This window comes from Arachis hypogaea, chromosome 13 (genome assembly GCF_003086295.3).
Source record: "Arachis hypogaea cultivar Tifrunner chromosome 13, arahy.Tifrunner.gnm2.J5K5, whole genome shotgun sequence".
Classification (NCBI taxonomy): Eukaryota; Viridiplantae; Streptophyta; class Magnoliopsida; order Fabales; family Fabaceae; genus Arachis; species Arachis hypogaea.
This window is the reverse complement of record NC_092048.1, coordinates 130,103,801-130,175,889: the sequence shown is the minus strand read 5'-3', so window position 1 is coordinate 130,175,889 and position 72,089 is coordinate 130,103,801. Positions and strand designations below refer to the sequence as shown.

General features: G+C 34.3%; 3 protein-coding genes across 5 annotated transcripts; 2 read left to right on the top strand and 1 right to left on the bottom strand.

The window, feature by feature from the left end:
• Positions 1-8,883: 8,883 nt before the first annotated feature.
• On the bottom strand, positions 8,884-17,656 carry LOC112733464 (RNA polymerase II C-terminal domain phosphatase-like 1). 3 transcript variants are annotated; one of them, XR_011869972.1, is made up of 18 exons: positions 16,781-17,656; positions 15,660-16,133; positions 15,099-15,309; positions 14,676-14,833; positions 14,507-14,577; positions 14,296-14,401; positions 14,071-14,154; positions 13,388-13,978; positions 13,226-13,289; positions 12,676-12,803; positions 12,538-12,591; positions 12,125-12,221; positions 11,652-11,734; positions 11,502-11,578; positions 11,326-11,415; positions 10,700-10,765; positions 10,517-10,590; positions 8,884-9,829 (listed from the first exon to the last, which is right to left on the bottom strand). XR_011869972.1 is itself a non-coding variant. In XM_025782418.3 (17 exons), exons 1-17 carry the CDS (start codon positions 17,057-17,059, stop codon positions 9,721-9,723), a joined length of 2,889 nt encoding a protein of 962 aa, XP_025638203.1. In that variant the 5' UTR covers positions 17,060-17,656; the 3' UTR covers positions 8,884-9,720. The 3 variants fall into 3 exon arrangements, 1 of the variants encoding a protein (XP_025638203.1); XR_011869973.1 differs by having other exon boundaries at positions 11,685-11,734; XM_025782418.3 differs by having other exon boundaries at positions 11,502-11,734.
• Positions 17,657-41,716: 24,060 nt separating this feature from the next.
• On the top strand, positions 41,717-50,994 carry LOC112733463 (wings apart-like protein 1). The gene is made up of 13 exons (XM_025782417.3): positions 41,717-42,641; positions 43,639-43,738; positions 44,598-44,937; positions 45,504-45,616; positions 45,807-45,938; positions 46,296-46,389; positions 46,523-46,633; positions 47,367-47,944; positions 48,273-48,532; positions 49,174-49,324; positions 49,797-49,894; positions 50,003-50,084; positions 50,506-50,994. Exons 1-13 carry the CDS (start codon positions 42,166-42,168, stop codon positions 50,587-50,589), a joined length of 2,619 nt encoding a protein of 872 aa, XP_025638202.1. The 5' UTR covers positions 41,717-42,165; the 3' UTR covers positions 50,590-50,994.
• Positions 50,995-58,882: 7,888 nt separating this feature from the next.
• LOC112735422 (cytochrome P450 736A117-like) lies at positions 58,883-67,369 on the top strand. The gene is made up of 3 exons (XM_025784960.3): positions 58,883-58,994; positions 65,471-66,015; positions 66,585-67,369. Exons 1-3 carry the CDS (start codon positions 58,883-58,885, stop codon positions 67,188-67,190), a joined length of 1,263 nt encoding a protein of 420 aa, XP_025640745.2. The 3' UTR covers positions 67,191-67,369.
• The last annotated feature ends 4,720 nt before the right edge of the window (positions 67,370-72,089 follow it).

Here is a 72,089-nt window from a genome sequence, read left to right as displayed (position 1 = left end):
AACAAAGAAGAAACTCAGAAATGGACTAACAAAATATGATTTTGTAATTTTTAGAATTGTCGGCTAGAATTATTTTGGAGGGTTGAGGGCTAGCCCTTGGACTAAATTGACACTTCTAATCAAAACCAAGTCCATGCATGGAAGATAAAGCCCGAGAGGCTTTGCAGAACCAGCCGCAGGCCACGTAGAGGCGAATGAGGGTGCAGAAGAAGGAAGCATAGAGATGGGTCTTCGTGGGTGGGATCAAAATCGAACCTTTATGGGAAAAGGAGGAGAATATTCTGATGGGAGTGGAAGTTCGGGAGAAAGTGGGAGCTGGAGAGTGTGAAGTTGCGGCGGTGGAAGAGACAAAACACACAAGTGTCTTTATTCGCAAGTTGTTGAGAAGCCTCATTTTTGGTGAAGAATTCATTCAAACACCAAAGGAAACGGTTTCTGAAGTGGTGTTGTGCACTGCTATGGTGGAAGAGGAACACAGCAGCCAGCACTAAACACTGGAAGTTGGATACTCTGTTCTGTTCAGCTCTTATGTCTTTCTCCTCTTTCTATTTCTTTTATTATTTGCCAATGGTTGCTACGTGCATCAAGTGGGATTCGAATTCTTAACACTTACTTAAGCGGACTAATAAACTAATTACTGGACCAACCCATTTAATTTTTTGGATTTGGTCCTTAATTTGTTCATTTGGATTTTTCAGATAGAAGTCATCACAGACCAATATATCAGGCCCATGTAATTTTTAAAATAAATAAACAAAAAAATACACAAAAGTACATAAGGGATTAAAAATTTAAAATAGTGCCATACATCCAAATATTATTTTTGCAAGTCAAAATTACTTGGATGGATTAAAAAATAGAAACAAAAGTTTAAATAAGATTTTTATTCATCAAACAACATACACATATAAGATCTTAAAAAAATTTTATATGGATAAGTCGCATCCCTTGAGTACCCCAATAATCGTAAGATCATTGGATGTAGAAAAGGATCAATTCCGTCCTAAGGAAGAGAATGAAAATATCCTTAGTCCTGAAGTATCATATCTTAGTGCTATTGGCGCACTAATGTATCTTGCTAATAATACACGACCTGATATATCATTTGCTGTGAATTTACTAGCAAGATATAGTTTTTCTCCAACCAGAAAACATTGGAGTGGAATCAAACAAATCTTTCGATATCTTCATGGAACGGTTGACATGGGATTGTTTTATCCCTATGGATCCAAGTCACAATTAGTTGGCTATGCAGATGCTGGATATCTGTCTGATCCACACAAAGGGAGATCTCAAACAGGATACCTGTTCACATATGGTAGTACAGTTATATCATGAAGGTCCACGAAACAGACGATTGCTGCAACATCCTCTAATCATGCCGAAATACTAGCAATACATGAAGCTAGTCACGAGTGTTTTTGGCTGAGGAGTTTAATCCAATATATTCTGTCATCATGTGGACTGATTGATCAGAAGATAGCTCCAACTGTCCTATTTGAAGATAATACAGTATGTATTGCTCAACTTAAAGGCAGATATATCAAAGGTGATAGAACAAAGCATATTTTCCCCAAATTCTTCTTCACTCATGATCTTCAAAATCAAGGGACAATTGATGTCCAACAGATCCGCTCAAGTGACAATCTGGCAGATTTATTTACAAAGTCACTCCTAAATTCCTTCTTTGAAAGATTTGTACACGAGATTGGGATGTACCGATTTCGAGACATTAAATGATGTCGACAAGAGGGGAAGACTGTACTCTTTTTTCTCGTTGGATTTTTCTTGATAAGGTTTTTAATGAGGCAGTCTCCATCACAATGGATTTTGTACTCTTTTTCCTTCACTAAGATTTTTTTTTCCCACTAAGTTTTTCTTTAGTAAGGTTTTAACGATATATAATCCTAAATGGACATTCAAAGGAGAGTGTTGTGACGAGGATGCTATGGATAAGAATGGATGTCCATTAATGAGTAATTCAATTTCCTATGTTGAGAGGAGCAAGTCTTTATATTGAAGGAAATTAATGAGGTTTGAAAAAGCAAATTTTATTTACCTATAAAAACATGTACGGGGCAAATGAAATATACACAAGCAAGCAATAAAACAATATTCTCTCTCTACTCTTCTCTCTCTCGTACTATTTTCTCTCTTATATACTTTATTATAATAATTAATTATATCTACTATATTAATATAGTAATTCTAGTAAATATTACTACTTGAGTTATCTAATTATATTTTCATATTTTATATTTGTTATTTCTTCCTTATTTATTTAGTTATTTTACAACAATTTTAACTTGATGATACAATCTGCTTTTTAATTTTAATGGCCTTCCAACGATATTATTTAGCAATGTTAAAATTTGGCTAGTTTTTTTTTTTATGTGATCACCACAAATATGAGTCTCAAATTTGTTACTTTTAATTTTTATTTTAATACATAAATCTGAGAATTTGATTTGTTATTTTTATTTTAAATTTTTTATATGTGTTATTTGAATCTTTTTGTTGTGATAAGTATGGGTGGATGCCCATTTAATGAATTGTGACTTCTTTCATAATTTTTGACAGCCAACCTTTTCGATATAGAATTTGATTTTATCAAGAGAAGACCATATTTAATTACATTTGAAAGCACATCTTTTATGTGCCTATAAATAGAAGTATGATATGAAACAAATGACACAGCAATAAAATCTTCTCTCCTTTTATAATACAATTCTCTCTCTTTATTTTACAAGTATTTTTGAATACTCTTCTCTCACTCTTTATATATAATATTAGTAAATATATTAATCATCTTTATTATATTGAGATAGTAATTGTGGTACTAGAGTCTTCTACTTATACTTTTATTTTATATTTATTTTATAACACGTTATCAGCACGAGACTCTGATCAAAATTTAGGAAGACTCAGGTAACAAATTTTCATTATGTCGAAGCTCTCTCATCTTGAATTCAATGCTCTTGATATATCTGAAAACAATTATTTATCATGGATATTAGATGCTGAAATTCATCTTGATTCAATGGATCTTGTAGATACCATTAAGGTTGAAAATAATGCATCTCAGAAGGATAAAGTCAAAGCCATAATTTTTCTTCGTCGTCATCTTGGCGAACGATTGAAAAATGAATATCTCACATTAAAAGATCCTGCAGATCTTTGGAAAGACCTTGAAGAAAGGTATAATTATAAAAAAACGGTGATACTTCCTTAAACCAGATATGAGTAGACGCACTTGCATCTGTAGGATTTTAAATCCATAAATGAATAAAATTCTGTAATGTTTCGAATCACCTCACGAATGAAATTATGTGGAAAAAAGATAACTGATCATGATATGTTGGAGAAAACTTTCTCAACCTTTCATGCCTCGAATGTGCTCCTACAGCAGCAGTATCGAGAAAAAGGATTTAAAAAATATTCTGAGTTAATTTCTTGCCTTCTTGTTGCTGAACGCAACAATGAGTTGCTTTTGAAAAATTACGATGCGCGCCCAGCCATTTTCTGAAGTAAATGTGGCAAATTACCCCAAAAGAGGTAAATGACAAGGTTTTAATAACAAGAAAAATTATGGAAGGAAAAGGAATTATATTCAAAAGAGAGGATCTCACTAGAAGTGGGATAAAGAAAGAAATATTGGGCAAAATAAATCAACAAAGGATAAGTGTTTCCATTGTGGTGGAAAAGGCCATTGGTCACGTACCTGTCGTACCCCAAGGCACCTTGCCGATCTTCACCAAGCATCTTTGAAAAAGGATGACAAAGGAAAGGAAACAAATTTTGTTTCAAATGATGCTGAAAATTCCACCACTCATTATGATGTATCTGATTTCTTTGAGAATCCTGAAAAAAATATTGGTCATTTGATCAATGATGGAATAGTTTAATGTGTGAGATTGTTAATTATTCATGTAAATAAATAATATAAAGAATTTATTGTTAAGCTTTATTTTTTGTGTATTTAAGTTTCAAATATGATGTATATAAATAATGAAATATTAATGTTTATGTTTTGAAATCATTAAATGTGTCAAGATTTAAAATAAAATTTTAGTATATGACATTATTTTTATATATAGCGTTTTTTAGAAAAATAATTCCAATCAAGTATTCAATTTAACTGTGCATACTACTTATTTTATTATTATTATTTGTCTTTGAAGAGAATGGCAATGATATATAATGAAGATGTATGCCTTGCGGATAGTGCAAGTTCGCACACTATTCTCAAAAGTGATATATATTTTACCCATCTTGTGCCAAAAGAAGAATATGTTAATACTATTATTGGCTCAGACAATATGATTGAAGGCTCCGGAAGAGCTATAATTTTGTTTTCCGGAAGAACAAAATTTATAATAAATAATGCATTATTATCTACCAAGTCTCTAAGAAACTTGTTGAGCTTTAAAGATATTCGCCGAAATGGATATCATGTTTAAACAATGAATGAGGAAAATCACGAGTATTTATGTATCACAACTCATGATTCAAATAAGAAAGTTATATTAGAAAAATTACCCTCATTTTCATCTGGATTATATTATACCAAGATTAGTGCAATTGAATTACATGCCACTGTAAACCAGAAGTTTACTAGTCCAAATGAATTCATAACTTGGCACGACCGATTGGGTCATCCGGAAACAATAATGATGCGGAGAATTATTTAAAACACCCATGGACATTCACTAAAGAACCAGAAGATTCTTAAATCTAGTGAATTTTGTTGTGCTACATGTTCTCAATGGAAGTTAATTTTAAGGCCATCACCAGTAAAGATTGGATTTGAGTCCCCTGAATTCCTAGAAAGGATTCAAGGCGATATATGTGGACCTATTCATCTACCATGTGGATCTTTTAGATATTTTATGGTCCTAATAGACGCATCTTCGAGATGGTCACACGTGTGCTTATTATCTTCTCGCAACCTGGCGTTTGCGAGATTACTAGCTCAAATTATTCAATTAAAAGCACAATTTCTAAAAAATCCAATCAAAGCAATTCGTCTTGATAATGCTGGTGAATTTACTTCCCAAGCTTTTGATGCTTAACTTATGGCTAATGGAATAAGTGTTGAACATCTAGTAACTTGTGTTCACACACAAAATGGGTTAGCATAATCACTTATTAAACGCCTCCAATTAATTGCTAGACCCTTACTTATGAGAACAAATCTCCCAACCTCGGTTTGGGGGCATGCTATTTTACATGCCGCAGCACTTATTCGTTTGAGGCCAACGAGTTACCATCAGTTCTCTCATATGCAATTAGCTTTTGGTCAGCAGCCAAATGTTTTCTATTTAAGAATATTCAGGTGTGCGATATATGTTCCCATTGCACCACCTAATCGCACCAAAATGGGACCCCAAAGAAAATTGGGGATATATGTTGGATATGATTCTCCTTCTATAGTGTGGTATCTTGAGATACAAACTGGAGATATATTTAAATCCCGATTTGCGGATTGTCATTTTGATGAATCAAAATTTTCAACATTAAGGAGAGAGAATAAGCTTACTGAAAAGGAACTTAATTGGAATGCATCATCCTTGATGCATTTAGATCCTCGATCAAGGCAATGTGAACTAGAAGTTCAAAATATTATACATTTGCAAAGAATAGCAAATGAATTGCCTGATACATTTTCCGATACAAAGAGGATAACCAAATCTTATATACCAGTGAAAAATACCCTAATTCGAATTGATGTCCCAGTAGGACAAGTAGCTACTGAAGCAAATTCACGCCAGAAGCATGACAGGCCTGTCGGTTCCAAAGACAAAAATTCTCGAAAGCGAAAAGAGGTAAATACTATTCCTGTTGAAAAAGACATAGTAGAGACACCTGCAGTTGTCCAAAATTTTGATATAATTTTAATGCCAGAAGACGTTCAGGTACCTGAAAATTGTGAAAATGACAAGATCTCGATAAATTATGTCTTTACAAGAGAGAAATGAGACCGAAATAAGACAATTATCAATGAAATATTTGCATATAATGTGGCATTAAATATCATGCATGAAAGTAAGGATCTTGAGCCAAGATCAGTCGAAGAATGTCGACAAAGAAATGATTGGCCAAAATGGAAAGAAGCCATGAAGGCTGAATTAGACTCACTTGCAAAACGTGAAGTCTTTGGACCTGTAGTCCGTACACCTGAAGATGTAAAACCTGTTGGATACAGATGGGTATTTGTGAGAAAACGAAATGAGAAAATGAAGTTGTGCGCTACAAAGTCTGACTCGTGGCACAATGGTTTTCACAAAGGCCTAGTATAGATTATGAAGAAAGTATTCCCCTGTAGTGGATGCGATAACATTGCGTTATTTGGTCAATTTATCTGCATATCATAAACTGCATATGCATTTAATGGATGTGGTAACAGCCTACTTATACGACTCATTAGATCGTGATATCTATATGAAAGTTCTTGAAGGACTAAAGATATCTAAACCATCCAATGAATATTCACAAGGGTTATGCTCAGTCAAATTGTAAAGATCTTTATATGGTCTAAAACAATCTGGACGAATGTGGTATAATCCTCTTAGTGAGTATCTGGCCAAAAACGGATTCAAGAATGATGATATCTGTCCCTGTGTTTTCATAAAGAAAACTGCATCTGGATTCATTATAATTGCTGTGTACGTTGATGATTTAAATATCATTGGAACTCCTGAAGAGATTCCAATAATTATAAAAACTCTAAAAGAAGAGTGTGAAATGAAAGATCTTGGAAGGACTAAATTTTGTCTCGGCCTGCAGATCGAACATATAAAAAATGGGATCTTTATTCATCAAACAACATACACAGAAAAGATCTTGAAAAGATTTTATATGGATAAGTCACATCCTTTGAGTACTCCAATGATCGTAAGATCTTTGGATGTGGAAAAGGATCAATTCCGTCCTAAAGAAAAGAATGAAGATATCCTTGGTCCTGAAGTACCATATCTTAGTGCTATTAGAGCGCTAATGTATCTTGCTAATAATACACGACCCGATATATCATTTGCTCTGAATTTACTAGCAAGGTATAGTTCCTCTCCAACCAGAAGACATTGGAGTGGAATCAAACAAATCTTTTGATATCTTCATGGGACAGTTGATATGGGATTATTTTATCCTATGGATCCAAGTCACAATTAGTTGGCTATGCAGATGCTGGATACTTGTCTGATCCACATAAAGGGAGATCTCAAACAGGATATTTGTTCACATATGGGGGTACAGCTATATCATGGAGATCCACAAAACAGACGATTGCTGCAACATCCTCTAATCATGCCGAAATATTAGCGATTCATGAAGCTAGTCGCGAGTGTTTTTGGCTCAGAAGTCTGATCCAATATATTCTGTCATCATGTGGACTGATTGATTATAAGATAGCTCCAACTATCCTGTTTGAAGATAATACAGCATGTATTGCTCAACTTAAAGACAGATACATCAAAGGTGATAGAACAAAGCATATTTCTCCCAAATTCTTCTTCACTCGTGATCTTCAAAATCAAGGAACAATTGATATCCAACAGATCCGTTCAAGTGATAATCTGGCAGATTTATTTACAAAGTCACTCCCAAAATCCTCCTTTGAAAGATTGGTACATGAGATTGGGATGCGCCGATTTCGAGAAATTAAATGATGTCGGCAAGAGGGGGAGATTGTACTCTTTTTTCCTTGGTCAGATTTTTTCCATTGGATTTTTCTTGACAAGGTTTTTAATGAGGCAGTCCTCATCACAAAGGATATTGTACTCTTTTTCCTTCACTGAAGTTTTTTCCCATTGGGTTTTTCTTTAGTAAGGTTTTAACGAGGCAATAATTCTAAATGGTCATCTAAGGGGAAGTGTTGTGATAAGCATGGGTGGATGCCCATTTAATGAATTCTGACTTCCTTCACAATGGGTGACCAACCTTTTCGATATAGAATTTGATTTTATCAAGAGAAGACCATATTTAATTACATTTGAAAGCACAACTTTTATGTGTCTATAAATAGAAGTATGATAGGAAACAAATGACACAGCAATAAAATCTTCTCTCCTTCTTTTATAATACAATTCTCTCTCTTTATTTTACAAGTATTTTTGAATACTCTTCTCTTACTCTTTATATATAATATTAGTATATTAATCATCTTTATTATATTGAGATAGTAATTGTAGTACTAGAGTCTTCTACTTATACTTTTATTTTATATTTATTTTACAACACCTCTTTTTTTTTTTTTGTGATTAAACAAATAAAAAAGAAAACAAAAAAACTAAATTAATTGGCTAGAATCATATCTAAGTTAATCCAATATTAAAAATTATTTTAAGGGACTCTCTTATTTGTACACCATAAAATATTTTTTTTACAAATTTTATTATCCCTCAAATTTGAGAGTCCAATTTGTTAATTAACATTTAAACAAAAAATTAAAATCCATATTAGAAAAAAACTCAGTAATAAACTATTACACTAGATTACACACAATCTTCCTCAAACTCAAAAAATATTAGCCGATTCAATCTTTGAGCCATATCAAGCTATTTTAAAATTTTCTTAGTTTACTTTTGTTTCATCTTATAGTCTTTTGTGTATATTTTTATTCATTTTTTAAATGGTGACGTATAAAAAACATAACCTTAAATTCTCCTCAAATAATCCGGGTGAATAGCACAATGTTTCATCAAATTAGAAACTAACATGGTGCACATTATCTAGTTTAGAATTTGATTAGATTGAAATCTAAAGAACTATTTTGACTCAGTTTGACTCAGCCATGAAATTTGGAGGACAGATTTGAGCATTTGCTGATAAATATCACTTCAAGTGAAATCACCAAAATCTTTACGTTGATTATACTGTATAGCATTTTTTTGGCATAAAACAATTTAAGTTCAATTTAATAACCTCTAAAGCAATTTTTGTGGTACATGAATTTCCGAGTTATTAATTTGTATTTTACAAAAATTTTAGATATAAACCAATCAATCGAGTCAATTCAAAATCAATCCCATTATTTGGATTGATTGATTTCTTTCCCCCACCCCCCACCCGGGACAAAAGAAAAAAAGAATAAAACGGACTACAAACACTCCCCTAAAGTCCTAATCCAAATTCACCAACCTCAAACTCTGTCAGTATCTTCAAGAGAGGTGGATGATGGTAAAATTAGTTGGATGAAAAACCTATTAACCGGTTAGATTCGTGAAAACCTACTCCCTTAATCAGAGACCTGTACTGTACCGAATGGCTTGTACCATTAAATGCTGAATCAATGCTCTCAATTCCAATAAAGCCTAAACTCTGATATGCTGCACCAACAAGTATACAAATCACAGAAATGCATGTGATGTAAGACAGGGGCTTGTCTCATGTATCTTGGTCTTGGTCTTGTAAACTGGCCCCAGCATTTCCAGATACACACACAAGCCAAATATGAATGTGTTTTGCCTTGGTAGACCGACGTGTGCATATCTTACAAACATCTTTGGAGTATCTTCCATCTCACCCATCAGTGAGAATCTTTACATTGATACAAAAAGTGGGTGTTTTACTTGTTGGCTTTGGCCTCAGTTACAAAAAAAGACCGAGGGCAAGAGCATCCACGTAGGCAGCAGCCGTCTGATAGAAATGTCGAATCATTAACATATACATGCCCCAACGACGGCCACACCAACAGGTTAGATGAGAAGCATGTCACTCGTATCAAGGAACTGGAGGCGCATTCCTGGGATATCTCGCAGAAGAAGGAATTCGTTGAAGAGTCCGGGGATAGTCATGCTTCAAACGTTTATTTGGCAAACCATGCACTGGCCTATTCACACAAGAATAATTATAAACCATGAGAGATTTTAAAGAAATATCACTAAAGGACATCGTTGTAGAATTGCCCAGGAATAATAATTACATTGACCCCTCTGGAAAATTTGGGGAAATGGATTCTGACCTCCCTTTAGAGGAGGTAAGTGTTCTGTTTACAAAAGAATCTAGTGTAATATTTTACAAGTACCGAGTACTGCAACCAAATTTCAGAGAAGACCAATGTATATTATCAGAAATAAAGGGGAGTCAGGCTGAGTTTTACTAAACCTCAGAAGGAGAGCCTGAGTTCAATACACATTATAATAGTGAGTTTTTTTTTTTAATTAAAAAAATAAACAGCCCACTACTAAAACCAATTTTATCTGTATATCAGTTTGTCCAGTAAATTTCTTTGATGATTATCTGCCAGCAGCAGCCTAAGTACCATTTACTCCACCATACAAACTTCAATTTCAAGTTAAGGGTTGCAAGAGTATATCATATAGATTGCAAGCAGGTCTATATTGCTACCAGCTTTATGAAGATGGACTACTAAATTACACTAGGTGCAAACAACATGCTAAGGACCTGGTAAACACAACACAGGAAACTAATATACATACAAGGAGTAAATACCTCAATATGCAGCAGAAAGTATGCAAGAACTAAATATACTTGATCTGTAGTCAAAGCGGCATACCTGGGAGAACCCTGCCGTTTCGGAATGCTTTGACCAAGCATTGTTCTTAGACTTCCAAGTGCCTTCTCCGCAGCCTGAAGAAAGAATGCAGCTTAGCGCTCCAACATGTAAAAAGTTACCCAAATGCAAAGAAAAAACTCACATAAAAAATAAAATATCTTGTAACTATATAAAACAAGATACCTGCATTTTAGCCTCATCCCATGTTAATCCAATCCCTTCACCAAACACTTGGCCATCTATTTCGACCTGAAATCATGTGTAAATAAATGCCACAAGGTTGTTAGCTTTTTTCTTTATCAACAGAAAGTTGAATTAAACAATATCATCAACTGCGGATAACATCGTAAAAGGCAGAGAAGGCTTCCTCATCAGTTTATAATCCCTACAGTCTACAAGTATGTTATATAAAAGACCATTACCCCTCCCTACACGAGACCAGAATCCAGAAAGTAAAAAGAAGCTCCATCCAATAGTCACTCTTCAAATAATGCAAGAATTATAAAAATACTAGTTCTGATATTTCATGGGATCAGCAAATGACAGTCTTCACATTCCCCACAAAGGAAAAATGAATAGAACACATATATAAACAACTACCAGCAAGGGAAGAGATATAACTATCCTGCAAAATTAGCAGGGTTGTAATTTTTTTGTCTATCCTAATCCTTTGTAAATCCAGGGTCTCTACTCCAACATGCCTTTTAATAACCTCTCCTTCTTAATACTTAATAATATTTCTTCTTTTATAAAAAATTAATTAAAAAAAACGATTTGCTCCAATCACTGAATCATATTCAATTACTAACCTGGGCATGTATTTCATCTTTCTGAATTGGATTCAATGAAACTGGAGCAGGTGGAGATTGAAAGCTGACACCAAGACCCTCCATCATGCACTGATGAAATTTATGCAGATGTTATGGTTAACACAAACGACAAATATTATGGGATCAAATCGGAGGTTGATTTACTAAAATCTTACCAATTCTTTGAGGGCAGAGACAGAACCCATTGACCTCTTAGAAACTTCCAACCTTGGATCTAGAACCCTTGATGGATCTGATGCAGTTGAAAATGAGAAGGATTCTTCTTTAGACAATGGCTGATTACCAATAGAATTAATATTACCCACATAACCGTTGTCATTTGCTTGAAACCCACTCACATCTCCATATGTAGAACCAGTTTCAGCCTTAGCACGAGACAAATATATATCTACAAACACATCCAAAATTATCAAGCCACATTAATTACCAACATATCTTTTCATCCTATGGAGGGGCAGGCAAAGGGTCATATAAGAACACAATCATCAAGAAACGTTAGCAAGCAACATGTGCCATTTAAATAACATTGTTTAATCATTATTGGCCTTTATCATCCACTGCTAGGTACTAGGGTCATACATGACATATTTAAGATGTTGTTTAGTGTCTTATTGGAATTTCAATTTGTAAATTATATTCTTATCATTTAACTCTAATAATATATTTACCCTACCTTGGAATCAAGTCATTTTCCCTAATCATATTACTTAACTGGAAAAAACATATTCCACAAAATTGACGTAGCAAGTTACATTTCAAGAACTAAAATATATCATACCAGCCAACTGTTTAATAGAATGCTCAGCAGCTCTATGCTGGGCTTCCTTTCTAGATCTTCCAAATCCTTCACCAACTTTTCTTCCAGAAAACCATGCCTGCAATTGAACAATATCATCAAGTGACAACACTCTGACCTAAATATATTCATTGTGACGCCCAACCTCAACTAAATAATACAGTGTCCAATATGTAAGACAAAATCAATTTCTACCGGTTAATTAGTCATAGATAGAAATAAATATCAGACAAATTCAGAGATTCAAAGAAAGAAGAAAATTAATCCTAATAATATATTTTAAAAAAATTTGTAAGTAACCATAATTTGTTACAACAAAAACTAAAAATAAAGAAAATTTGAGCAAAGTAGTCAACAAGTGATCAGAAAATTTTGCTTATCAGGATCGAAGATACCTCAATGGAGAACTGCAGTTCTGTGCTGGCAACCAAACATGACTTAAATTCCACCTGATCACATAAAAGAAATAAATGTTAAATAGTACAATAGTATCACGTTGTCTAATTTTTTGACAGATAAATACACTGGCTCACCTTAGTTCCACACTTCAGTGCTATTTCCTGCAATACACCAACTGGAGTATCCGCGGACAATGGAGAATGACTTTCAGATTCAAGATCCTTGTGGCTGGAAGATGACCTACTCAAGGAGTTATCATCACCTTCATAACAACCACAACAAAATGTCATATGAATAGGAAAGATTTTTGAGTTTATATAATTTTTCTTTAATGTTTTACAACCCATGAAGATGTGGATAAAGAAAAACAACAGGAATTATCTCAAGAAACAACTCAAAAAAAATGGATATAGTTGCGAATTATACATAAATAAATCTGTGACAGCACAAGTTAACTGAAAAACCAAACTTAATTAAAAATGCTAAAGCAACCTGAACTTTTTTTTTTAAAGCAAGCATCTTAATTGACAATACCAACAAAAACAAAATTCCACTCAAATTAGGTTATAAAAGCCAAAAAACTGCAGCCAAAAACCACCAATACATATATATATAAAAAAAACGGGAACAAATGTGAAAAAGCTGGAGAAACAACCAAACACAATACCAGGTGATATAGCTTACCAGAGAAAGAATGATAACTAGAGGGAGCTTGGCTTAATCTTGTGCGATCATCTCTATGATAAATCTGCAACAAAATGTTCACCATGTCAGAGTACCACTAATAAGTCTGACCCTACTTCATAACCTCAGACTATAAGCTATACACTTAAACATAATCATTACCTCCTTTGGCAATCTTTGGTGGCTCTCATGGAGAACCCTATCGGGGGAAACAGAATTATCAACCTTAGGGAAAAAGGGCGGATGAGGCGGCCGATGCTTCTCAATACGCAATGGTTCGGTATCTACAGGGAATTCTCTAGGTACTACCCTGTTTAGCTGCTGGGGACCAATCTCCTCTTCTACAGGAAACCATCCCCCACGTGGTGGCACACGTGCTGGGGCAGAAACTTGCACGGGCTGTCTAACGGGAAAAGAAGGCTCACTAGGTGTGTGTTCCCTTGTATCTTGTCCATGTTGTAATATGAGAAGCCTACGCCTTGTGTCTGGGTCTAATTCTGATTCAGGTACTTCACCTTCTTCTCTAGCAGGAGAACCATGCAAACTTGGTTCTGAAGGGGCAGTTTGAACCATTGGCTTTACTAGTGTTGCTTGTTGAGGGTACTGTACACTGGGAAATTGCATCATAGATGCTTGTGCTGCTGGGAGCGGACCTGAACCAGAAGATGCCATTGTGTACTGAAGAGAAGAAGCAAGCCTGGGATCGAGATTAGCAGTTATTGAGGGAATGGCTGACACAGCAGATATTGCATCCTAACAACAAGAAAGAAACATAAGACACTTTTCAGGTGCAATGCTTCATATATAACTAGTCTCATAAGATCATTCAGAACTCTGGTTGATACCTTTAATCTTCTTTCTACCTCAGCATCTGCCATCCCATCAAATGAAAGTGGATCTCTGTTTCCATTAAGAGCAGATGCATCATCCTGATTAACAAGATTACATGAATATGTCATATAAGCAAAAATTATTGATACAAGTTCTGGTTAAAATTAAATCTGAACAGTATAAACCGAGAATATTAGAGGTAGTAGCACAAGTATACTTATATATAAAGCTAAACTAACCTCTGCAACAAGATAATTGCTCACATCAGGAGCAGAAGGTATATCTTTTATATCATCTTCGTAGGCAATTTGAGGAACCTTCTGTAAAAGACCGTCATCAAAGTCCCTGTCACAATATTTCAGTCAGGTACTTGAATCCTGCTTACCCCTGTCATTTATTTCAGGTGTGAAAATAACTGAACAAAACAATTTTAAAAGGTTCAACTCTTACTTAAAGAAGCCACCCCTAACATTGCAAGCTACATTCCTTGCAACACACAAGACAGGTACAGCGTTATTTGCCTACATGAAAAGTAGATTAATTTAGTTCATAAAACCAAAAACAGATGAAAATTAATATATGCAACCAAGTTTCCAATGATATGAGAAAGCAAATTTACTTCAGCTTGAGGAGCATAGTATGGAGCAAAGGCAGGGACAACATGCACCCGTGGTTGATCTTTCTCATCCCAAACTTTCAAGCGATCATCAATGACCAATGCCATCTTCGGATGGCAAAAACCATCTTGGAAGACGTTGAATAATGACTTTTTCAAACCTATTATCATATTACCAAAACAAAAACATCTCAAATAAATGATACAGCAGCAGGAGCAGTACACACAGTATAGTATAATAACGAAGCATAATAACGAAGCATAAATAAGCACATCTCCACATCAAATGTAGATGGGAGAACTTAAAAGATAAGCTGTCTGTCTAAATCCTTAAGATTTACTTTCCTAGGTGCTTCATTTAATTTTATACAAGTTACAAGTAAAAAAACAAAACTAACAGAACAGAAAATCATGCTTGCTGCTTACCAGCTTTAACACACACAATACGATCTAATAGTTCTTTAGAATTTATCAGATTCAGATCTGGATCAAGAAGTCTCCACATTTCTAGAGCATAATCCCTTTCAGCCATTGTGCAAACATAAACCTCAAAACGCTTGCGCCCTCTTGCAGTCAGGTAACCACGAAGATCTTCCCACGCAGGTCTCAGCCTCACAAGGACACTTGTATCACGAATCTTTTCAAACACAAGTTTTGTTAGACTAATGATTTGGTCAAATATAATGCTATATGTCAGTAACATAGATAAGTTCACATAATCTCTATTCTTCTTTACATCATCAGATCAAGCATTGCTGCAAAGAACAGTTCAAAACACTTCAATGTAAAAACCACATTGCTTTGTCATCCAAACAATAGTATAATGCAGAAGTCAGACTCACAGCAATAAGGAAGGTGTCAAGTTTTTACTTGACTCAACAAAGAAATAAGCATGTAACTAGAAAATCATTTGAAAACAGGTAGCACACAATCCGGAAATGTTAAAGCAGGTATAACTAACTTATTTCATAATAGAACACTATATACCTGCGGATTTATTCGTGTAAGAATAATGTTCTTTTCTGGTAACCGTATCAGAGGTCGAACTATAGGTAGATGACTGTCAGATAATGCTGGAACAATCTCAGGTTGAACTTTTATTACTTTCCCATTATCAACAACTTGATCATTTTCAACGTATTGCTTTAATATATTCTTGTCATCTAGGTAGCGCTTGACCTCAGCCTGCATGCCTGAAATTCGTTGCAGATCTACCTCAGAGTTTATTTTCCTTTGGAGTGCCTCAATTCTATCCTCAAATGAACGCATTGTATTTGCTACTATAAGTGTTTCATCCAGATCAAACACTATACCCAAACATCTAAGGTTTAACATCACAAGGCATGAATCATAGAGTCCAGAGGCAACAATGAATCCCCAAAAACATGGCCTATCGTTATGCCGCGAATACATTGCAACCAAATGTATTTCTTCTCCTCCTCCTAGTGGCATCACAGCAGTCTGCAGAGACCAAAAAGAAAAGTAAAAAAGAAAAGATTATCATGTGTAAAATTCAAGTAATCTAAAATAAAATATACAAGGTAAATGTCACACATAAATATTTTATTCAATCATATCATTTGCATGATGACACAAGCTCGTCAAATTCAACAATCAGTTCAAGTTAGAGAAACATTTAGTGCATTTTTTACTGAAACCAAATCTCTCAATATATCGAGTTTAATATTCAGTCAACCAGAGAATCTAAACTACACTATCATCTCATACTTCTCCACATAACAACCAAGCCCTTGCAAACATCAGTACAAGATCAACAAGAAACACAGTCCTCATCAAATAGGCTCATTGAACATCATGAAACCCGGTTCAGTTTAAAAAGGAACATTGAATACAGGTTGTCTTGTGTTAACTGACTAATTAGCCAATCCCCTTCAGCATCTGGGTTCAAAACAGCAGATTTAGTAAGTTCAGGCAAATTATTACAAAACCCTTGAAAGATTAATAACACAACTGGGTTTATTATCCAAAGATTCCAGTGGCAGTCCTGTCAGATTCTGTCCAGAGTCAAATTGTTCTGTAACATGGTGGGATTTTAGTGTTGCTGCTTTTAACTTTTTACCAAGTGTTCATGTTTAGTTAATATATACCTTATTCTCCTTTATACACAAGGAGTGCAAGTGTGAGAGCGCGTCCTGTTGTTGTGTCTGCAAGTTCTTTGACTCCATTTTGAAGCAAACACCGCAAGATGTGACGGTGTGAAGCACTGCAAGTGGTGGGCACCTCTCACTGGGTTGCGAGAAGTGAGTTATTCTGATTTCTCTCACATCGATGTTCTTGTGCTTCAAGTAGTTGTTGTTGTTCTCTTCTGGGTATAAATCAACCTCACCCAACACCACATCCCCCTTGTACACCACCGATTTATACATTTCTGTTTTTTCTTTTTTCGTTCCCTTCAAATCTCAAGCAAGATTCTTTGGAATTTCATCAAGATTCCGTGTAAGTAAAAGGGGGCAAAAAAGTGTTTTCTCGTCAAGAATGCTTTAAGATTCATCTGAATTTTTGCATTATCAGCAACTGAGATATGTATGACAAAAAATAAATCATAATTAAGGCCACTTTTTTTGTTCCACAGGGTAAAGTCTTAGATCCGTGATCGAAGGTGGTGGTGATGATGGCGACGGTGACTGGGAGAAAAAGAAAAAAAAATCAATGTTTTTTTTCAAGAACCCTAACAGCAGTCGATGATCGCGAATCTCTCCCCGATCGTGAACGGTTTTTGTTTCGCGTGTTCAGATTTGTTGGTGGCGCTAGCTAGGGTTTGATGATTTTGGGGGATATTTGAAGATTTTGTTGTTGTTGATGATGATGATGAAAATTGAGGAAGCGGAGTCGTCAGAAAGAGAAACCCTAGATCCAGAAAACGAAAGGTCAAAAAATAGTACTACTACTTCCAATTGCGTAAGCCGCTGCCAAATAAATAAAGAAAAAAAAAAAAAAGAGATGGGTCTATTTTATAATTTCACAAGGTCAATTGGGCGGAAACCTAAATATCGTACCTTTTTCCTCGGATTAATTATGTAAAGATTTACGCTTAGGCAGTAAGCAGTTAATTAAACATGATTATTGATATATTTAGCTGCTTTAAATTATTCTTTTTTTTTCACTTTTTCTTCCAAATTTTTCGTGGTGGCTTTATTTTCTCCAAAAAGTTGGTGTTATTTTTTATATTAAAATATATATTATATAAATTGTTAGTTTATTAATTATTAATTACATTTTAACAATATCTTGTACTGCCCTCTATTCCACTAAAGAAAAAATATCAATATCTCAAGTCAACGCATCTTTAGGTAATGTTGGTTATTGTGTAACTCTTTACGTAATACATTTAAGAAAATTATTTGGTACAGATTTAAATCTGTACAGATTTAAAGATATGATTACGTGGCAAAATATAAACCACACATTCTTAAGCTACACTTTTCACTTAAAACTGTAACTCTTCACAAAGAAAAGCGTCACCTAATGGAAAAAAGTAAATTAGAAGATTTAAGAGAAGAAATAATTAAGTTATCAAAATTAATAGATCAAAAATTAATGATTTTAACTAATGTTAACTGTAACGACACCGAATTCTTAAAATCAATACAAAATGACTTTTCTCAAAATCTTTATTTTACTATAAATTTTATTGAAGGACTTCAAAAACCTGAAAAAACTTATTTTTCACACGGAATTTCTAAAAAATGCTATCATGGAAATGATTCTCCACATCTTTATCATACTTTTAACCCACAATTAAATTATATAGTAGATATGCTTGAAGAAATATTAGTATCCATAAAATTTCAAAGAAATAAGGAAAAAGAGAATCCCAAAGAAGAAAAATGTCAAAATATAATTAACATAACAGATTTAAAAGTAAAACCACCATTGAAATTATGAATATTGAAAAAAAATTAGAAGAAGTCACAATGCTTTTTAAACAATTAAAAATGGCTCAAGAAAATAATATTATGGAACATGGTTTTCAAATAGAAGAAGAATTAGTAAATTCTGAAAATATAGACAATGAAGAACACATTCTAGATTATTCAAGTGACGAAGAACCAGCAATTCCAATACAAGTGAAAAATGAAGCTGGAACATCAAAGGATAATCAATCTCAATTTAAATGGAAACAGGTTTTGATAATTATGCCTTTAAAAAGGGGTTTATAAATAAATATTCAAAATATACAAAAATACCATTAAAATACGTTCCTAAAATCCAGGAAATGGAAGGAGAAAGAATGCTAGATTTAGATTGTAAAAAGAACGAAAAAGAAATTTTCGAAAATTGGTTGAATTCCTTTTTATTAGAAGCATTTACTAATCCAAAATTTAGTGAATTGTCTGGAAGAGATATTTGAAACTACATAGGGTTTCATACTAAAGGAACTATAAGAGATTATATGACATCAATAGAAAACCAAATAATAGAAGAGTTAGCAACAAAAACCACAGCTTATGATAAGATATTATATATAATGATGATTCTATATAAAGAATTTTTTGGAAAAAATATTATAGATCATAGACAAGAAGTTTATAATAAAGAATATCAAGAAGCAAAAAACCATTTAGCTAATATTCAGATATATGATCTATGTAATGTGGAGTCTTATATATGTGAATATAGAATACATTATTACAAATTAAAAGAAGAAGATAAAAATTATTATCTTAGTATGTATATAACAAAACTTCCATATCCTGCTAATGAATTTATAATGGGAAGATTTATAAGAGAAATAAATAGAGGAACAATTGAAAATAACTTTGGTGGAGCAACCTCTGTAATAAGAGAGGAAATAAAGGAACGTTGTATGCAAGAAGCAACTCAAAAAAGATTTGCAAATATAATTAGAATTTGCTGTCAAGATAATGAAGAGATACCTCAAAAATATGGTCTTAATAAAAATTTTCAAAGAAAAAGAAAATATCAATTTAGAAAAAGAAAATACTATCCAAACTGGAGAAAAAAGAGATATTTTAGAAAGGAACATAATAATAAAAATAAAAGACAAAGAAATAACTATTGCCCGAATAAAAAAAAATTGTAAATGTTGGTATTGTCAAGAAGAAGGACACTATGCAAATGAATGTCCGAAAAAGAAGGATAAAAAGGATCTTACTAAACAAATAGAAATTGCTAAGTCTTGTTTCATGGAACCTTTAGAGGAATCTGATGATAACTTAGACTATATTTTTGAATATATCTCGGAAACAGACTCAGAGATTGAGTAATAATGCTACATTTATTACTATAAAAATAACAGAAAAGTTTATAAATGCTTTCATAGAATTCTGGAGCAACACAATGCTTTGCTAGTTCAAATATAAAACTTGATTGGAAAAAATTAAAGAAACCATTAAGAGTTAGAATAGCTGACAAATCAATACATAAAATTGACCAAAAAGCAGAAATGGTTGAAATTTTTATTCAAAATTATAGGTTCATTGTTCCATCTATATATATGTTAGATTCTGGAATGGATTTTATCATAGGAAATAACTTTTTAAAGCTATATCATCCATTCATTCAAGAATTAACATATATAGTTTTAAAAGCTCCACACGATTCTTCAATAAATCAAAAATCAAAACGTATAAAAATACCGACTACTACTATAGATAAGATCTTAAAATTTAAAATATTTTCTATATTAGAGACATGTTATTTAAATTTATACTTTCAGATAAATATCCCAAAAAATAATCTTGAAATAAAGATAGAAGAACTTTTGGATGAAGTTTGTGCTGAAAATCCTTTAGATATTAAAAATACAAATAACGAATTAGTAAGTATTAAGTTAAAAGATCCTACAAAAGAGATAAATGTTCCAAATAAAATTCCTTATTCCGCAAGAGATAGAGAAGAGTTTTCACTAGAATGTAGAGATCTTTTGGAAAAAGGAATTATAAGATTAAGTAAAAGTCCTCATGCGGCTCCAGCCTTTTATGTCGAAAACAATAATGAAATTAAAAGGGGAAAACGAAGAATGGTTATTAACTATAAGAAGATGAATGAAGCAACTATTGGTGATGCTCATAAACTTCCAAGAAAAGATTCTATTTAAAAAAAAATCAAAGGAGCAACTTGGTTTTCATCTCTTGATGCAAAATCAGGATATTGGCAACTTCGTTTAGACGAAGAAACAAAGAAATTAACTGCCTTTACTTGCCCAACAAAAGAATCAACAAGTGTGTTGCTCTATGAATGGAATGTATTACCATTCGGATTAAAACAAGCCCCAGGTATTTATCAAAGATTTATGGAAGAAAATCTAAAAGAGTTAAATGAATTTATTTTAGTGTATATTGATGATATACTAATTTTTACAAAACAGGATAGAGAAGATCATCTTCAAAAATTATTAATAGTTTTAGAAAGATGTAAAGAAAAAGGATTAGTTCTTAGCAAAAAGAAAGCAAGAATAGCAAAACAAGAAATAGAGTTTCTTGGATTAATTCTATCCACTCAAGGAAAGCTAAAACTTCAGCCAAATGTCCTAGAAAAGGTAAATTTATTTCCTAATAAAATAGAAGATAGAAAACAATTACAAAGATTTTTAGGGTGTATAAATTATATTTCTGATCAAGGATTTTTAAAGAATATAACAGAATACACTAAAAGCTTATTTCCAAAAATAAGTACTAAAAAAGAATGGAAATGGGATGAAAAAGATAATATGCAAATTCAAAGGATTAAAGAATTATGTGAAAAACTTCCAGAACTTTATATTCCAGAAGAAAATGACTACTTAATAGTAGAAACAGATGCTTCAGACATAACCTGGTCAGGATGTCTAAAAGCTAAGAAAACTATAAAAAATTTGGAACAAGAAAAAGAATCACTAGATTCTAAAGGTTCCCCAAAGGAATTACTTTGCAGGTATATTTCAGAGACTTTTACTCCAACAGAACAGAGATATACCACGCATGAAAAGGAAACTCTAGCAGCAATTAAATCTCTTAAGAAATGGAAAATTGATTTACTACCTAGAGAATTTACATTAAGGACAGATTCAAGTTACCTAACAGGTTTCATACGATATAATTTAAAAGTTGATTATAATCATGGACGATTGGTAAGATGGCAATTATTTTTGTTACAATATCCAATAAAAATTGAATATATTAAGGGTGACAAAAATGTTATTGCAGATACATTAACAAGAGAATGGAGTTCGTCTACAACGCGTTAGATCAAGAAATTCAAAAATATGAGCAAGAACTCGAAAAATGCAAGCATTGTCAGCAAATAAGGACACAGATCCAATCTCTCAAGAAGGCCATCGAAGCAATGAAATCAACACAACAAACAAAACCATCAGAGTTCAGCCAGCTGAGCGTGGTGGACAAATCAGGTGAAGAAAAAATTTCAGAAAATAAAACAATTGCTGAAATCATTAAAAAATCCACCCAAGATAAAAAAATATTATGTAATTTATAATGGCCCCATGAAAGGAGTATATGATGCCTGGGAAAAAGCAGCACCATTCACACATCAATCAAGGATAATTCATAAAGGAGGGTTTCTAACACTGGAAGAGGCAAAGGAATCCTTCAGGGAATATGAAACTCTCCATCCAGAACAAACTCTAAAAAGAGCAGATAAAGCTCCAATTCAAACCCAGAGAACAGGGATAATAAGAAACATTCCTACAAGGGCTGAAATCAAGGAAAAGAAAAGGGTCTGTACATAGTCCTAAATTGGACTGAAGAAAAAAGGGCAATTTTGGGATATTATCCTATTGCCAAAGAACAGCTAACAAAGCTGGTTATATTTCCAGATGCTTCCCCATCTGACACCTATCAGTTTTTCCAGTATGGATTAATTGATACAATTTTAATTTTTAATGATCTAAAAATTATTAGTGAGTTTCCTGCAGGATTCGTTGATGCAGTAAAAAGATTTAAAAATATGATTGACAATGTAAATCTAAGGGATATATCCCTAAAATTTACAAATAGTCAACCTATTTTTAATGAAGAAGAAGAATGCTTGGTTCCAGCACACCAAGTAATATTCATGTCCGTCTTCCCAGGAAATTTTCAACCAATTGATCAGATTCAAGACTTAACAATTTATAGTCATGAAGGAAGGCTAGCTAGCACCTTAGCAAGGGTCTTTGAAAGAACTCAAAAAATAACGAAGGAATCTCACACAAGGATTAATTATAAAAGCAGAAACACTCTGCTGGTGTCCAGTAAAAGAAATGAAATTGAAGAAAGAGAGATGAGACTCTTGGTGGAATTTGAATCAGCATTCTACAACTTATCCGGACTTTTAGAAAAGCTCCCTGAAGGGATAAAGAGGAATCTCTGCTATTTGATAAAAAACAGAGAAGACCACAAGTGCCAGCTATGTGCCTCAGAGTTATCTGAAGAAAGCAATAATGAAACGGAATCAACTCACATGATGAAAGAAGAGGACAATGCATCTGAGGGTCACATGATAAAAGAAGAGGACAGTGCATCTGAAGCATCACTTAACATTATTGCATAGTGACGTAAGCGCTTAGGTCATAGAGCACCAACAATGTAGCTGGTGCAAAAGAACAAACAATGACGTAAGCAATGACGTCATAAGAAGGGTAAGGATAGGAATTGTCCATCAAACCCAACTATTATAAATAGGCTGCTTAGGCAATTGTAGAAGCATCAGAAAATAGAAAGCAGGAGGCAAAGAGTACTCACATGCTAGGAGAGCAAGGAGGAAGCTGCCGAGGCGATTCTATGGTCTGAGGAAGAATTCCTTTAGGAAAAATAGTTCTAAAACTCCCCTCTGGAGTTAGTATTTACAATCTCCCCTCTAGAGATAAAAACACCTTATGTAAAATGTACTAAATAAAGGAAGTTTTTCTCCAGAAAGGTACATCTTCATCCTAGTCTTTCAATTATGAATTATTTAGAAAGTTTAGAATTAACAGAAGAATCTGATTATTATAAATTAACTGCTTTATTAGATAATGAAAAACAGGCTGTTCTAAAAACAGAATTAAATCTCAAATCAAATGAAAATTTTAATAAACAGAACCTTTTAAAAGAAGTTTTTAATAGAAAAAATATAATATACTATGAAAAAATTCAACTTGAAGCCCCTATAAAGATAAAATCCGCCAATGAAAAACTTGAAATAGCTTTGATAAATGATGAAGAATTAAGTAAACAGATTGAGAAAATTAAGGATCAACAAAAAAGATCTAAAGTTGGATGGATTCATATTAGTACTATACAAGTCTTAGTCAAATCTACATATATGAAAGGAATTAATTCACCAATAAGCTTAGCAATCTGTGACAAAAGAATTACTGATGACCCAATAGATCAAATAATTGGAATTGTTCATGGAAACTTGGCAAACGTAAATGTTAAATTCAATGCCCATCTTGGATATGCTATATCTTTATCAACTGAAAATCTTGGAAGATCTATAAGTTTGGCTTATAAATTTCACAGAAAGAATCTAATGGAACAAGATGATGAACCATTTTCAATTACATATGCAATAAATTATGCTTTAACAAATAGCCATCATAGTATAATATTTAAAAACAGAGAAAGAATTTATGTCGATGAATTATTTCAGAAAATTGTAAAAACAGAAATACCAAAATATAAAGCTATTGAAAACCCACTTCTATTATTAAAAGAACCATCAGGAAAATTATTTTCATCGAATTTTCAAATAAGAGAATCTAAAATTAATAGCCCTTTAAGTTTATCTAAGTTAAAGATTAAAGAAGAAAATTCAGAAATAAAAGAATTAACAAAAAAGGTCGAAAAATTAAATGAAACCCTAAACACTAAATTATGACAATAAATAAAGAAGAAATATACGTAACTTATCAAGACAAGAAACAAGAGCTCTTTGAAAGAGAAAATCGTTTAAATTATTTACAGTTTTCTGAAATAAATCAAAGAGCATTTGAAGCTCTAAAAATAATCTATGACAAGTTAAAAAGAGAAGTTGAAGAGCTAGAAAAATTAATAGAATCTCTAGAAAATAGTGATGAATCAATAATAGAGTTTGCAGAAATTTTAAAATAAATAATGAAGCATAAAAAGATTGAAAAACCAGAAAATAAAATAAAAAGAAAAAGGGCGGAAAAATTAAAAAGTAAAATAAAAGAGTATAAAAGGGAATTAAATAACCTTCAGATCGAAATTGATGACCTTATAATAAAAAGGATAGAAATAAGAATAAATATAAACAAGTTGGAATTAAATTTAAAAAATTTATAAATGCCTGGAAAACCATATTATGACTTAAAAGAATTAAAGCTGTTGAAAGAAAAAATGGAGAATGAAGTTGAAAAATTAAGAAGGTATTTAGAAACAACAGAAAGTGTAGAAATAAAAGAAGTTTTTGAGGATTTGAGAAATTATATTAAAGAAAAAGACAAACAGATAAAAGATTTTATATACAATAATCCATGCAAAAAAGAATATTATAAACTAAAACAAGATTGAAAATGAAATCACAATATACATCAAGGACTAGTAAAAAATTTGGTATCAGAGCCAAGTTAACGATTAAGGGTAACACTTTCTCTTTAAGCAACACTTTTAGCGATACGCTTTTAAATCAAAATCTGTAAATCTGTACAAGAAGGCATCTTTACAGTAGATAGACCCATACATTTATATCTATGTAAGATGTATAACAATATAATATATAATATACCATATGATATGTCGATATGATATGCGATACAAGGTAAAATATAATGGCTAATTTTTTTTTTTTTGGATAAATCATTGTTTTTAAATTGTTTTTATTTTAATATTATTCGATTTGTTGTAAAATAAAAGATATATAAATAGAAGACTCTAGTATTAAAATAATTAGCTCAATAATAATTTGTATATATACAATAATATTATATGTTGTAAAGTATATATATATACAAAGATAGAAAGGAGTATAAAAAGTAAAGAGAGAGAGAATTGCATAAATATATATATAAAGATAGAAAGGAGTATCAAAAGTAAAGAAAGAGATAATAGCATTTGCTTTTATTATTGCTATGTGTATAAAGGGAGAGAGAGAGAATATATTAGTTTTATTATTGCTGTGTGTTTCCTGAGGCTTTAGCATCCTATTTATAGATACAAAGGTCCAAGCATTCAACATTTCATTTATTTTCATTTTGGCTTGGAAGCTTCAAACCGCCCATATATTGAATGGGCATCCACGTACTTTAAACTTATCACAACACGATTATCCTATTTTGACTTTTGTTTAGTAAATATTTCCGTATAAATTGATATGAATTAAAACGATTTAAATATAGGATCATAATAAATCTTTTTAAACACATGATTTACTAAGAACTTATATATATATAAAATAATTTATACTAAGAATAAAGTTCTACACCAATGAGTTGTAATTTAAATGGCATAATTTTTAGTAAAAAAAATGACATAATCTTTTCATTCTCACTTAAAGATCTTGGGTTCGATTCTCACTTTTAATTTTAAAAAAAGAAAAAGAGTAAAGCTCTACAACTAAGCAAGATATTTAATCAAATTCAACCAAACTGTTTTCACATCACAGCGTACACTTGACTTCTTCTTCTCCTCCTTTTTCCACATCTTTCTCATTTGTTATTGTCGTCGTCACTAGGGCTGGAAATGAGTCAAGGCACCTCATGAGCCAGCTCGAGTCGTTAATAGCTTGATAAGCTAAATTCGTGAGATAGTGAGCCAATCTTGAGTTTGGAATTGAGCTCATTAATTAAATGAGTCGAACTTGAATTTGGATAAACTCAACTCATTAGCTCGTGAGCTGACTTGATTATATATATAATTATATATTACTATTTCATATGTATATATATAACATTAAAAGTATATATTAAATGCATGTAGGATATATATAATTATATTAATGATCTTAATTACTTAAAATTTTATATTTATTTTTTATATATAATTTTGGAATAGGACATAAATATTTATAATTTATTGATAGATAAATAATATATAAAATTGATCTTTTTAAATATTTTTGAAAATATATAAGTTATAATTTATTGATATAGAATTATCGATTATGTTCCTATTATTCGAGTCAGCTCGTGAGCTTTCGATGAGTCGAGGTTAAGCTTAAGAAATAGGCACGATTGTTAATGAGTCAAGTCGTGAGTCAAGTTCAATTTTTGTGAGCCGAGCTTGAGCTTGGTATAGCTCGGCTCAACTCGGTTCACTTCCAGCCCTAGTCGTCACCACCGCCACCATCTCCATCTCCTCCTCCTTATTTTCTCATTTGAATTTCTTCTCCTCCTCCTCGTTTTTTCATTTGAATTTCTTTTCCTCCTTCCTTTCCTCATCCTCCTCCTCCATCATCATCGTTATCGTTATCGTTATACGTATAGCAGATTTGTTTTTGAAAATAATTTATGATGCAAGATTTGATCAGTTGAACCAAGATAAATTGGATCGTTGTTTTGAATCGAATCAACTCGACGAGGTTTGATTCGTTTCTATTGATTAATGTAATTCATGAGTAGTTGATGCTCGTGTAATAGTTTTATATACGAGTTGAATAATTTCCTTTTTTTTTGTGAAAGTCAGTATTGATGATTAAAGATTTGGATTTGAATGGAATTTAGGACATTTGAATTGTTTTTTCGATTAATCTATTTTTGTTACATTTAATAATAGTTTTGGTATTGTCTAAAACATAATTTGATGCAAGGTAGAATTAATTTTGGTGTTGTGCATTTTGTTGTGACTATTTTGATATATGATTTTGTGATTGATGTTGTTCGTTCTTATATTATACATTTGGTACTAAATGTAAATTAATTATTGTGTTTTTTATTTTTATGTGATTTCTATTTAGCAATGAGATGATGAAATTCTTTTAATTACGAATATGAACAATTTTAGTGTTGTTGTTAGTTTATAATGGTGTCATGCTTATAGCTTTCTTGTATTTTTATTGTTTTTATGTGATGTTAATGAGCAATTTGTGCTAAAGGTTATGATGACTTTCAACACATCGAAAAATTTGAAAATTTATATAAATATTATTCTAAGCGTGCAGATTTTTCTACTAAAATAAGGAACGCAAATATAAAGAAAAATCAAATTAAGAAAAAGTAACGAATATACCCTAAATGATAACAGAACTACTATAACTCTCTTATATGATCTATTACATCAAATACAAGTTAATAAGACCGAGTGCACCTCATTTAAATTAGAACGACACTAAAATTACTTAATGATGAAGACATAGAAACTCAATTCAGAATAAGCACAAAAACAAGGCTCAATCAACCACAAAAACACATTCAAATCAATTTTGGATAAGAAAAAGTCAAGAATATGACTTAAATGACATTAGAAACCACTACTGTAACGACCCAACTCCCAACATGTCATGATCATACTAGAAGCTGAACGTTACCAACTTGTTTTCCCAACTTAAGTAATATTTAATAAATATAAGCCTGTTCGTTGTTAAAACCTCGCGAATTTTTGAGTAATTTAAAAAAAAAACAATAGTAGTATAGAGTCGCATACACATAATATAACAAGGAAACATGAGTACACACATTCAGAAAATAATATAAGGGAATACATAGAACATCACACCATAATATACATCGTGATACAGAAGTAGTTCAGTCATACAAATACAGGACTAAGATATAGCATCTCTCAGTTAGTAACTCATATAATATATACATATATGTACATAAGATGTCTCGGGCCTGGCCTATCCAAAAGTCCTTAAACTGACACCCAGGCTAGCCTAACTCTATGACATGTCTATTCTCTCTGAGCATGCTAGCAAAAGTGAGGGAGACACTCTAAGGTACTGGAGTTAGACTAGACGTCTCAAAAGTCTCCTCGTCTCTGATCCAAAAGCCCCTTACAAAAAATCATTGGGCAGGTGATGATGTCTACTCGCTGGTGCCTCATCTGGATTATCACTGCCAGAAGAGATATTTATGATCTCGGAGTCCTCCTCAGGTTGCATCTGAGAAAGAGGAAAGTCAGAGGGCATATTAGGATCAAAGAAAGGTGTAGTAATAGGACGCTAAAAAGGTCTACCATGTACTGCATAATTACCTACAAGAGGTGCCGCACAATAGATGTAATGCTCGTCGCACACTGGGTCGTCGTGGATATATGGATGATTAATCTCATAGAGTAGGACTCCCGTGTCCATCTGAAGAGGTGTAAGGGGTAAGAACTGGGGAGTTCTTAGTAAGGTCGGGGTTTATAGTTAAGTTCATTTATAATGTCCGTTTGCAAGTTTCTAAATCCTTTGAAAATCGATGGTTTAACCATAAAAAATTTAAAACCTTTTTAAAAAAAATCAGTTAATTAACCAGAAATCCAATCTCCTTTTCTAGATAAAAGAATCTTAAATGTTTCCTAATGGTATGAATGACCAACTTATCCCAAGCATAGGTTCAATTAAATTTATGCTGTAAGAGTTTGATTTTTCATACTTTACTAGATCATAAACATAAAAGAAGTTACCAATGCGGTATAAATGATCATCATATTCTAAACATAGGTTCATTAAGTCTATGTTAAACCAGTCAGATACTTTATACAGAACTAGACCTCAAACATACCAGCCATGGTCTCAGGCCCAAACAACTCAATCAACATCCAATCACCACAATCCAATATATCAGTTACAAACACAAGTAATGAGGTTCAAACACAATCAAGAGCAGTTACGTCAAGTATAGCAATTAGCAATTAAACATAATCATTCACATAGGCAAACCAAGTACAATATGTACAAACAAGTATGATGTATGTCTGGTCCTACTGCAGGTAATGAGCTCATTTGTCAGTTTGAACCCGCACCCGACGCAATCCGACCCTCCAAGTCAGATAAGGCCTTCCCAGAACTTAATCCCAGATTAAGTACCGCATACCCTCTACCAAGTACTCTCGACTTGCAGGGCTGGTATTTATTAAAATCTCAATATACCGCAGGTATGTGAGTCAGGCCTCTACCAAGCATTCAGCTTGCAGGGCTGGTACTCTCTTTATCACAGCATGTCTAGGAAGCAACAACACAATACGGGTTTTCCCGCACAATATTCACAACATCATCCGAAGGCTCATATTTCACATATAACCAATACTTTCCATCACTTAGCAATCATCTTCATCATCTTTCCACAATCATAAATCAAGCATCACAATATCACAATGAGCTCATTTCACAAATCTATCATCTTTCCACAATCGTAAATCAAGAATCACAATTTCACAATGATCTCATTTCACAATTTTTTGCTTACTCTGTAAGGTCAAGCACACTGCTACATAGCTTTTAACTCCATTTCTTTCTAACATGTTTACGAGTTTTTATGTAACACCCTGTTACCCTAAGCCTTACCTCTAGCCGTAAAGCAAAGAATAACAAAGTGCCACGACAGTTCTAAAGCTTATAATATATAGGTTTAATTACTCTGTTGGTCTCTATAGTTTCGCAAAATTTTCAGTTAGGTCCCTAAACTTTTTTTCTTTTTAATTGGGTCCCTGCACCAAATTTTTTTTCAATTAGGTCCCTCCTAGTAGTAATTGACTTCATTATATAGGGACCATCTAAAAAAAATTGGTGCATGGACTCAAATAAAAGGAAAAAAAGTGTAGGGACTCAATTGAAAAAACAAATTTGGTGCAGGGACTCAATTAAAAGGAAAAAAAAAGTGTAGGGACCTAATTAAAAATTTCGCAAAACTATAGGGACCAATAGAGTAATTAAACCTAATATATAATATATGTCCAAAAATAGATATAATTAGAAGCCCGATGAAGAAATAAAGCTCAAAGTCGCGTAAAGCGAAAATACAAAACGCGAAGCGTTCACACACGATAACTAAACGCGTAAGCGCGAGCAGGACAAGACATAATACATATAAACCTTGTAGATAACTCTAGGATGCACAAGGTAATAATCAAATTAACAAGATATATATATATATATATATAGTATGAAATACCAAAAAGAGAACTATTCACAGCCTGCGGAGTTTAGGCCGGCGAGTCAAACTGAAATACAAGGAGTTTTTGAAGTTTAAAACAGCTTATACAATTTATCTCTCAAATCAAGCATCTAAGGCCATAAAGTCTAAAATATAAAGGTGAGAGAAAGTGCTAGGGCAAAATAATAAAAAATACCGAAAAAATAACAAAAGATCCTCCGCTCTGTCACCATCCCGCAACTCACCGAGGTGGGTTACGACCTGCATCTGAAAAATAACAACAAAATATGGAATGAGAACCGGAGGTTCTCAGTATGGTAACAGTGCCCAATAATGTAAGATGTAAAGTTCTGGGACGCCGAAGGCAATCCTAGAACTTCACACTAAACAGATATTCAAGCTTAATGAAATAAATAACTTAAACTGTAAATAATAAACAAAGGTATCTAAACTTAGAAAATTTCTAACTAAAACTAGTCACCGCTGTCCCACAGCCTTCACCAACCTACCCTGAGCGATCCCATCGCCACCGCCTACCTAACCTCCTCAGCACCAGACAATCACAGATAATGCAAGCAAGTAAAATACAGGTAGTAATCATATATAACAAGTAATTCAAGAAGCAAGTAGGCATATTACACGATTAGGCAAACTCAAGTAATTAAAGCAAACAAGCACATAAGAGATGCATATGATGAATGTCTGTCTTATTGGCTCGTGATAGCACTTGTCGGTCCGTAAAATGCCAACCCGACATATCCTTCTGGATGTAGCCTTCTTGCCACGCCTTAGAGATATAGGCTCTGCACACTCATGTAGCAGAGAAATCTGCCACGCCCAAAGATATAGGCTCCGCACACTCATGCAGCAGGGAGTCTGCTACGCCAGAGATATAGGCTCTGCACACTCATGCAGCAAGGAAGGAAACAACAACAACTGTCTCATCATAACTCATTCCAAAGATATAGTGTTGGGCACAATCTTGCAGCAGAAAGACTGCCACGCTGGAGATATAGGCTCCGCACACTCATGCAGTAGAAAAACTGCCACGCCGGAGATATAGGCTCCGCACACTCCTATATAATCCAACAAGTTCATCATTTCTTTTCAGTTCTCGACTCATCATAACCATCACTGGTCCAATTTCTCAATTTATTATCAACTATCATCACCTCTTAAGTTCTCTGAATTATCACCAATATAATACTCCGCCCGCTCAACCACAACTTCAGAAACCTAAGTCTCCATCTTCTAAACTCATATAGAAATTCATCTATTTAAGTATCTAACTCATCTTTAATATTATTAAGGCCTAATTACTAGTTAGCAATCTTAAACCATAGATAAAGAAGTTTGGAAAGCTAGAGAACCCTTGAAAAGTGAAGAAAAATAATTTTCAGCAAAACAGGGTATATGCGTACGCATACATACAATTTAGCCCATTTCGCGTACGCATGCACAATGTATGCGTACGCATAGGTGCCAAACAGAATGGCATGCTCGCGTATGGGTGGTTCGCGTACGCATACCCCTCCAGACTTGCAGAATTTTGTAAAGTTGCAGAAATCAGTTTTAAACACCAAACTTTAAACATCCATAACTTTCTCTACAAAAATCCATTTTCCTCAAACTTTATATCGTTTTAAAGCCCTTGAAATCATCTTTAATTTAAAATAAGTTTCAATCAATTTCGAAAACCGATACTCAAATTATGATCCGTCAAAGTTCACCAAAAATAAAATTTTACACAAAAATATCAAAGTTCTCAAATTTCCAAATTCCATAACAAAAACAAACCAAAACATACCCAAACATTGTAAAATACTACTACACACTACACCTTAACATTACATTGCACTTCCATCACTTCCACACCTAATTCACTCAACCTTTCCACCATAAATCAACACAAAACCATAATCCTCAATCAAGATCTCAATTTTCAATAATTTACACAATTTCTACATCAATAATCCAACATAATCAACTTTAACACAATCTCAATACTCATAAGTGTAACACTCTAATTAGCCTAAACCTTACCTCGCGTCGTAAAGCAAATGTTAATCAAAGGTTACAACAATTCTAAAGCTTATACATATTTATATATAGAAGAAGTAATATATTCTAGAAAATAGGATTTGAAAAGCGCAAAACGTACACACAAAACTACAAACTTAACGCACAAGATATAGATGTAATATAGTAAAATATCATAGTATAATAATGTAAAGATCTAGCCACGGCTCACGGAGTTTAAGCCAGCTAGCTATATACAGACAATACAGAAGTCTGAAAGTTAAAATAGCTTATACAAGTTTTTCTCTCAAAGTAAGCCTCTAGGCAAAAATAAATTCAAAAGTGAGAGATATAAAAAAAATAAGCAAAAAGACTCCAAAATATATCCAGGATCCTCCGCTCTGTCACCATTGAAGCAACTCACCGAGGTGTGTTGCGACCTGCATTTGAAAAATAACAACAGAATATGGTATGAGAACCAGAGGTTCGCAGTATGGTAACAGTGCCCAGTGATGTAAGATATAAGACTTCGGAACGCCAGAGGCAACCCTAGAACTTTATATCCATCACAAGATTCATCTTAAAGCATAACTAAAACAGTAAAGCATAACTTAAAACCTTAACATATTTAAAAGGGGTAATTTATCTTAGTGGATTTTCTAACTAACAACTCTCCGCTGTCCCACAGCCTTCACCAACCTATCCTCCATGCGATCCCATCGCCACCGCCTTCCAAACCTTCTCAATCCCAGTAGAAAGCACAATTAATTACAATGCAAGTAAAACACAAGTATAGGCATATATATCAAGAAATTCAAATAGGCAATTAGGCATGTTATACAATTAGGCAAACAATTTCAAGTCGACAAAGCATACAAACGGATAAAAGATGCATATGATGAATGCCTGTCCTACTGGCTGTGATATCACATCGTCGGTTCAAATGCCAACCCGACACATCTCCATGGAGATGTCGCCCTTCGGAATCATAATGGGAACCCCCAAGATATGGTGCTCGAAATACCGTCCAGGATTTTGTGCCTGCACACTCTAGTGATCCGAAGGGATGAGAGTGGGATACTCTTGCCACGGACCTCACATCTCAATGCAAGCGGGATGAACCACTGCCCTTATGCTGCCGCAGGTACCTCGACAGGCGGGATCCAACCGCCGTCCTTACCGGGCGCATAGCGTCTCAACAATCTCAACTTAAAAATGTTACATCTGTGGTTTTGAAAAAAATTTATTATTTCATTATATCAATAATTCATCATTTCAAACTTCGAGTCCTTGATTCATCTCAATCACTGTCAACTCACAATTTCCTTTTCGAACTCATTAGTTCATCAGTTCTCAATTCATATATCTTTCTCCCTTCTCACTCCACCAAATCCATCCTCAGTACACTAGAAACCTAAGCCTCCATTCTCTAACTTTTTAAGGTATAACTAAATTAAATCTTCTAGGACCTTTTCCCATATTTTGATACCCGAAAAAAGCCAAGTAGTCTTAAATAGGAGTCACAGAAGTTCACAAGCTTGTTGGAAAGGTTAAACAGTTAAAAATAGGAGTGTGCATGGGCCGGGTGAAACCGGGTTTGATGTGACCCAGACTCGGCCCGAAATATATATCGAGCCTATTTATTAGACCTGAACCCGGTTCTAAACCCGATGAAACCTATACACTTTTGGGCCACGATTATACCGGATAAAAATCGGGTGAAAACCGGGCCGTTAACATTACATTACCTTGATACTTTCTTATAAGCTAGCATGTGAAAATATCCAAATTTTCAAGACTCCAACCATTATTTGACATGGTAAAATTCACTTAGAAAAATATAACAAGAACCAACTCTTCTCTAAAATTAAAGCATAACCAAAATCAATACTAATATTGTCTAATAACACCAAATTTTAAATCAATATAAATAACACAATCTTATGCATTAGTCTAAAATCTTATGCATTTTAAACATAAAACATTAACTTATAGTCTTATAATAACTAATAACACAAAATATTAAGGTTTACAATACTTAAATTCCACATAAGAATAGCCATCATCCATCACTAATAACACAAAATATTAATTGTGTATGATGACCGGGTCACCGGGCCGACTTCAGGTGACCCGAACCATGGCCCGGACCCGATCCGAAATAATGAACGGATCTATTTTTGAGACCCTTACCCGGTCCTAGACCCGGTGAAATCACACCAAAATAGCTCCTAAAGTGTTCGGGGCCGGGCCGGGTCTTCGGGCCAGGCCGGGCCATGCACACCCCTTGTTAAAAACAAGAATTTAGTTGAAAAACAGGGCATGTGCGTACGCACAAGGGTGTGCGTGCGCACGCCCAGGAAGATTTTCAAAATGCATGCGTACACACAGGTGTAAAAATTTCCAATTCTGTTCGCTCGCACAAGGCGTGCGAACGCCCTCAACAGAATGCACCTTCCAACGTGTGCGTGCGCACAGCTTGTCAAACTTCGTTGGTTATGTGTGCACACAGGGCGTGCTAGCGCTCCCATCAGTAGCCATGTCCCCGTGTGTGCGTGCGCACAGGTTCAAAAATTCACGGGGTGTGCGTGCGCACACAAACCAAAAATCACAAATTCTGCAGCATTCACAAAATTCAGATTTTGATACCAAACTTTGAATGATCATAACTTCCACTACAAAAATCCAATTTTTACAAACTTTATATCCATTTAAATATTTTTCAATGAAATTTAATTTAAAATGAATTTCAACAAATTTTGAAAACTGAGGCTCAAGTTATGATCCGTCAAAGTTCACCAAAAATCTGTTTTTACCAAATTTTAACAAAATTCTCAATTTTCCAATTTTACAACCAAAACTAAACCACCATCTCATCAACTCCCAAAACACATCAGATTTCACACTACCCATACGTCAATTCACCACTCCAACTTATGCAATCATCAATCCCCATTATCAAATACATAACAATACATTGATTTTTCAACCCACACATTAATCAAATTTCATTCCACCATTACCAACAATCATCATAATCAATTCCAATCTCAATCTTCAATACCATACTATCAACATCAACATTTCAATTAATCAATAACCTAAATCATCAATTCATCATATATCATCATACAACAATTCCAACAACCAATTTAGTTCAATCCTATCCTATGAGTCACTAGCCTAAGTGTCCAGAAATATTATATATTACATAGAGAAAACCGAAACCATACATTGGCCGATTCTCAATATGAAAAAAAACTCAAATTGAGTGCAATTTAAGCTTTCAACTACAACCAAGTCACTAACCAACTCCAACAAGCATCAACAATTACTCCAAAGCTCCAATTAAGCGCCAACAATCACAATCTCAATCTATATACACATAATTTACAACAATTCAACCTAGGGTTCATCAAACCCATAAAATCACAAGAGATTTGAATTGCTCACCTTATCCCATGATGATTGGGGCAAAAACCTAATAGTAATCAAGTGCTAGAGTGTACCTAAACACCCAAAATCACAAAATTTTACTCAATACAAAATCCTAAAAATTTGAAATTTTGGAAGGAAAAATTGAGAGGGATTTCGTGATTTTCTTACCAGTTTCTTGGGTGAGTTTTGTAGAGCTCTTCGTGGTGATCGCGTGGCCATAAATGGTGCGGCGATCGGAGTTCCGTAGCTCAAGTTATGAGCTTGGGAAGATGAACATGAATAGTAACAATGGAACCTCACTCTCTTCTCACTTCAGCTGTGTTGTGTTATGTTTGATGGTGAATGAGCTGAGTGTGGCTCATTAAAAAGGGTCTTATATGTTGGGCTTGGACCCAACTTGGGATCGGTCCAACCCGTTAGCGTTTTTAGCTCGTTTGGCCCAACTTTGGGCCAAACCTTTAAAATTAATACCCGGTTTTCGACTTTAAATATTTTCCTGAGGTTTTCTACTGTTTTTAATTTTTCTCGCACAGTACCGAACAAACTTAAACCGGTTCGACTGGTTCAGCTGCCGGTTTGCGGTTTTACTCGATTTTTCGCAGAAAATACATTTTCTGACTCAGAAAAATCTACTGAGTCCAAAAATCATATTTAAATTCTCAAATTCTCATTCTAAATTTTTGGATCCTATTTTGGGTAATATTAATTAATTACTTAAACGATTAATTAGTGCCGGTTCTTACAATAAGCATCACCTACCATACCTCATCATAATTTCACATAATCACAATAATCCAATATCAATATCAACAACATCATAGTTATTATCCTTCCACACAATCATCATTATCCAACATCATCATTCACCAACATCATCACAATCATCAAAATCATTATACTTCACAATTATCAACAATCAATTTCAAACCTATCCTACGATCCACTAACCTAAGTGTCCAAAAACATTACATATTACATAAAGGAAACCGAAACCATACCTTGGCTGATTCCCAATATGCGAAAAACACCAAAAGCTTGATTCCAACAAGATCAACAAGCTTGAAGCACCAACACCACCTCCAAGACTCACCAACTATCAAGCCATACACATATAACATGCCAACATCAAGCTTAAGATTTACCAAAAACACTAAACACAAGGGTTTAGTAATACCTTACCTTACCCAATAAGATTAGCAGCAAAATCTAACAATACTCCAATGCTAGATCACCTCTAAACTACCAAAACACAAGGAAACTCAAAAATCCAAAGCTATTTTTGAGTTCAAAGGGAAAAACAAAAATTGGGAAAAGTACAGAAAAAATAATCACCATAAAACCTAGATACAATCGAAGAGCTTGACAAAAGCTTCGCGTGGCCGTAAACGGCTCGTAAATCGGAGTTCCGTAGCTCAAGTTATGGTCACCGGAAGAGAGGAGTGAATAGTGACCAACCCTCACCTCTCTTCCCTCTCAGGCTGCGCCTCCTTTCTTGAATTTAGGGTGAAATGAGCTGAAATGCTCATTTAATGAGCATATATATGTTGAGCCTTAGGCCTGGCTTTATGTCCAGTCCAATCCGTTAGCGTTTTTAGTCCGTTTGGTCTACTTTAGGCCAAAACCTTTAAGATTAGTGCCCGGTTTTCAATTCTAAATTATTTTTGTCCTTTCAAAATAATAAATTCAATTTTCAAAATCTTATTTTTCTCAAAATACACGGTATCAGACAGACTAGTGTCGATACTGCTGACTTAAGCACTGGTACACGATTTTACAAAAATTTTCCGTAAAAGATACATTTTTCCATTCAGAAAAATCATTAAATTCAAATTTCACATTTATATTTTCAAATTAAAACTTTAAATTTTGAATCTACTTCGGACACTTAAAAATTATTATTTTATTAAAACGGTTATGCCGGTTCTTACATTTTAAAACTTGTTTCATTACCTTACATACCTCTATACCTTTTCTTAGGTGTTTAATAAAGAGAATTAGGGAATTCTGGACTTAAAACTACCTTCTTGAGACTTTTAGGAAAAACTGCCTTCTGATCAATATTTTATTATTATTAATAAAATAATAATATTTTATTCAACTTTCAAAAATTACATTTTGACTCCCAAACTTTTTGGAAATTGCATTTTAACCCCCTTAACTTTTAATATTTGTACTTTGGCTCTTCAATTTTTTTAATTAACTTTCAACCTCAAACTTTTTAATAATTATGATTTGACCTCAAAACCAAACGTTTTCCTTGTCCTCCAAAAACCAAAAACACTTTTTCAAAATTTTAACTTGATTTTCAACCAGTTTTTCAATATTTTCAGTAACCGATTTTTATCTGATTTTTTCCAAACTAAAGAGCAACGTTTCAGCCATCAAATACACATAAAAAACACATAAAATCTATTGAAGATCATGGTTTGAAAGCCACGTTTTCTATAAGCAACAACATCAACAACACAACCTTCAATAACTTGAATTTCAAGCATTAAAACAACAAGATCTCATGATCAAATCATCACACAAACACCAAAATCAAGCTTCAAGCAATAAGATCTGATTTCACACTTCAAGAACACAATCAATAATTGATTAATTTACCAAACCTTATCTTCTTTGCAGTTGCCAAGAACTGAACCAATAACAAGCCTCCAAAAGTACTTTTACGCCTATTTTAACATTAAAGACAACTTTAGAACCATATGAACCATGAAGGCTGAAGCTTCATGATGATGAAAAGAAGGTTTTTCTCACCTCAAGGCAGCTAGAAATCATGTTTTCTTAGAGCCTATGGTGATTGAACAAGAGATCCTAAGAGAAAATATGAAGAAAACATCATCAGCTTAAGTAAGTTTCTACCATGGCTGAAACTACAAGGAGGAGGAGCAGCCATCATACCTTGATTTACTCCTTGAAAATTGACATAGAAATGAAGAGAAAGAAGAAGTGAACACTTTGGTCGGATTAGATTTTTGATAGGAATTTTAGTTTGAGAAAGAACGAAAGTTGAAGTTCAAGTGCTCATGGAAATTTTCATGGAAGTTCTTCCATTTTTGTTTCTTGAGATTTTCGAAATTCTAGCTTGTTTGGAAGAAAAGTTGATGGTAATGATGAGCCTAAGGATCCGTGGGTTAGGATAGAGATTATCCTAAAGTTTGATATAAAAATATCTTAAGAAAGGATAATTACTAAAGCTAGATGTATTAGAATACAAGTGTTTCTTACTTTTTCCTTAAGAAACTTTTGTTTGGAGAGCAAGAAAGAAAATATGTGGTGGCTATCCCTGGGAGGTGTCATAGGGTGTTGAGTCATCAGATTTTAATAATAAAATATCATTCTGAAGATAATTACTAAAACCAGATACATCAGATTACACTACTAAAGGATAAGCATGAGCTTTACTAGTATAAATGATACTAGTAACATGATAATTATGAGGATAAAATATATATGATAAAACATTAGCATTGCTAAGTTCATCTAAGATTTACCGGTATTATCCATTATCGATTCAGAACAAGCACATAAACAAGACTCATTGCTTGTTTGGGCGTCATCATCTTGATAAAAAAGATCTTTTTTCAATGAAAAAATATATATATTTTTATTTTTTAGTGTGTTTGACAAATTTCTAGTAGTAAAAATAAAAGCACTAGAAAAATAAAAAAAAAAAACATATTTTTTGAGAAGCTGTAACTTTCATCTTTTTTTTAAAAGATATTTTTTTCTTAAAAAAAAATATTTTTTACGTAATAAATAAACAAAAAAGTATTTTATATTGTTATATCCAAACATAATTGATAGATAAAAAGATCTTTTTACATGAGATACCCAAACATAAAATTACTTTTATTTTTCCATAAGATCTTAAAAAAAAAAATAACTCGAAAAAAGATATTTTTTTAGAAGTTCACCCAAACAAACTCTCAATCAAACACAAAAAACACGTACATGTAAAATTTAAATCCAAAAAAATCATCAATATATTACTCATAATTCTTGTTTCATCCTCTTAACAAGAACTTGTGTAACGGCTAAGAAATCTTGGTGTCAAAATAAAAAAATTTTTGTGTCACGATTAAAAATTTCGGTATTATTTCTTGATAAATTCTGCATAACTGAAAACTTCTCCTCCTCCTCTTTATTATCATCATCATCATCATTATCTTTTTCTTCTTTTCTTATTTATATTCTCCTTCTTATTTTACCTTTTCATAATCATTCTTATTTTACCCTTTTAATAAGAATAAAAACAAGAAAAAAATAAAATAAAGAAGAAAAATAAATATATAATGTTGCAAAATTACCAAGAGAGGATCGGAGGAAGAAAAAAAAATGCAGCAACAATAGTAGCAATAAAAAAACGACAATGAAGAAGAAACACAAAAGAAGAAGAAGGAACGTTAAGAAGAAAAAGAAATGCAGGATACGAACATTCACGTTAGCGAAAATAGTTAAAGTGTGCATTTACGCTCTTACTAATGAATCTGGTTTTTGTTGAATTTAGACCAATTTAGTTGCTAAAAAAATTAAAAAAAGAAAAAGAGAAGGAGAAAAAGAAAGAACACAAAGTGATAATAGAGATATTGATGAGTAGATAATAATAGAGAGTAATTAATGGTAAAAATGATAGAATATAGTGTTTTATTATTTGTTAAGGACAAAATTGTATAAAAATTAATTTAAAAAAAAAGATTTTAAAATGATCTCTAATCTTAAAGATAAAAATGATAAAAAAATTTGAAAACAATTTTGATTTTCATTCAAAATTTTAAAAATAACTTAACCCAACAAAATTATTCCTTTAAGACTAAACTCTAAATATATTATGAAAACTTTATCTCGGACATATTTTCTCTCCCATTTTTATACTCTTTAAAAATTATATTTATTGGACCAAAAGAAAATTAGTTTAGTGGAAGTAGAAATATAGTAATTTCTGAGCGAGCTTATAGAAACTATTTTGAAAAGAGAAGAAGCTCTAAATTCCAAAATCATGTATCCTTTAAAATGATAATTCCAATAGTTACATAGACTCATATTTTATAAGTAATTCAACTTGGTTCGTTTTAATTAAAGTACATTTCTTTCACCAATTTTATTGGGATAATAATATTATATTTTAAAAAATTGAATTAAAAATTAACTTTTTCAACTAACATCATCTGTTATTTTTAAAATTATCTTTTATTTTAAATTTTAGACCTAAATTTTAATCTTAAATGTTAATTTCTTTTAAAAGTAAAACACAAAAATATTGGGATTTTTGGGTATTGTCGAAATATGAAGATAAGATGAAATCATTGGTAATGATTTTTATTTTTAAAATATAAAATAAGTATAATCGTGAGTCGTTGGTAGTAGTTTTTATTTTTAAAAAAAAATCTTAAAAGTAAGATCGTGAACAGAAATTTTTATTTTTTAAAAATAAAAAATTACAAAATTGAAAAAATGACCATTTTGTGGAAAACACCCCTCTCTCCCTGGGAATTATTTTTTTCCCGCAACAATACAAGTCCTATATTTCTATGTAATTTTCTTTTAGCTGTTGCCCCGTTTTGCATAAAAAGAAAATATTTGTATTATTGGGAAACAGAAATACGCAAATAAAATTACCAAATTAGCCTCTACTGATATTCACTCGGGGAATGCAAAATTAATAAGATAACATAAGATAAAGTTACACTGGCCCATTGAATTCAAAATCGCACGGAATTTAATAATCCAATTAACAAAAAAAAAACCCACATACACACAAAAATTCAAAAACCTTAATTCAATTCCCTTCATCCTCCTCCTCCTTCTCTCAGTCCACTCCATCGGTGTCTTCTTCTCCTTCTTCTTCAGCTCACCCCCAACCTGAAAATTCATAAAGACCTCACCTTTCTCCGTCTTCAATTCTCCCCTAATTGGTTCACACAGACAATTCTTTAGACCCTCTTCTTCCAAAAAAGCCCTTTCAACCTCAAAAAATGACCAAATAGCCGCCGCCACCAACCACCACCGTTACGAAATTCCGTCGATCTGGTCCACCAGTGAAGTAAGATGATCGTTCGCACATACGGTCGCCGAAACAGACCCCTCTCGAGGACCTGCTCAGCTTCTTCTCTCAACGACGACGTTTTGGACCCACTCTCGCAGGAGAGTTCACAGAACCACGACAACAACATCTACGGATTCGCGTACTCGTCCCAGGATTCGTCCTCGCATTGGTCCCTCTTCGATTCGGATCCTAATTTAGTAGACGATTTCGGCGGCGGCTGCAGGGAGCCGAAGAGGGCGAGGAAGGGGGAGAAGAAGGCGGCGGCAGCTAACGGGAGTTGCCACGTGGCGATACCTGCGACATCGACGCTTATGGAGGCGCAGGAGTTTGGGGAGATGATGGAGCATGTTGATGAGGTGAATTTCGCTCTCGATGGGCTCCGCAAGGGGCAGCCTTTGCGGATCAGGAGAGCGAGCTTGGTGTCACTGTTGGGTATTTGTGGCACCACGCAGCAGCGGAGGCTTCTCAGGAGTCAGGGGTATGCAAATTTTTTATTTTTTATTTTTAATTTCCTGAAAACTCAATGTAGGATTTGAATCTGAAATATATCTGTTGCAGATATTGGAAATTGTTATTGTTATTGTCACTATTACATTTTGTTTGTGAGGAGATAGTTCAAAGTTTCGAAATTGGAGTGGATGGAGTCTTGGGTTGATTTTGATGTGGTTTGAGATGTGGTTTTTGTATTTATTGGCTAGGTCTTTGGATTATCTTAAAAAATTTTGAAGTTGGGTTGTGATATAAATCTTGTTCTTGGATACGAATATTTGGGGGTGCTTCACGAGGAGGAGAAGTAGAACAAAAAGGCTTATTAGTGTTTTAATCCATTTGTGAGTCTGATATGCAATTCCCATTAGAGTTAGTTAGATTCAACTGGTAGATCTCTATGGTCTCTATGGTTATTTTCCACGTAGAAATGTGACGTTAATGGGAGCTTAGATATGTGTTTATACTATATCGTTTAATGAAGTCTATTGCTGGTGGTTTATTTAATTTTTCACCTTTTTAAGTCTTATAAAAAGTTTGTTCACATCTGGTGGGTGTGAGAATCCTTGCTCAGGCTGTAAGTCTGTATGGGCTGCCCCTTCCCACAGCCTATAGGCAAATAGGTGCTTTGTCTTGAACTTGAACCTATGATATGCAGATTGAAGAATACATTTAACCACTTAGCGCAAGCTAGATTTTAGTTTGATTCACCCCTTGGTCACTTTCTTGCCATTCAACAGGATGCGAATGATAGCTATGGTTCGATACTAGATTTCACAATTAAATAGATTCATAATATTGATTTACCGTTTGCACTATTACTTAATTTCCCTAGAAAAGGCGTGTTAAGTTTACTTTTACCCAATTGACATTATTAAGATTTAGTTTGGAATTTTAAACTGAGTATATGAATTGAACTCATTGTCACATCGAAAAATACACCAGTATGAATGTTTAGCTGATTAGTCCCTGATTTTTATACTCTATAGGATGGCAAAGACGATAACTGAAGCTATTTTGGGCCTCAGTCTCGATGATTCTCCCAGCAATCTTGCAGCTGCAACTCTTCTATACGTTTTAACCTGTGATGTAAGTCTTGTTTTGTTTTAGAATTTGCAGTTGTAATTATGGAGGAAACTTTGGGCTTATAAACATAAAGTCATTAATGTTATGTATGAGAAATTTATTCCATTGCCAAAGTTCTTATAAGCTGCTATTGGTGGAAAGATAGAACTCTCTTGTAATGCTGCTGTAATGATGCACTATTTTCTACATAGTAAGATTTTATTAGAGCTCAATTCCTGTTGTTAATTATTTGATCGCACTTTCAAATAGATCTTTAATACCAAAAGGAAATGCTAAGCACGTGTGTGTATTCCCATTTTTGTTCTAAGTTGGAAGAAAAGAAGAAATCCAGTAGAGGCTTCTATGTGTTAGCACTACTATTTGAGCAATGGAAACATTTTTTTTGGCATGATGTTTACAAATAACCTCTAGATGTGGAACTCTATATGTTTCCTTTGTGGAACTCTATATGTTTCCTTTGTAGTTCATTCCAGACTTAAAGAAAACTAAGCCCAACTAATGTATTTAGGCACCTTCCATCATTACATATTTGGCACTTTGCTATGTTATATTGTTTACCTTTTCTAGTTCTGTACATATCCATTAGAAACAATATTTCCCCCTTATTTGGAAGGCAGGTCATCAAATATCTTTCATGACTTGGCTTAAGAATATGCCTGAGCATTGTGAACTTGGCACCTCATTTATGACAGATTTTTCAGTATTTGTTTTATAATCAATAAAGGAAGCTTCACATGCAATGGCTTTGATTCCCATCTTATATGGACAGCAGTGATTATTCAGTGACCTATACTTCCATTCTGATAGTTTGGACTGTAAATCAAGGTGTTCTCTAATTATCTATAATATGCTTTTGCTTCAGGGTCAAGATGATAATCTACTTGAATCATCTGGTTGTATTCAATTTCTTATAAAGTTGTTGAGACCAATTGTCTCAACATCTATCGCGGACAAGGTACCAAAACTTGGTTCTAAGCTTCTATCCTTGCGTCAGAGTGATGACATGTTCAAAACTTCAATGGGAAGAATGGATTCCAGTTTGGTCACAGTTTTTTCTAGAGTTCAAGAAGTTCTAGTAAATTGCAAAGGACTAAAAACATCTTGTCAGAATGACAGTGTGGTGGAGAGGCCAGAGTTATGCCCAAAATGGTTAGCATTGTTGACCATGGAGAAGGCTTGTTTATCTGCCATTTCTCTTGATGGTATCGTAAAGAATATCAACTTCCACATTTTGTATTATTGTCTGAAGGTGTTCCTTTCATTGTTATAGATTTGACTGTTTGATTCTTTAATTCCTGATGATGATTTTCTTATGCAAACATACCAATAGATCATTGAATCTGTTCATCTGTAATAATGTTTACTGTTTAGAACTTAATGAAGACATGAATAGTTTATTTTGCCAATCTTTATGTGACTAGCTTTATTCTTTCAATTTCCGAAAATGGCATATTTATATGTAGCTACAAACTAATTATTTTTCACTTGTCAGTTCAGTGGTACTGAATTTGTTGGAAGATGCCAACATTACCTACAAATTACTATATTATTGTGATATACGGGTGTTAGTGCTTTTGTCATGTGTCTTTCTATTCCAAATTAATAAATAGTTGACAGGTGTCACATGTAAAACATGATTATCTTGTATTTAATGCTGAACTAAACAGAATGTGTAGCTGTATGTGGTCCCACTGAGTATCGACATACTTCTTCATGGAATTAATTATTACCCGTTGTACTGACACATATGACGACTATGTCTGTCCAGAAACCACTGGTGCTGTACGGAAGGCTGGTGGAAATTTTAAGGAGAAACTAAGGGAGTATGGAGGACTTGATGCGGTCTTTGAAGTCACCATGAATTGTCATTTAGATTTGGAGGTGTGAGCTTGTATGTTAGTTCAATATGTATGCCTTATGTAATGAGTGCAGTTTCCATGTGATGTATTGGGCTTTACATTTTGATTACTTGTTTTTGTTGATTTCTATTTTACAAATGCTCTAGCAATAGGAGTGTAGATGAATTCAATTTGTGGTAATTATTACCTTGAACCGTGACTTTGCCTTTCAGAAATGGGTGGAGGATGATAGTTCTCTCTCTACCAAGGATCTGAGAAATAACAAACATCTGAAGAATCTAACCCTACTTCTCAAATGCCTGAAGATAATGGAGAATGCTACTTTTCTAAGCACAGATAATCAGGTGAACATATGCACTTTGCCTGTTGTATTGTAAATGTTGATTGCTATGTTTTATTGTTTTGGGTTTTGCTTGTGTCACTTCGGGAGTGGATCCTCTCCAGTGAATAAAAAACTGGATGGTGTGCAGTGTTTAATCTAACCATTCACCACATTCTCTCTCTTATTTATTTCTGGTCCCACTATTAAAATCAAAGGTGAGAGATTGCACTGTATTTTGTCAAGTGTTGAAAAAACTGGAGAGGATCCATTTCCGTGTCACTTCCCATTTGTCTTACATGATGGATACTGCACGATTTGTTGCTTTTTTGCTTGATTACCTTTCTAATTTATCTAACTTACATTTACTTTGCCATAATAGACTCATTTGCTTGAATTGAAAGGAAGATTAAATCCTCAGGCAACTTCTTTTTCTTTTACGGAGCTGATCATAACTGTTATAAGGATCCTTTCAGGTAATGATCACACAAAGGCATAAATTCCTGCTTCTGTTCATTTTTTCATTCTTTTCACTCAACATATTAGTTTTCATTTCTAATGGTTGGTGCCTTTTCTTCTCTCCCCTAATTCATGCCAATATTCTTCTAGACATATGTTTATGTCAAAGTGCCTCTGCTGCATCCAATGAGAAAAAGGCTTATGGTTTGCTCTCTATGGTCAGTGATGATTCTGAACCAGATCTGTTCAGAGACCATAAAGGTACTATGTTTTGTTTTGTGTTTTTTTTTTGTTTGGGGGGGGGGGGGGGGAGTGATATGGGGATAGAAGAAAAAAGTACTATATTGCTATTTTGTTGTTGCTACATTCATGTTTATTGATTATAGTTATATATGCTGGACTATGTATGAAGAGCTGCCAAATTGTTATAATCAAACCATTATACAATCATTCGTTTTCTCTAGACAGGAAATATTGCTTGAACTGCTTCCCCTCTTGTTAGAGGATATATCAATACCAATTATCTGTTTCTCTGTTTTTTTACTGACAAAAGGGAAAAAAAAAGGGGGGGGGGGGGGAGGGGATGTAGATCAAGGGTTTTATTTTTAACCCAAATGAATGTAACCCCCCAAGAAAGATTCTTTTCCTTTGTTATTGAGCTACTTACTTGAAAGATGTCATATCTTAATCCTTAATTAGATGATGTTTTCTGAACTGTGGATAAAAAAATTGTTCTAATCTGAAAGAAAAGTGAGAAAAGCCATTGATTTTAGTTGGTATTTTATTTATGCTTTGTTGTTGTCATGTTCTGCAAGATAATTCGGTGGTAACCAATTTGTTTGTTTGCATGATACGTGATAGAGCTCCATGGCGTCGTTTGATTCATGTAGCCGACCCCACCTAGTGGGACAAGACTTTGTTGTTGTTGTTGTTGCTTACTAATGTTGAAATAAGTTTGTCTTAAAATTTTTGAATGCTTTCATTTGAATTTCAGATAATGAACCTTTATTCAAAAGTTCTATCAGCAAGTTGTTTGGTATGAATAGAGCTTCTTCTGCTAAGAATTCTGATGTTTCACGGAACAGCCGACTTTTGACATGTAGTCAGATGGAATGTTCACAATCCATTTCTGAAACTCCCAGCACTTCAACTAGTGATATTTATTCGCTAAAGATGAGAGTTAGTTCTTCAACATCTGAATCTTGCAGTGGTGCATCAAAGAGTTCAGGCTACAAAGCATCCACAATCCATAATAGTTCAAGGAAGAATGTACGGTTTACTGAAAATAGCCCAATTGTAATCTCGGATGATAGCCAAGATCCTTTTGCATTTGATGAGGATGACTTTGCACCCACTAAGTGGGACATATTATCAGGGAAACAGAAGAAATCTCATTCTAAAAGAAAATACGAGGTGCCAAGCAGAGAATTTGAGTATGTATGTCAATCTCAGACTAAAGAGATAGAGATCCAACAAGAATTGAATGATGTTGACATCAATTGTTCCAGTTCTGTTGTTGGTGATGAAGAAGGTTCCATCCTTCTAAGTGATTGCCTTCTAACTGCTGTTAAGGTATTTCCAGCATTTGCTCTTTCCGTATATCATTCATATTCATTTCATAGTCTATGGAATTTGGATTTGGATGACTGAATCAAGGGTTTTTACCTGCCAGAATCAGATCATTTGGCAGTTACTTACATTTAATTTGTGCTTTAAATGTCAGCTGAATACAATTCTTTCTTTGTTTTATATATACTCCAGTAGGCCTATGTCTCTGTTATTCACTTGATCTCTCTTTTTATTTTATTTTAAGCAGAACTCCTATCTGGGTTTATGTCTTACAGCACCCGATATGTCACTTAAGGCTTGTGCACTAACTAAGGTTGTCTTGCTACTGTAGGTGTTGATGAATTTGACTAATGACAATCCTGTTGGCTGCCAGCAAATTGCGGCCTATGGAGGACTGGAAACTATGTCTAAGCTGATTGCTGGTCATTTCCCTTGCTTCAGCTCTTCGATGTCCTTTGGTCAAATGAAAGAAAATACTTCAAGTGCTGAAGACCATCAATATGATAAGCATCTCACTGATCATGAATTAGATTTTCTTGTGGCCATTCTGGGCTTGCTTGTAAACCTGGTAGAGAAGGATGACCACAACAGGTAAGTGTTCTACTGCTTTATGTTTTATGTTCTACTATTTTAAGTTTTAAATTTGAACAATTTACCATGAGAAAGAATGATTTCGATGCATACATGGTTGAATTGTTACACATGCCTCGTCATGTTATTTTGTAGTATTTTCATACTATGCTATTGTAATGATGCATTTGTCTATTTTCAACGTTCACTCTTAGGAATTTGCTAATTAAGTCTTGGCTTGTTTCTAAATGCATTGCTCATATCTTCAGAATTATAATGTAGCATAAAGACCATTCTTTTGTTGCAACATACGACACATTGTAGTGACATAGCTAACATTTTTAAAAGATTATTTTATGATGAAACACTAATATCGTCATTTGATTTATATAGCAAACCACTTAATTAAGAATAGAAGTTGAAAAACTACCCATTTTTTAATCAATGTGATTTATTTTTGTTTTATCTAAAGAAAAAGAATATAATAAACTACTCACCAATTCTAATATCATTGTATTTTCTTTTTTGTTCATATAAACTACAATTGACAACTTGACAAGGAGAAACTAGATGTCTAAAATTGGTTTAGTGTTATCATATGTGATATGTACTTCATTAATGTCTTTTGACACCTTTTAATTTTGTTGCTGGTTTTTTTGCAGATCACGCCTTGCAGCTGCCAGTGTTCTGCTTCCTTCATCCCGGGGCTTGGATCATGAGGCTCGGGGGGATGTTATTCAATTATTATGCTCTATTTTCTTGGCTAACCAGGGTGGAATTGAGGGAGATGGGGAAGATAAACATTCGGCACTGGTAGGTTGCATATTCTTGTTTCCTCTTAAAGAGAGTGGATTATTGTTTTGGATTGGCATATTATACTTTTAAAGTGGAATTCCAGAAATTTCCCAATCTTTCTAATTTCTTGGTTTGTATTGTGCTTAAACAACAACACCCCCCCCCCCCCAAAAAAAAAAAAAAAGAAAAGTCAATTTTGTCGTGCAATTATGAGGCCACGGTTAAGGGTAAATTAGTTATTTCAGATGTACGAGAAAGACTAAAAGAATGGTTGGAGTCTTTCTTGACTTCATTGAATTCTGACATACATAAATAAGTAAATAACTGGATGAGGACTTAAAACTCCTAAGATATTGATCTTTTCATCTAGGTCTTATCTGATGTGCCAATTCAACCTGTTTAGTAGGACCAGCTCAACGTAGGGTGTGAAAGGATGTGAAATTTGATTGCGGATGATGTAGCATCAATAATCTTGTGTTTCATCTTGCAGGATGCTGAAGAAGTTGTTCTCCAGGGTGAAAAAGAAGCTGAGAAAATGATTGTGGAAGCTTATTCTGCCCTGCTTCTAGCGTTTCTTTCTACTGAAAGGTCCATACCTAATCAATTTTAATTCACCACCCCCCACCCCCTCCCTCTATTTACTCTTTAACTTCTCTTGCTTACATCAAGGCTTGCAATTTCCTTTTTGGTCTACAGTAAGAGCATCCGAGCAGCAATTGCTGACCATCTCCCAGATCACAACTTATCTATTCTTGTGCCTGTGTTGGACAGATTTGTGGTATGTTGCTCTAACCATTGAGATAAAATTGGGGAACTAGTGAAAAATAGTATAATTTGTTATCCTTTTTTTTGGGAAGGGTAACTAGAGTTTGGGAACTTTAATCTGAGTGTGCCAACTATCATATTTAGTTTGGAGTTTGCATAAAATGAGAATATAATCTTCAAAAGTCTAGTTTGAGCTTGCTGCATATCAGATCTCAGAAGGAATACTTTCTAAAACTTAGTTGCTAGAATGCTTTTTGACCAGAAGTCATCAGATTTCTATGATTGAGTTTCATGTGAGGATCTTTTGAATTATATGCTTCAATGGAGATGCCTACATCTTATGCCTAGGGCTTGCGACTTTACCACTTCAAACAAAAATCCGACTTTGCACCTTTGATACTTTTCTTAGCTCATGATGGTATCTCTTTCTGCAGGAATTTCATCTGTCATTGAACATGATTTCACCAGAGACTCATAAAGCAGTTAGTGAAGTCATTGAATCGTGCAGAATTCGATGAAAGCCCAGCACATCGGAAAACTCTGTACAGCCACAGCGTAAGTTAGGTTTTTATTACTCAACACAAAATGGGACTGCTGCAGCTTAGTTCATTACAGAGTCTGACCAAGATACATATACTTTATGAATGCTATACCATGTCCTATATTTGTATCACCATGCTGGTGATGATGTATACAGAAAATTAATAGTGGGTTGCATTATTATTAGCATAGTTGTGTGTGTAATCAATGGTAGTAATTTTTTCAATATTTTTTGTTTATTCATTCATTTTTCGTGTATCAGAAGCTTATATATTTTGTTATAAATGCTCATGTAGAATAGCCGCGACCTTTTTCTTCATATTTTCGGCAACTTGACATAAGCCGAGATTGAATCAGTGTTAAATAATCATAATATTTAAGTAGATATCTGTGCATTAATCATATGTCAGTTTACATTTTACAAACACAAATGATTTCTGGTTCTTTCCAATTAGTATTTCATTGATCGTTGCTCCTTATGTTCTGTAATCAAATATTGGTTTTAAACCTACATGGGCACAAGATGATTTCGTTTGATGCATAACCGAAACTTTCACGTATTGACTTTGATAAATTAATAAGCCAAGAACAGAAAGAATATAAAGGAATTCAGCATGATGTGTTTACAGCATTATGAAATAAGATTAGGTTACTCGAAAGCGTAAGCCTATGAGTTTGAAGGTGCCGTAAATTATTAAATTTCAATGTCTCTTTCCCTGACGTGTTTACTAACATGCCAATGAAATTGATGAAACCTGAAAATATAAATTAGAAATTTGGATTAGAAGGTGAAATAGCAGATGAACCTTCATGATGAATATCTTATTACAATTTGGATTAGAGTCAATGCCCGACGGCGGAAGCAATATATTATTTATTTATTTCTATTATTATCTAAACTACTCAAAGAAGAGAAGGAAAATTAATTTTTAAAACTGTGGCTGCTGAACCAGTTTTCAGCTATGAAGCACGGATTCGCTTATGGTGCCAATCCAACGCCGACACGCGGTGGATACGTTAAACGAGCGTATCAGCGGCGTATCTTCTTGCGGTACAGAATTTTGGTAAAGCGGTCACGAATTCGAACGAGTGGCGTATCTTCTTGCGGTACAGAATTTTGGTAAAGCGGTCACGAATTGGAACGAGTCCAACCCGATTCAGATGTTCATGAGACGAATCTTTTTCGTTGGGCTGCAAATCTGCAATTGATTTTGTGATTTTATGGCCCGATTAACTAATTTTTCCTTTTTAATTTTAAAATAAAAACAAATCAAAATTTAAATTTAAAAATAAAATAATTAATAAATCAAAACCTAAATCTACTTACTGTTTGTCTTTGGTAGCTTATTTACTCACTAGCTTAACCGTTCTTAGTTCTCTGTGTTATATAAGAAGAAAAATAGAAGATACAGAGGATGATGGACTTGAAGCTGAGGTGTTTGTGGATGATGGACTTGGAAGAGAAGAAATTGAAACATTTTCTATTAGCGAGATGGTAAGAATAGATTAAAGTTTTTTATTTTTTTTAATAATTGCATAATTTTAAGACTTTTTTGTGCAACTATATTTACTCTTATATTTACAATATGATGTTTTATTAATTTAATATATTATTTAAATTTTAATTCACAACGTATCCTAAACATGTCGTATATAATTTTTTATAAAAAAACGTGTCGGCATATCCTACATTTGGGCGTAATTCTATTTTAGTCCTTAAGGTTTAAAGTGTCCTATTTGAATCCAAAAAAGTTTTATTTAGTTTTAATGTAGTCCCACGATAAGGTCAAAGTTAAATAATTAACGGAATGTCCTATATGACAGTAGTATAAAAACAAGATCGATAATCTGGAGAACAATTACAAGCTCGAGAGGCACAAAATCAACTGTGGATGCATCAAACATTTATTTATCAGTCTTCTTACAATTTAAATGAAATATTTTCTATAGAACTAAAGAGAATGATAAATAAATGTATTGATGCATCCACAGTTAATTTTGTACTTTTAGAGCTTGTATTTATTCTCTAAATTATTGACCTTCTTCTTGTACTAGTGTAATATAAGACATTTCGTTAATTATTTAACTTTGACCTCACAGTGGGACAAAATTGAAGCTAAATGAAACTTTTTTAGATTTAAATAGAACACTTTAAACCTTAAATACCAAAACAGAATTATGCTGAAACATAGAGACCAATTTAATACTTTACCCTATATTTTACTATGTATATAATTAAACTTATTCCCTATATCAGTCTTCTTCTCTTGTCCATGGTGGGTAAAGTTGTAATTTTAATGCTTTAATTTTTCAAGTTGTAATTACCGGGTCCTTTCAGCTTGTAAGATTCAGAGCAGTAAATAATGCAAACGTGGTGCTTGCTTTTTAGTTTGAAACTTCGAATAAAATAAAGAATTTAATTTTAATGTATTCAGTATAAAATAGTTTTATATATGCATTTAACTATAAATATTATATCAATAAAAATAATTATTTTTTATATTAATTACATAAATAATCATCCAAAGAACGAATATAATTGTACAACTGTGTAAATACTTAACACTATTTAATATTTTTTTTTTTTTGGTGACTGAAATAAATTAAACAAAGAAAAACAAAAGAAACAAAACAAGGAACTGCTTAAATAGAGGGACAGTCCCGTTTAAAACTACTCTTAAACTCCTCCCAAGGTGAAAGAAGCTCCACATGCGAAAGTTGTAACTTCATCGCCATCTTTGCCATAGTATCTGCCACCGTGTTTGCATCTCTCATAATCAAACGAAAGTCAACACGCCAATTCCAATGCATGATATCTCTTATTTTGAGCACCAGTGGATCAATAAACCCAAAACCATCTTGAGTAACAAGATTAAATGCTTCCACACAATCTGTCTCACAAATAACATCTCGTTGACCCACATCCCAAGCTAAGAGATATCCTCTCCAAATAGCAAACAATTCTCCTTGAAGAATACTATTACTCTCAATCATTCCCAAACACCCCCTTTGCCAGCTCCCATTACAATCTCTAATAACACAAGCAAAACCAACACTATCACCCGAACCAAAATAACTAGCATCACAATTAATCTTAAAAGTACCAATGGATGGGGGATTCCAAAAACCATTTAGAGTAGAGGAAAGGGACATACGTTGTAATTCAAAAATATTTCTAAGCTCCTTTTCTGAAGTTAATGCCAGACAAATGACTTTTTCCGGAGGCCAAGTTTCATGGGGATTAAAGATGTCGTTATTCCTTGCTCGCCATATCCACCAAAGTCCCGAAAAGAATTTGAACGGGTGCTCTCTGCTATGATACAAGAACCAGTTCTTCAAATCCAAAGGATGACAAGGAATATCCAACCTTTGCCAGACAAGCTGAGCTTTTGGACAATCCCGAATACAATGTATAACCGATTCCTGGCTAGAAAGACATCTTGGACACCTATCCGATGACGACATCCCTCTTCTAAAGCGAAAACTTGCAGTAGGAAGAGCCTCCTTAAGACACAACCAAGCCAAAAACTTATGCTTTTCCGGAACAAGCTGACGCCAAAGCCAAAGCCAATTCTCCTTCTCCTCCCAACCAAACAGCTGCTTACACAACCACAAGTAACCATTGCGTGAGTCATAGACTTTGGCAGCAGACCCACTCCAATACCAACCCGCTTCCGGACCTGCTTGTTCATCAACCGACCAAATATCCTGTATCCGGAGATTCGAATCAGAAATGTGGACATAATCCATCTCATTAGATAACCGTCCTTCTCTCCTCCAGCTAGAAAACCAAAAATTCTGGTTCAAATCTCCAATACACCAAGCAAACCCATCCTTCAACACTTTCCAAGCCTTGCAAAGACACCTCCAAATGGGAGAGTCCTTGTTCTTAGGATAACTAAAACAGTCATATAGAGATGATCGGTATTTGGCATCCAATAATTGGACCCATAGCTTGTTTGGCTGCTGGAAAAAAGTCCAAACTAGCTTCCCAAGAAGAGCAATATTTACACAATAAGGATCTCTAATCCCCAAACCTCCATATTTTTTTGGAGTAACCAGTACCTTCCAACTAACAATATTCAATCCTCTTCCATCAACTTGTCCTTTCCAGAGAAAATTCCTCATCATAGACTCCAATTTACTAATGATTCCTTTGGGAAAAATAGAGACCTGCATCTGGTACGTGGGAATAGCAGCGGCAACAGAATTAACCAAGCAGAGTCTACCAGCCCGATTGAGTAAACTCCCTTTCCAGCTTGCTAGCCTACTCCGAATCTTATCCAGGACACCATTGAAAGCTGAACGAGTCACCCTAGAATGGCTAAGGGTAACTCCAAGATACTTGCCCAAATCCTGGACAAATCTGATAGAGGATACCCCAGTGAAAACCTCTTTCCTTGTTGCAGAGACATTCTTGGAGCAAAGCGCTTTAGACTTCTCCACATTAATTTTCATCCCAGATGCTTTGCAAAAAGTCTCTAAAACCAACATCACATTTTGCACTTGTCTCTTTGTAGCTTTACAGAATAGAAGCAAGTCATCCGCAAACATTAAATGGGATATTCTTGGTCCCCCTCTAGAAATAGCAACCGGCTCCCACAAGCCCAAATCAACCTGATGACTAATAAAGCATGCCAGTTGCTCCATACACAACACAAAAAGATAGGGTGACATAGGGTCTCCTTGTCTAAGACCTCGGCTAGGAGTAAAGCCATTCAGACGACTCCCATTCCAAAGAATAGATAAGGAAGAAGCAGTGACACAATTCATAATCAAATTAAGTGTAGGAATAGGAAAACCAAAGCTCTTAAGGGTATGAGCTAAAAACCTCCAGTCAACTCTGTCATAAGCTTTCTCCAGATCAATCTTAAAGGCCAGTGTGCCTTTCTTTGATTTAGTCTTCTTCATAAAGTGGAGGACTTCTTGAGCAATAATGATGTTGTCAGGAGTTCCTCGTCCCGGAATAAATCCTCCTTGAAGCGGGCCAACAATCTCCGCAAGATGAGGACGAAGCCTATTAACAAGGACCTTCGTGATGATCTTGTAAACTACATTGCAGAGACTAATCGGCCTGAAATCTTTCATAGATACCGGTGATTCAACCTTTGGAATGAGAACCAGTAAAGTCTCCAACATTCTCGGATCAAGAGTAACACCGGAGAATGCCTGCTTAACCATCTTCCAAACATCAAGACCAATGATCTCCCAATATTCTTTGAAGAAGAAAGCTTGAAACCCATCCGGACCTGGAGCTTTAAAAGAGTTCATGTGAAAAACAGCTGTTTTGACTTCCTCCATAGTAACTGGTGCCGTAAGATTATTGCAAGCTTTCTCATTCAGAGAAGGAAGAGGCACATCACCAAGGCAACCCAAATCAACATCATCCAAATGACAGAATAAGCTTTTATAGAAAGACTCTGCTTCTTGACTCAGAACCTCTGGATCAGTTTCCCACACTCCATCCTTGAGAAAAAGGCCATGAATCTTATTATGCTTCCTTCGCGCAAGAGTTTGAATATGAAAGAATCTTGTATTCCTATCCCCGAACCTTACCCACTGCTCTCTGGACTTTTGGAACCATAGGAGCTCTTCTTGCACTAGAGTATTATTATAATCATCAAGCAACTGTTGCTCTTTCTGACGCAAATAAATACTATCCACCACTTCCAAACGCTTTTGTAAATAATTAATCTGCTGCTCTAATTCACATTTCTTAACAAAAATGTTACCAAATACCTTCGAGTTAAACTCTAGTGAATTCTTCTGTACTTCTGAAAGCTTGCCATGAATTCCTCTATTACCAGACCACCATGACTGGTTCACAATATCTTTATACCCAGGATGAGTAGCCCAAGCAGCAACAAATCGGAAAGGTCGATTCCCTTTAGGCTGAGGACGACCTTTACAACGCACCAGAATAGGGCAATGATCAGACTGAAGCCTATTTAAAACTTCTGCATAAGCCTCTGGAAAGATAGATAACCAACTACTATTTATACAGACTCGATCAAGCTTTTTTGCCACGTCAACATAATTTTTCACCCTCCTGTACCAAGAAAACTGCCTCCCGATAGTCTTCAGATCAAACAAACCACTATCCCCTAATGAAGTAGCAAACATGTCTGCTCTTTGATGAGAAAATTGACAGCCCTTAGATTCATGAGAAAATTTGACTTCATTAAAATCACCAAGAACAATCCAAGGTCCTTGAAAAACCATGGATTGTGCAACAAGATAATCCCAAAGGAGAACCCTTTTATTAAATTGAGGACTGCCATAAATACCACTACACCTCCAAATTAAATTATCAAAGTGAACCTCAACAGTAACACCCTGATCAAAAGCATCAATGAACTTACAACAAACACCCTTCATAGAGGATAGAAACCAAATACCTCCCTTATGCCCCTCTGCCTCTACTATACCAACAGAGTGATACCCCAATCTTTCCCAAAATAATTTTAAATGCTGAAAAGGGGAGTGAGTTTCAACCACAATAAAGAAAACAGGTCTAAATTTCCTAACAAGTTCCTTACAATGCACCCGGGCTAACTTATTAGAAGCACCCCTAATATTCCAAACAATCATATTTAAACTATCCATAAATAATAGGGACAGAATAAATAAGAACATAAACTCTAAACAGAATCACCAACCTCAATAGGTGGTTTGTCCTGCGGTACTGGCACACTCTGATCCTCAATAATTGCCACCTTTGGACCCCCTGACACTGCACTTGCCATGCTTCCATCTACTAAGGTTTCCTCCGTTGTGCCACCATTTTTATCAACTGGCGAGTTCTGCAAGGAGGAAGGCCGAGGACGCTTCCGTAGAGAAATTCCACGACGTGCAGGAGTTCTGCGCAATGGAGATGGCGCAATTTCATGTTTTTCTTGCTTCCCCATCCTAATGCCAGTTGATTTGCCTCCATCACCATGCAAATTGGGCCTTGGAACCCTTCTCGAACCAAACTTGTGCTGCTTTCCATCTTGGTCCTTCAAACCTGATGACTGGCCCATTGTAAATTTTTTCTTACGCAGCACTTGTTGCCAGCCTTCTCCATCATCCATGCATGCCTCATTAACAAGACCATCAGGCACGTGAGGAGCCAATGATTCCGTAACCACATCCTTCCCTTTAACAACTCCTAATTTCTCACCTAAATCACGAGCTTCTGATTCAGCCTCTTTTTGAATCTCATGATTGTTGTGTGGCACTAGTGTTGGGGCTTCATTATTTTTTCCATCACCAAAGGAATTTATGTTTCCTTCCAAGGACTCCTTCTCCATGCACAACGATTTATCATGCCCATACCGTGCACAAGTAGCACAAATCAACTGTAAACTCTCGTACTCCACTTCATAAGTCACACCCTCCACTATAATATGTTTGATTACAGGCAACTCAAGATTAATTTGAACACAAGCTCGGGCATATTTTCCTCTTTCTGCAAGCTTAGTAGCCAAATCTACTTTCACCGGAATCCCAATTGCAGAAGCAATTCGCAGCATTGCTTGTTCCTGGTAGCACCAAATTGGAAGTCCCGAGACTCGAATCCATACCAGCGTTGATCCAAAGGATTTTTCGCATGGCCTAAAATCCACATCCCATGGCTTTACTGCAACATAGTGACCGTCTATCAACCACGGGCCACCAAGAATGACTTTCTCACGATCCCCAGCAATATCAAATTTAACCAAAAAATATCCAAAACACTATTTAATATTTAAACTCTAAAATAAATTATCATAACTATTCAAAACTCCTTACGATAAGCTCAACACATGTGAACATGTGGTTGGGCATATTTGACTTTTTGAGTCCACAAAACAAAGAATTGATAATAGTGATGCTGTTTTAAGTTTTAAATTTGGTGTAAAACGAATACAGAAACTCGAGGGAAAAAATTAATAGTCCAAACATTGGATCATGGGTTTAGCATTCTTTCTCATCCTCCACAACAGCTTGGAAAACTTTTCGCCGGTACTAGAAACTTGAGCACTCTCTGTTTATACCACCATGGATCTGTTCACCACCATCATGTTACCATCTTTATTCATTATCCTACTCATCATCATGAAATGGCAGTATTCCAAACCCACAAACAAAAACTCACCCCCTTCACCTCCAAAACTACCCATACTCGGAAACTTGCACCAAGTAGGTTTGTTCCCGCACCTGTCACTCAAAAGCTTGGCTGAGAAACATGGCCCCTTGATGCTCCTTCACTTTGGCAACGTTCCAGTGTTGGTGGTATCTTCGGCCAACATGGCGGAAGAGGTGATGAAGACCCACGACTTGGTGTTCTCCAACCGGCCACCGCGTAAGATGAGTGACATACTCTTGTATGATTCCAAGGACATAGCCACCTCTCCGTATGGTGAGTAGGGCTGCATAAAATATAGGAGGAAGAATTATTTTTTATTAGAATTATTTAATATATTTAAATATTTATTATAGAATATTAAATATTTATTATTTTTATTCTTTTAATATCTATAAATTTAAATACATATAATTTTTTTTAATATTTTCTTATCTCTCTAACACGATATTAGAATTATAGTATCTTTCTTGAAGAGAATATGTTATTTTTTTTATGAAATTATCGTATTTTTTACACTTTTTTTATGTCTTTTTTTTTTTTCTTTTGTCACTCTTTTGATGTTTTTTCACCTTACAGATTAACCTATTCTCTTCGTTTTGTGTTTTTTCGAGTCTAATAAATCAAATACTATTATTATCTGATTATTTATTCTTATGGATAAATTATATATTTTTCAGTCACCTTCCGACAGTTCGTTATCCTCTGACATTTTACCATCTCTTCACAGTTTGCCACCTTTTCGGGCTTTCGGCAATTTTTGAGCAGTTCGCCATCTTTTCGACAATTTTGTTTGTGCTTCTTTTGTGGTAGTTTCGTCTGCACTTTCGTTGCGACAGTTTTGTTTGTGCTTCCCTTGCTGGCTTTTTTTTCGGCAGCTGTATCTGCGCTTTTTTTGCGATAGTTCCGTTTGTGCTTCCTTTCGATAGTTCTGTCTGTGTTTTTCTTGTGGCAGGTCCGTTTATGTTTCCTTTCGCCAGTTTCGTCTGTGTTTTTTTGCGACAGTTTCGTCTGCATCTGTTCCATCAATTTATGCATTCCTTTTTATTTTGTTGTTTTAAATAACTTTCAAACTCATGTTGTCATTTGAGATTGATGGGAGATGCTAGAATATATCATGATCAACTAGTTTCTATAAGAATTATTTAGTATATCTGAATATTTATTATACAATATTACGTATTTAATATTTTGATTATTTTAGTATTTATAAATATCCTTCAATACTATATCATTTGACACAACTTAAATACATACAAACTATTTTTTTACTGCTCAAGTCTTGTCCCATTAGGTGGGATCGACTACATGGATCAAATGATGTCATTGAACTCTATCATATATCATGTCTACAAAGAGACCGTTTATATGTAGATTTTGTTTGACCACCTCATGGATGGTCTTCCAGTCTTCCTATATCGTCCTCTACCTTTTACCCTTTGTCCATCTTCCATCTCATCTACCTTCCTTACTGGGTACTCTGTTGATCTTTTTCTCACATATCCAAATCACTTGAGACACAATTCTACCATCTTTTTCACAATAAGTGCTACTCCAACTCTCTTCCTCTTATATGTTTGTTCTTTATTCTATCCAATTGCATATGATCACTCATCCATATCAACATTTTCATCTGTGCCACACTTAACTTATATTCGTGCTCCCCGTTTAGGGGTGGCAGTGGGGCAGGTAGGGGCGGGTTTTTGTCCTACTCGACCCCGCCCCGCCCTCCTTTGACCCTACTACTACCCGCCCCACCCCTACCCACGGGTAGTAAACTATTCTACCCTAACCCGCCCCTGCGGGTACCCGTCCCGTTCCTACCCGCTCCGATCAAAATTAACTAACATTTTAATTTTTAAATATTCATATATAAATTAAGATAAAAATTTAAAGTTCATATTTAAATTAAAATACAAACATAAAATTCATACAACTTCAAATAACTTGAAAGTAAAAAAAGTTAATGTTTGAGGACTACAAATTTAACACCATAATAAAAATATTACATAATTAAATATAAGAGTCTTCAATCCTTATTCTTGATCACTTTCAACATCTTCATCATCATTAAAGGTTTGGAAGTCAAGATTCAAACCTGAAATTCAAAGAGATAACAATTAATAAGTTAATTAGTATTAAGTAAAAAGTTAACATATAGAATGCTATTGAAAAAGACATAAAAAATGATAAATAATATCATAAAATCAGATTATTAATCAGCCATCAACAATCAACAACTCAAAATCAACAATTCACAACACAAAATCGAATTATCAATCATAAAAAAGATAACAATAATAGACACTCACTCTTTGTGACAAGTACAACAAATTAACTCATCTTTATGCTATCGAAAATTTTTATGACTAACACAATAATATCACACTGTAGTCTCTTCTCTAAATACTTAAACCAGCTTGACAAGAACTAACTTTTTAAAAAAATTTAAGTTTATTCAATGTTAATTCTAATAAAATTCATTGTATAAAATAAGAGACCAAGGGACCAAGGGATTAATAAGCAAATTTGATACAACAATGCTAAATATAAGCTGTAACATCACCAACTCTGAAACAAGAGACCAAGGGAAAGGAAAAAGAAAAATAATAAGCACTAAACAGCTAGAGAGAAGAAAGATCATATTCTGTATTTAAAGAGTTAGTGGACCTCATATCTCATTATAAGCAGCAAGTGAATCACTCATTACTTAAATGAGTTTCATGTGTATACATAGCAAGCATGATGACTTGATGGTGTTAGATTGAAATCAATTATAACTAATCAAGCACAAATCACAAGAATATACAAAAGGATAACATCCATTGACTGACTCTGAATCATCTCCAAAAGAATACATGGCATTATGGATAATCAGCCTTCAATTTTATAACTACCACAAGTATCTTGATTCATAGGAAATATTAATCAGGAAAGCCATAAACAATGCTTAGACAGGAAAGCCATATGATATATATTTAACATAAAAAATGAGAAGTAATAGATAATTTCAGTTTCCAAACATACTTTGATTTAAAAAAATAAAGATACATAAGGCCAACACATATAAATTAGGCCGATTCTTATTAGCTAGTAAGAAAACCAATAATTATTACTCAAACAAATTGCAAAGCTCATGCTTTAAAGAAGTACATAAATCAACTCAGCTTAGCAAATGTTAATTTCTTTAAAAAAGAGAGGACCTTGGCAGGGCCAACAAGTTCTTGAGGGATGAGGACATCATTCTTTATATCGTCATCTAGGAATTTTTCAAGATCAATAATTATTGTACTCAAAAAAGTCCTCCGTCAACAATTTACATAATATTAATGAAAAGGCAAGTTTAACTGTTTTAACATAAAAAAAATAAATTATAAAATCTACTCACAGAAAATAAATCTGGAGAAGGCAAGAAGCAGAGAGCAAGCCAGTAAACTGTAAGTAGTGAGTAAAGGAGGTGTGCTTGCTACTTACCAGTGAGACGACAACAGAGGAAGGAGGGACTGGAGATTGCAAATCGAAGAGAAGAGCGGCGAGGAGAGTGACGACAACGAGAGAAGTGCGAGCGAGTACGGTGAGAGAGAGCGGCAAGGTGAGTGACTACGCGACGACGGCGGTGAGCGACTGAGCAAAGCAAGCAATAGCGGCGGTGAGCAAGGTGGCTGCCTGTGTGGGTTTCTAGGATATGGGTAAGTGAGTGCTGTGTGTGTTTCTGGGATTTGGGTATGTGGGTAGGTGGGTATGTCTGTATGAGGGAGGGGAGGGAGCAACCCTAATTGCTAAAAGAGTATATATATATGAGGGAGTATATGTACACTCCGGGGCGGGTTTACCATGAACCCGACCCCGTCCCGCCCCGATCCACAGCCGCCCTGCTCAGGACCCGCCTCGCTTCGGGCCGGGTTTAAACCCGCCCCGGGCGGGTAGGGACGGGTCGGGTACCCGCGGGTTCGGGTACTCCTGCCACCCCTATCCCCGTTGACTGCCCAACACTCTATATCATAAAGCATAACCAGTGTGATAGCAGTGCGATAGAATTTACTTTTAAATTTTAAAGGTACTTTTTTTTATCACAAATTTCGTAGGATGTTTTCTCCAATATTCACATTTGCATTAGGATTTTTTCTTTGGCAGCCAAACTTACATTCCATATATTCCGTCTTACTACGGTTTATGCGCAAACCATACACTTTTAGAGCTTCTCTCCGTAAATCCAACTTCTTATTTAGGTCTTTCCTTAACTCTACTATAAGGACGATATCATCGGTAAAAAATATGCATCATGACACAGGCTCTTGGATATGCTCTATGAGCACTTCCAAGACAAATGTGAAAATATATTGACTTAAGGATGATCCCTAGTGTAACTGTATGCCAATAGAAAATTTCTCTGTCACGCCACCTTGAGTCTTTACACTACTTGTAACCCCATCATACATGTCTTTAATTGTACGAATATATGCGATCCTTACTCTCTTCCTTTTCAAAATCTTCCATAAGACCTTTATTGGCACCTTAGCGTACGCTTTTTCTAAATCAATAAACACTATATGTAGATCACTTTTATTATTACGTTACCTCTCCATCATCCTTCTTAATAAGTATGTAGCTTCAATGTCTGGCATAAAATAAAATTTGTTTTCTGTTATTTATGTCTCTTGTCTTAGCCTCCGTTTTATCACTATTTTCCATAACTTCATGGTATGCCTCATGAACTTGATCCCTCTACAGTTTTTGCAACTCTGCATATCCCCTTTATTTTTGTATATAGGTACCAATGTGCTCTTTCTTCACTCATCTGACATCTTCTTTAACTTTAAAATCTCATTAAAAAACTTGGTTAACCAACTTATGCCTTTCTCTCCAATGCCCTTCCAAACTTCAATCGGAATATTATCGGGTCCTACTGCCCTACTATTTTTGTCTTCCACTTTAGAACCTCTTTTACCTCGAAATCTCGAACCCTTCGATAATAGTTGAAGTTTTGATATTCTTCCGTCGTGCATAACCGACCAAGATTCTGAAGAATTTTCTGTTATTTATTAAATAACTCGTAGAAGTAGCTCTTCCACCTATCATTGATCTTCTCATCTTGAGCCAAAATCTTTGTCTTTATTATTTATGCACTTAACCTGATACAAGTCTTTCGTTTTCTTTCAAGACTCTTTGCAATTCTATATATACATTTTTCTTCTTTTTTTGTACCTAAATACTGGTAGAGATCTTCATATGCTCTTATTCTTACTTCACTTACATCCACTTTTATCTCTTTCTTAGCCATCTTATATTTTTTTTCAATTATTTGTATTGCAACACAAAAATCACTCTTTAAAGCATTCTCTTTTTGCCTTTATCTTTTCTTGTACACTCGCATTCTACTACTAGAACTCGTTGTCTCTTGGCCCTATCTTTCTAAATTCACCAAAATTTTCTTTTATTGTTCTTCTAATAACTTCCATTATCCCCCTCTACATCTCCTCTGTGCTTCTATCCTATTCCCACTTTGCCTTTTCTCCTATCCGTCTTATGAAACTTCTTTGTTCCTCACCTTTCCTCCGTCACCATCTTGTTCTTGGTTCTTCGTATAATGTCTTTTTCTCAATTTTTACTCAACGCAAAAATTCATGACAAGCATCTTATGTTGTGTTGTTAAACTCTCTTTTGGAATAATTTTATAATTAATGCAAAATTTTTGGTCAACTCTCCTCAACAGGAAGAAGTCGATTTAAGAGTTTATCATGTCATTCCTATAAATTATAATATGTTTGTCTCTCTTTTTAAAACATATATTTATGATGAGGAGGTCAAAGATCGAGAAAAAAGTCTAAAATAATTTTACCATCTGTATTGACCATCCCGAAATTATGGCCTCCGTGAATATTTTCATACCCAATTATTTCTTTTCCATCATGGCCATTTAAGTCTCTTCGTAAGAAAATCTTATCTCTCGAAGATATGTCTTAGACTAAACTCTCTAAATCATCCCAAAATCTTATTTTGTGTTGCTCGTCCGAACCCACTTGCGGTGCATATGCGCTAATCACATGAAAAATATCTCATTTCACCATAAGTTTGATAGAGATGATCCTTTTGTCCACTCTCTTGACATCCACTACCTCCTTCTTCTATTGCTTAACCACGATAATACCTACTCCATTCTTATTTTTCACCTTTTCTGTAGACTAAAATTTGAACCCGAAAGTATCCAACTCCCTAACTTTTGCGCTGACCCATTTTGTTTCTTGTAAGCACATGATGTTAATCTTTCTTCTTGTCATAGTATCTATTACCACCTCTATAGATTTTCTTATTAGAGTGCTTATGTTCCATGTCTCAAATTTCAACCTTCTATCGCTCTTATCTTTATCTTTAGCTTTTTCTTTGTAAACTAACTTATTTACCTTCGTCTGTTCACGAAAACACGGGAATCCTTACTCATTTAACGCTACACTCGAGCACCGATGCAACGGCTCTTATTCATTTGACACTATACACGAGCTATACATTGCGTTGTTTCCGGACAACGACATAACTTTAGCGCAATAACGTCTTTGATATATGTCATAAAAATTTGACTAAGTTTTTATGCATAGTTGTCAAGGTATAACATAGCCCTCTTCTTTTATCGGGCTTGAGACCGACTATATACCGCAAGTGTAGCATAGGCAAAATTATATATATATATATATATATATATATATATATATATATACCCTCTAAAATATCTCATTCTCTTACGTTACGTAACGCAGGTGAATACTGGAGGCAGATAAGGAGCCTAGCCGTGTTGCACCTTCTGAGCAACAAAAGGGTTCAATCGTACGGCCTTATTAGGGAGGAAGAAGCTGCAAGAATGGTTGAAACCATCAAAGAGTTTGCTTCTTCTTCTTCTATGCCCTTAAACTTGTCTGACATATTCTTCGGTGTTACAAATGACATACTGTGTAGAAGTGCTCTAGGGAGGAGATATCGTGGAGGAGGAGAAGGGTGCAAGTTTCAGGAGCTGGTTTTGGAGTTTGGAGACTTGTTGGGTACAACATCAATAGGAGACTATATTCCATGGCTTAGTTGGTTGAACAAGGTTGATGGTTCTTATAGAAGAGCATCAAGAGTGGCCAAGCGTCTTGATGAGTTTTTGGATCAAGTGATTGCGGAGCATGTTAGTTCTGGGAAAAGGAAAGAACAAGAGGGACTTACTGATAGTGTTGATGATTTTGTGGATGTTTTGCTTTCTGTCAAGACCAGTAACGCTGTTGGATTTGAGTTTGACACAATAACAATGAAGGCAATACTCGTGGTAAGAAATATTTGAGTTTGATATATATATTATTTAGGCAATTGCTATCTTATTCTCTAGTAAATTATTTTTCACAATAACGATACTGAGATTTATTTTACAAAATGAGGAATAGTCATCAACTTATCATATATCTTGTTAATTATCATACTCTTAAATTTTGTTAATTTCATAATAAATGTTTTTTTTGTTGTTGTTAGTATCTTATTAATTGCAGTCGTTTAAATACTACATATTTTCTAAGAGAATAATTTAATTTTAATGATTTGTGTGTTTCAAGGATTACTTAAAACGGATGAATTTACACTGAACGTAAGAATTTTAATAGGCTTTTTAGTAATTGAGTTCCGAATATATATTAGGATATCAGTATATTTATAACAAAATAGATAATTATTTTTTAAAATAGTTCTATCATTAACGGTGGATGAGCGTTCCTTTTTTCCAACTTAATTAATTTTGACTTCAATTTTGTTGAAACTTGTTAATATGATTATTAATTATTGTAACTGTTGATTAAGTAAAATTTTAAATTATTAATACATATTTAATGCGAATTATTTATGCAGGACATGTTTACGGCAGGTACGGACCCTACGTACACTGTGCTAGAATGGGCAATGGCGGAACTGTTAAAACGGCCAGCGGTTATGCACAAACTTCAAGATGAAGTGAGAACTGTTGTTGGAAACAGAAGCAACATAACCGAACAAGATTTGGTTCACATGAACTACTTGAAAGCTGTGATCAAAGAAACACTTCGGTTGCACCCTTCACTTCCAGTTCTAGTTCCTAGAGAATCCACCAAAGGCATCAAGTTGAATGGATATGACATTGAAGCTGGAACACAGGTGTTGGTGAATGCATGGGCCGTTGCAACGGACCCAAAGTGTTGGGACCAGCCACTTGAGTTCAAGCCAGAGAGGTTCTTAAACAGTTCGGTGGATTTCAAAGGGCGTGATTTTCAGTTTATTCCTTTTGGTGCAGGAAGGAGAGGGTGCCCTGGGATGCAGTTTGCCACTGCTCTTGATGAAATTGTGCTGGCTAACCTTGTTTATCACTTTGATTGGGATTTGCCTGCTGGTTCTAAGGAATTGGACTTGTCTAAATTTTATGGACTAGTCCTGCATTTGAAATCAACTCTCTTGGCTATACCAACCCCTTATTATGAATGAATTGAATTGAATAAGTTATGACGAGAGAAAGAAAATCTTGGACAAAATTGACAATGAAGTTATATACTTCCTCTCTTCTAGAACAACTATCACAAGTAGTATACTTAATGTATTGATACTTCAATGTATTTAATTGCAAATTTTAATATATTAAATTATGAATGTATCAAATTTTTAAATTGACTGATATTTTAAAGTGAGAACAGGAATATATAATGTTCAATAAAATTATATATTTTCTTATTTTTTTTATCAAAAAAATATAGATATTTATTGCGTTCACTTTATCAATTAATGCCGTCTTATTTGAAATTAGATTTGCTCGAACTGAATTGATAACCTACAAGTAAGGTGTAAGGTTATCACAAAGTAGTATGTTGATAGTTATAAATCAATAAAAAATATAAAAAATATTATTTTTGAATTTATTAAATTTAATTCAAATATTAACTAAAATGATATTCTAGTTAGCTAAATCACAATACTTTACACGGGATATAATTTTTTAAAAAATTAAATTAATAATTAAAAATATTAATTAAAAAAATAAATTTTACTATTCTCTAATTGTAACTATATCTTATGAGTTGTGAACATAAACTTAAAAGATTAATTAATATACATATTAGATAAATGAATAAACTAACTATATGATCTATAAAACATATGTGATATTATTTCACTTCACGAAAATACATTGATGAGTTTGGAAAACTCTATTTCTAAATTAGTGATGATCAAACATTATTAATGTGATTAATTTTAATTTTCATATATTGATTTAAATAGTTTTGCAATACAGAATTTTAGTGTTGGGCCGAAAAACATTAGCCAGCCCAATTCATATACTCAGCCTTGGAATTGAATTTATATGGCTAAAATAATGGTTGTGTTAGTTGGGCCAGAATTGATGAATTAAGCCCAATTGATCTTATCATTAGCTTTGATATAAATAATCAAAGAAGTGTGGCTGAAATATTTTGAATGAGCCAGATTCAATTCATACTATCACTAGTCCAACTCAAAATCTTGGTTGGATACTCCAATGCTTGATCCGAAAATATTTCATCAGGAAAGCAAATGTTGATATTTGCCTATGCCTTCCAACGGATCTCAACACTAACCATGTGATGGATTTCAAATTCATTCAATTATCATTTATTGCATGGGAACTATGAGAGAGAAATTGACAAATTGATTTGATGGTGATTAGCAATGCTACACGCTACTCCACCTAAGGGAAGTAAAAGCAACCCACATTAATTAATTTACTCAAACTCACTTGATTGCTTTTTCTTCATATCTCTTTCTCTCTCATCTCTTTCCTTCTCTTCGGTCCTTACACAGCAAACAATGGAGACTTTGAGCTATCAAAAAGAAGGAAAGGCAAGCTACAAGACCATCTCAATGATGGCAAGAAAACATAAAAAATGCAGTGGCTAAGATCTTTAAACCATGAAAGAAAAGATATGGTGATGAGATCTCAGCCTCTCCATACCAAAAATGGTTAAGGAGATTTGGCCAGCAGGAAAGAAGATCTTGGAGGAGATGGCTTGTCACCACTTTTGAGTTCACTCATCACAGAAGGTAGTTAGGGTGGCTGCGTGAGGAAGGAAGCAAAAGTGGAGCAGAAGAAGTCATCATCATCATGAAGCATCAAGGGCCATAAATCCATCTTGGAGAGCAAGCCAAGGATGGAGAGCTCGGATTGATGAAGAGTGATGACCAAGAAAGGACTAGAGGTAATTGCATGTTGGTTATTGCATGGATTATCTCTTCTCTCTCTCTGGCCGAACCGGTTTTGTTCTTGGAGAAAAAGAAGTTGGCTTGGTTTTTGGCTTCAAAAGTGGAGGCTTCCCTCTTCTATAAAAAGAGAGAACAATCACTGTTTGGAGCAAGGAGAAAGTGTGAGAGTGCAAGGCACAGAGTTCTCAGAGCTACCTGAGCTAACAGATTTTTCTTCTCCTTTAATGTATTTTGTTTTGTAATTTTTCTGTTTAATTTTGTCATGTCTTGAGTCTCATGAAAAAAAGCAAACAGTGAGGTTTGTATGAAAAATTCATAGAGCGAAAAAAGGCAGAGAGTGCAAAATTAAAAGAAAAAGCCATAGATGTCTTTAGAGTTCCTTTGTTCATCTATGTTGTGTTTCATGGTTCTGTGGGAATCCCCTTGTAAGTTGGGGTAGCACTTTACAGTTTGTAATCAGGAAGATTATAGTGAAATTCCATCATGTTTGTGATGGAGACTGGATGTAGGCTGCACTACACTTAGCAGCTGAACCAGGATATATCTGGGTGTAATTTTCTCTCTTCTCTACTCCATTTCTGTTTCTATTGCACAGGAGCAAAAACCAAAAATATCTCGTGTCAAGTGACGAGACAAAAAGAAAAGTCTTGTGGCCGGGGACGAGACAAAAGAAAAAGTCTCGTGGCTAGTCACGAGACAAAAAGACAAGAAGTTTCCAAAATTGGTTTCAAAGGTCAGCAAGTCTTATCAAGCAAAAAGGGGGCTAAGATTCAACCCCCCTTCTCTTAGCCACTGATAACCATCAATTGGTATCAGAACTTGGTCTCAAAGAGATCAAGCTTTGCAGCTTGGAGTAAAGATCCTCATGGCAGAAAACAGTGGCTCAAATGTGGTGTCCTACAATCTGACCGAAGGACAATCAAGCAACAGACCTCCTCTTTTCAATGGGAAAAACTATACATATTGGAAGGAGAGGATGAAGATATTTGTACAAGCAGTGGATTACAGACTTTGAAAGATCATCCTGGAAGGCCCTCAATATCCAACTGTTACAAGTGCCGAAGGAGTTGTCTCTCTTAAACCAGAAGCAAGTTGGACGGATGAAGATAGAAAAAAGGTGGAGCTCAACGCCAAGGCCATCAATCTGCTCAACTGTGCTATCAGCTTTGAGGAGTACCGACGGGTATCACGTTGCACAACAGCAAAGGAAATCTGGGATAAACTCCTAGTCACTCATGAAGGAACAACCATTGTGAAAAAGACCAGGATTGATATGTTGAACAGAGAGCACGAAATGTTTGCAATGAAGGAAGAAGAATCCATTGATGAGATGTTTGAACGCTTCAACACCATTATTGTTGGCTTGAATGCTATAGAAATCAAGTATCCTGAATCTGTGCTAGTGAGAAGAGTGTTGAGATGTCTCACAAAAGAGTGGGAAACAAAAGCTTTAATTATCTCTGAGAGTAGTGGTCTTGACTCTATGACTTATGATGATTTGAGAGGAAATTTACTTGCTTTTGAAAACACCTACTTGAAAAAAGATTCAAAAAAGAAAGGAATAGCTTTTTCATCTGTCACTAACCCTCTGGATGATGAATCCAGTGATAACTCATCTGAAAATGAATTTGTGTTGTTTGCAAAAAAATTCAGAAAAATGGTAAAGCTCAAAGGCAAAGGCAGCAGCTCAAGGAAAATGAAGAAAGACCTTAGCAAAGTAACTTGTTACAACTGCAAGGAAATGGGGCATTTCAAATCTGATTGTCCCAAGTTAAAGAAGGAAGAGAAGCCAAAAAGAGGAAAGAAGAAAGGACTGATGGCTTCATGGGAAGATTTGGAAAATGACTCGGATGATGATGATGAGGAATCCGAGACCAAGTCACAACCTTGTCTCATGGCAGATCACATAGATCAGGTAGTCTTTCATAACCCTAACACTGAAGATCTTCATCTAATGATAGACCACCTTTCTGAAAAAATAAGATGCTTTCTGCTAGAAAATCAAGAACTTGAACAACAAATCACCATTCTTAAAGCTGAAAACAGTTTTCTTAAGGAAAAAGTAAGGGAGGCCGAAACTACTTGTGATCTTGTTGAAGAAAATAAGCAGTTAAAAGCCCAAATTAAGAGCTGTGAAAGTGATCATTTCGTTCTTGCATATGTAGATTGTTTTAAAAGAAATGAAGAGTTGCTTAATGAGGTTAAAAGGTTTAAGGAAGACTTAGCCAAGTTCACTCAAAGTTCTGAAAATCTGAATCAAATCTTGGCTAGTTAAAAACCTCTTTATGATAAGGCTGGGCTGGGGTTTTATAAATCTGCTGAAAAATCTCATTTTGAAAACTTTGCTTCATCTTCTAATGATACAAGATTTCAAAACCCCACCTACTTTAACAAAACAGCAACTCCAAGATTTTGTAGACTATGCAATCGAAATGGACACTTTCCTATTCAATGTTTTTTTGGTGAAAGAATAATTGGTGATAAAGTTTGTAAAGTTGTTTTTTATTATAATGGCTTAGGACATAAGAGATGGTTTAACGTGAAAGGATCCAAGAAAATTTGGATACCTAAGGTCACTTGAGCTTGTTTTGTAGGTATGCCTAGCATCCAAACGGAAAGAGAATATGTGGTATATGGATAGTGGATGCTCTAGGCATATGACCGGAAAGGTAACCTTCTTCATAAAGCTTGATGAATATGATGGAGGACTTGTCACTTTCGGTGATGATGCAAAAGGAAAAATAGTGGCTGTTGGGAAAGTTGGTAAAAAAATTTTATCTTGTATAAATGATGTCCTTCTTGTGAATGGTTTGAAACATAATTTACTTAGTGTTAGCCAATTGTGTGATTTAGGTTTTGAAGTTATTTTTAGGAAGTTTGTATGTTTGGTTGTTTGTGAGAAAATTGGGGATATTTTATTTGAAGCTAAAAGATACAATAATGTGTATGGATTGACTCTTGAGGACCTAAAAGAACAAAATGTGACATGTTTTACATCTCTTGAATCTGAAAAATGGCTATGGCATAGAAAGTTGGGTCATGCAAGCATGTACCAAATTTCTAAGCTTGTTAAGAAAAATCTGGTTAGAGGAATTCCAAATATCAAATTTGATAAGGATCTTACTTGTGATGCTTGCCAATTGGGCAAACAAG

Coding starts and splice junctions, on each gene's coding strand:
- LOC112733464 (XM_025782418.3), bottom strand. CDS start 17,059: ATGTATAAATCGGTGGTGTACAAGGGGGATGTGGTGTTGGGTGAGGTT. Junction 14,834..15,098: donor TATTGTGTGTGTTAAAGCTG/GTAAGCAGCAAG, acceptor ATATGATAATAG/GTTTGAAAAAGTCATTATTC. Junction 14,402..14,506: donor GTTAGGGGTGGCTTCTTTAA/GTAAGAGTTGAA, acceptor ATATTGTGACAG/GGACTTTGATGACGGTCTTT.
- LOC112733463 (XM_025782417.3), top strand. CDS start 42,166: ATGATCGTTCGCACATACGGTCGCCGAAACAGACCCCTCTCGAGGACC. Junction 46,390..46,522: donor TGTTATAAGGATCCTTTCAG/GTAATGATCACA, acceptor ATATTCTTCTAG/ACATATGTTTATGTCAAAGT. Junction 50,085..50,505: donor CTGTGTTGGACAGATTTGTG/GTATGTTGCTCT, acceptor CTCTTTCTGCAG/GAATTTCATCTGTCATTGAA.
- LOC112735422 (XM_025784960.3), top strand. CDS start 58,883: ATGGCGGAAGAGGTGATGAAGACCCACGACTTGGTGTTCTCCAACCGG. Junction 58,995..65,470: donor CATAGCCACCTCTCCGTATG/GTGAGTAGGGCT, acceptor TACGTAACGCAG/GTGAATACTGGAGGCAGATA. Junction 66,016..66,584: donor CAATGAAGGCAATACTCGTG/GTAAGAAATATT, acceptor TTATTTATGCAG/GACATGTTTACGGCAGGTAC.